The 72,089-nt window shown below is 30.5% G+C and overlaps 1 protein-coding gene across 1 annotated transcript; it reads right to left on the reverse strand.

The window, feature by feature from the left end:
- Positions 1-3,774: 3,774 nt before the first annotated feature.
- Positions 3,775-39,345, reverse strand: LOC135951548 (putative inorganic phosphate cotransporter). Its single transcript, XM_065501217.1, has 6 exons — positions 38,942-39,345; positions 7,850-8,028; positions 7,262-7,708; positions 6,821-7,205; positions 6,431-6,669; positions 3,775-4,843 (listed from the first exon to the last, which is right to left on the reverse strand). Exons 1-6 carry the CDS (start codon positions 38,982-38,984, stop codon positions 4,664-4,666), a joined length of 1,473 nt encoding a protein of 490 aa, XP_065357289.1. The 5' UTR covers positions 38,985-39,345; the 3' UTR covers positions 3,775-4,663.
- Positions 39,346-72,089: the final 32,744 nt, after the last annotated feature.

Consider the following 72,089-nt stretch of genomic DNA (forward strand, 5'->3'; position numbering starts at 1 on the left):
AACAATCATATTTCTGAGCAATAAGCGTTTAAACAATCATATTTCTGAGCAATAAGCGTTTAAACAATCATATTTCTGAACAATAAGCATTTAAACACTCATATTTCTGAGCAATAAGCGTTTAAACAATCATATTTCTGAGCAATAAGCGTTTAAACAATCATATTTCTGAGCAATAAGCGTTTAAACAATCATATTTCTGAGCAATAAGCGTTTAAACACTCATATTTCTGAGCAATAAGCGTTTAAACAATCATATTTCTGAACAATGAGCATTTAAACACTCATATTTCTGAACAATAAGCGTTTAAACACTCATATTTCTGAGCAATAAGCGTTTAAACAATCATATTTCTGAGCAATAAGCGTTTAAACAATCATATTTCTGAACAGTAAGCATTTAAACACTCATATTTCTGAGCAATAAGCGTTTAAACAATCATATTTCTGAACAATGAGCATTTAAACACTCATATTTCTGAGCAATAAGAGTTTAAACAATCATATTTCTGAACAATAAGCATTTAAACACTCATACTTCTTAGCAATAAGCGTTTAAACAATCATAGTTCTGAGCAATAAGCGTTTAAATAATCATATTTCTGAGCAATAAGCGTTTAAACAATCATATTTCTGAGCAATAAGCATTTAAACCCTCATATTTCTGAGCAATAAGCGTTTAAACAATCATATTTCTGAGCAATAAGCGTTTAAACAATCATATTTCTGAGCAATAAGCGTTTAAACAATCATATTTCTGAGCGGTGGCTCCTATAATCCTTGATGATTCGCCAGCTGGTTATTTCTTGATGGTGAAACATAGCAATAATCATATTTCTGAACAATAAGCATTTAAACACTCATATTTCTGAGCAATAAGCGTTTAAACAATCATATTTCTGATCAATAAGCGTTTAAACAATCATATTTCTGAGCAATAAGCGTTTAAGCACTCATATTTCTGAGCAATAAGCGTTTAAACAATCATATTTCTGAGCAATAAGGGTTTAAACAATCATATTTCTGAGCAATAAGCGTTTAAACAATCATATTTCTGAGCAATAAGCGTTTAAACAATCATATTTCTGAGCAATAAGCGTTTAAACAATCATATTTCTGAGCAATAAGCGTTTAAACAATCATATTTCTGAACAATAAGCATTTAAACACTCATATTTCTGAGCAATAAGCGTTTAAACAATCATATTTCTGAGCAATAAGCGTTTAAACAATCATATTTCTGAGCAATAAGCGTTTAAACAATCATATTTCTGAGCAATAAGCGTTTAAACACTCATATTTCTGAGCAATAAGCGTTTGAACAATCATAGTTCTGAGCAATAAGCGTTTAAACAATCATATTTCTGAGCAATAAGCGTTTAAACAATCATATTTCTGAACAATAAGCATTTAAACACTCATACTTCTGAGCAATAAGCGTTTGAACAATCATAGTTCTGAGCAATAAGCGTTTAAACAATCATATTTCTGAGCAATAAGCGTTTAAACAATCATATTTCTGAACAATAAGCATTTAAACCCTCATATTTCTGAGCAATAAGCGTTTAAACAATCATATTTCTGAGCAATAAGCGTTTAAACAATCATATTTCTGAGCAATAAGCGTTTAAACAATCATATTTCTGAACAATAAGCATTTAAACACTCATATTTCTGAGCAATAAGCGTTTAAACAATCATATTTCTGAACAATAAGCATTTAAACACTCATATTTCTGAGCAATAAGCGTTTAAACAATCATATTTCTGAACAATAAGCGTTTAAACACTCATATTTCTGAGCAATAAGCGTTTAAACAATCATATTTCTGAACAATAAGCATTTAAACACTCATATTTCTGAGCAATAAGCGTTTAAACAATCATATTTCTGAACAATAAGCATTTAAACACTCATATTTCTGAGCAATAAGCGTTTAAACAATCATATTTCTGAACAATAAGCATTTAAACACTCATACTTCTGAGCAATAAGCGTTTGAACAATCATAGTTCTGAGCAATAAGCGTTTAAACAATCATATTTCTGAGCAATAAGCGTTTAAACAATCATATTTCTGAACAATAAGCATTTAAACCCTCATATTTCTGAGCAATAAGCGTTTAAACAATCATATTTCTGAGCAATAAGCGTTTAAACAATCATATTTCTGAGCAATAAGCGTTTAAACAATCATATTTCTGAGCGGTGGCTCCTGTAATCCTTGATGATTCGCCAGCTGGTTATTTCTTGATGGTGAAACATATCTGGTTCGCTTTCTTGGTGCTCTACAGTTTCGCTGAGTATGACCAATTTTACCACAGTTATAACATTTAATTTTGGTTTTACATTGTTTCTCATTTAAAGCTTCTACAACTGCCTCTTCTTGACATTGAACGTTATTCAAGTCCGACGCCTTTTTATCAATGCCATTCACTCTGTTGTTAATAACTTCAGACACCTTCTGAATTTTCCCATCCGTGGCTCTAGAAGATTCTTGAAGTTCAGCTAGAAGCTTCTCGTTGTTTACTTTAATAGTTTCTAGAAGTTTCATTTGCATTCCTTCCATCTTTTCCATAATAGCCGCAAACATTGTGCTTAAATCCATGCTTCTTGTTGCTGAACGCGTAGAAACTTCCATTTCTTCCTTATACTCGAATTCGTAAGCACCGATGTCAATATCACGCCGCTTGAATTCGTCTATCAGCCTCTTCTGCAATTCTGCCTCGTTACCTGCTGTTGGTAGCTCCAACTTACTCAATTCCTTCTTGAGTTGTTCAACTTTCAGTTCCTCAAACTTCATGCTTATTAATTTGCAATCCCACTTCTGACACCAATTGTTACGTTTTAACCTTTTCAAAACACTGGTTTATTTCCTTTAAATAAACCGGATACTTTTGATTGCAAATAAAAGCTGTTTAGTAGTTTGAAAATTGTAACAACTCTTAATTTCTTTAAAATGTACAACAATAACAGAATTAAATAACCACTAAATGTTTTTTATACAGGTTTATAAATTCTCAGAATTACAGACACAATTTATAATGTACACGAATTTACTTGAAAAACACAACACACTTTAAGGCACTTAGATGATGTTTCTTCGAAAAGCGTGTCTGATCAACTCACTCACGACTTCAACCTCTGCCACTATTTATAACACTGCATTACCATCTAGAAAGCTCTTTAACTGTCAAAGTTCGAATATTCTAGATCATACGCCATCTGTGGTGTACTTTCTACAATGTTCTTTAACTGAATATTCGAATACAGCGTTGCCAACTTACGATCAAATCAACTGAAAGCTTTTATTTAACAATGCCCACAGATATGTTACAGTCTGCCATTACAGCACTGTTATTTGAAAGCATTATGCTACTTTTAAATCAGCCGTTAAAATCGTTATATTTGAATTCAAGTACAATTTCGTAACAATATTATACAAATCAAACTATAGAGTGAATGAGAATTACAGACACTCAAGCTTTATTTGTAAAAATATCAAAGCTTAAACAAAAAATCAACAATAAACAGTAAATTTATCTTTTCTTACATTTTGTTTTTTATTTATGTATTTATATTATTGAAATATTTAAAACATTTTTAGAACATTGAAAATATTGTTAAGCGTTCTGAGCATAAGTATTTTTTATAAAAGACTTTTAAAATCAACAAGTTGACAACACCGTTAGTAAATGTCACGTTGAAACGTAAAGAAATTCTGTTTTTAACAGGTTCAGACGTTACAGTTACGTACAATTGAATTGTAATGTATTGTTTTTCTTTTTTTTATAAAATAAAAGACACAATTTTATTAAATTTTTACTTATTTTTCTAGTTAAATTTTTCATTCCCGTTTCCCGGGAAATTAAATTATCCGGGAAACCCATAACTAAACGCAATAATTCCACTTCTTAAGTTTTTTGTTTTTTTTTACTGAATCCAATTCTAAGCATTTAAATATATGTGTAACCATTGTTAAAAACCATTCCAAAGTTCAATAATTTTACTGTAATAATTCTGATCGGGTTCAAATAAGAAACTATTTTCGGTCAAGCAAAATAATGTACTACCCTACACTGAGTAAATGAGCAACAACATTTTTCTTTAAAAATTTCAATAATTTATTTTCGTGATTTTCGGAAGTGGGCCTAATATGGCAGCTATAATTTATCCAAAAAAATCTTTAAGTGGAATTATTACGTTTTGTTATGGAGCTCCTCTTATACACATACATAAGATCATTGTCTTAATACATATTTTTATTCTACTCAATTTCCTTAATTTAAACTTATGAATTAATTAATACATTTAAATACTATTTAGACAACAATTCTAAAAGAAACATTACATAGAAAAATAATAAAAAGTTTCGTATTTGTTTAACTTATTTTTAGTTTTTACTAAATTTTAGTTGCAGTGTTTTTAAATTAAATCTCCAGCAGAAATACAGTAAAAATTACTGTTAGTTTTCATACTTAATTTTGTTGCATTTTTTATCCCGTTCTCTTAAATACAAATTTGGTACCGTTTTACAAATAATAAAGTAATTCTGTTTTACCTGATATTTACAAAAAAAATCGTAAAGTTTTTAGTGTTATTTTTTCGAAAAAAAAAGAAACTTAATTTAAACTAAATGGTTTGGATCTACTGTGGAACAGTCTTAAATTTTCTCTTTTCTTTGATTTTGGGCACGTTCTTCGGCTTCAAAGTCCTTACTTTTGGGTTGAGGATCGTTGTAGGGCTGAACCTCACCAGAGGCCCAAATACTGTAGATAATGGCAGTGACAACAAGGACGGCAAATGCGACCCAGAATACCAAACGCCATTCCAGTAAAGTGGCCTAAATATGAGAATTAATAAAAATGTACCGACACACAGTGGTATGAGAAAAAAAGATGGAAATAAATCTGTAACTTCTAAACCCTTATGCCCAGTTTTTGACTTGTTATTTAAATACGTATTTAGTTAATTTTTACTTAAAAATAAGTTGTATTTAAATACAGTTTGAGTTTTTCAGTGCTACATAATTTGTCTTATTTAAATAAGATAAAAGTATGGTAGCACTACTAAATATCAAAAAATTATCGATAGTTTTGCTTAAAACAGCTGTTCAACCAAAACAAAAATTGATACATTTTGCCCAATAGGAAATAAAAGTTTATTAAACAAAAAAAATTATTGGTAGGAAAATGCACAAAAGAAGCTCCAATTGCCCCGCATCGGAATTGTAGTTTTTGCAAGACGCTGTTGTTTGGTTTTTTTCACTACAATAGAGTGAAAAAAACCAAACAACAAAAGTCAGCTGTCAAAAACATATCGTAGTTTAAGAAACTTAAATAGAATTTAAATGGCCAACGTTGACCATTTAAGTATCATTTAAAAAAGCACTGAGAAACTCATTTTCGTATTTAAATAGAACTTAAATATAATTCATATTTAAATACGAAGTCAAAAACTGACTCTTAGTCAGATTTGAATGAAATTTGACATGCGCAAAGAAGAACTGTTTTTGAGTTTAAGTTTTGAATTTTGACCGCATGGGCCTACCAGGGGTGCGGCCAATGTGCAATTTATTCTGAAAAAGTTTTTAAGTAAACTCATCATCCTCTACTATTTCGAATCTTTGTATTTCATAAAAATATCAATCTAAATAGGTTTGTATTGTAAATCAGCAGTTTAGGTTTCAGATCAGACCAATAATGTGTATACAATGAATATAAAAAATGCACAAAACCATGATATTTCTTAATTTTAGACCTAAATTTTAAAAACCTGTTAACCGAGTGATAAAAACCGGTTAAATCGGTTAACATTTTAAATTAGCGGAACGCAAAAAACCGGGTTTTCGGTTAACCGGTTTATAAACACTACTTAGGAGATATTCGCATTTGAATCAATAATTTTAAAATTTGATTTCATTTAAAATAATTAAAGTAATGTTAGCTTTTCAAAAAGTATAAATTCCTAACACATATTCTTATAAATTTTTAGATAATTAAAAAAGAAGAAAAGTACTTTTTTCCCAAAAACTAGCGAAAAATCGCATTTTTAAAAAATTCACGATTTTTAAATAATTCTTTTTTGGTTTGCCATATACATTTGTTGTTAGTACAATAAAAGAAATTCGGGAAATATTTGGATCCGCTGTTATTAAAAAACTGGAGTAGGGTGGGTAAAAATTTGGAAAGTTTAATTTTCAGATGCGAATATCTCCTAAAATTGAACGTACCATAGGTGTCCTACTTTGGGGAACCCTGGCCGCACCCTGGTGGAATTCAATACATAAACTCAAAAACACTTCTTCTTTGCGCATGTCAAATTTCATTCCAATCGGACTAAGGGTTTAGAAGTTACACATTTATTTCACTCTTTTTTTCTCATACAACTGTGCGACATTTCATAATGTTACAAAACTCCGTTTACTTACATTTGGTGTCATTACACCCACCAAATATGGGGTAATTACTCCTGTTATGGCGCCAATGCCGTTCGTAATGGCCATCAAGGTACCAGCATAATTGGGACTCATATCGAGAGGACTTAATTTCATACCTGCATAGAAAGCACCCATAAGACCCATGCAAATTGTGAACAAAACAACAACGGAAACACGATCACATCCAGCATAAGAAGCGGCTACCATGAAAATAGCAGGGCCAAAGGCAGCTGTAATAGTAAATAAAAAGGATGTTAATGTATATTTTTTACTTAGTCTAAAAAGTTTTAAAGCTAGATTAAACTCCTGCCATTATGGATTATAAAGAAAATTTGTAAAACAATAATTATTATTTAATAGCTAGCTAACCTCATTACTTACCAATTCCAGTCATTAATTTACGCGTATTAGTAATATTCATAATGCCTTTAGTCATCAACCAATCTCCAATGAAACCTGACGAGATAGAAACAATCCACATCATGACATAAGGCAGTGATGAGTATAGACCGTTGGCCTTAATGGAGAATTGCATGACATCCGACATGTATTTTGGCAAATCGGTAACCATGATGTAGAAACCCCAATCGTGACCTATTTGAGCACAAACCAAGGCAATCATAGGCATACTAGTTAGGATGGCTTTCCAGGGCGTGGGAGGCAAATTGTTATTACGTACAATCGAACCCATTTCACGTTCTAAATAATCACGTTCGCTGGGTTTGATGTAGGGATGAGAAGCAGGATCACTAAAACACAAAAAGCACTACAAAAAACAAACCAATTAGTTGAAAAACTATAAATAACAAAAATAATACTTACGAAAAATATGAACCACACAACACCCAAACCACCGAACAGATAGAATACCACTGGCCAATCGTAAACATCGAGTAAAACACCTGATAACGAGTTTCCCAAAATGGTACCGACTTGACCACCACCCAATACGAGAGCACCCAATTTACCGCGTTCCTTAATGGGCACCCATTGCGACAGTAAAACACTCAAGGCCGGGAAGGTGGTACCTTCACCCAAACCCATCAATATACGTACAATGATCAGCGCCGTTGAACCACCCTCAGTAATGGCAATTGGTGTGACAAGTGTGAAGAAGGCGGTTGACAAGATACCCAAACCCAAAGTCCATTTACCACCGAATTTCTCGGCCAATAAACCTCCAGGTATGTGGGTAACAATGTAGCCAATGTAAAACGATGACAAAATTAAACCCTGTAATTCTTCGGACCATTCAAAGGTACCGCCGCTCTGAAATTAACAAAAATTCAAAGACAATTTCATTATGTTCTGTTTAAAAACAGCATTCATATGTTTTAATAAAAAACATATGAATGAACTGATTGAATAATTGATTTTACTTAAAGTGAGATTTCTGAAATTATTTCTTACCGATGAATTTGAATCCAAATCGTCAGCAGGACAAACTGCCGTATCTCCACTTTCTGAATGATTTTTCTTCACTACCAATTCGGTGATAGCAATCGATAAACTGATACGCATTGTATAGGCATTTAAAATGGCCAAGAAACCCATTATAGCCAATATCACACGTTGAGGTATAACAAAATCTATAATAAAAGTGAGAGAGAATGTTAGATTTAGAGAGTGAAATTATCTTAAAATCAATAAAATACAAAAAAAGTCACATATTTTCATGACAACAATCAATTAGCAATAATTTCCTCGTAATATTTTACTGTTGCATGAATGAAATGAAGTAATTACTAATACTAGGATCGCCTGGTGGCCGCAACTCGACCACTTTTTAAACGCTTTTTTCCACTTTTATGGAAAGAATTTTAAAATATTTTTTATATTGTGCACATCTAGAGAAAAAAACCTTTTAAACCATATATATTTCATAAATATTGGTGGACAATAACATACTTAAAAGTGTACCACAAAAAAACGTGTGGCCTATTTATATATAAGATTATTATGTTTCATTGAATAAATTTGTCAACAATATTCTAACTCCCATATGCATAAACAATTTTTAAATTTATCAAAGCTTTATCAAACAAAATTTCCATTTAAAATTAGTTTTATAAACCCTTGACAAATTTAAAAACTTTTTATGCATATGGGGGTAAATATTTATCAAATTAACAAATCGATTGTCTGTATCGGTTGCGTTATTGTATTCGAATCAGAAGTACCTTTCATAATATATAAAGTATTTTAAATGCATATTCACCAATATACTTTGATTTAAATTTATATTAATTTAGAGAATCATACGATTATTTAGATCATATTTATTTTAATAAATTGTAATATTTTGAATACAATACGAATTCTACATTATAAGAGAATGATTCGAGATACCGGAATTCACATCCAGTTTCAAAATTTTAAATTACTTTTTATACAATAAACTTCCTAAGGCACAGAACTAGTTCCTTAGGAATAATAAAAAATTCTAGTTGTAACACTACATGAATGGATGGTTCCAATTTATCGTGTCTTTGTCATTGGGGTGAGTAATTTGCCGGAGACTAATTTTTATGACAGATTTTTCCATATGCATCCATTTCAAAACAATAAGCAAATTTATGTTCATAATTTTAAATACAAATCTGGCAATACATTTTTAAAATTCCATCTAAATTTCAAAGTACTTTTCTATGCTGGGTGGCAACAAAATTTGTATGGTCATACAAAATTTAAAGCTGCTCAAAGATGTTGAATTATTTTGATTTCTTTTATCGAGGTTCAAAGTTAAAATTATATATAATATTGGTATAAATTTGTTAAATTTCAACTGTATATAACTTATTAACCGCTCATCCAATTTACAAAACTATCTCATAGCAATGCTGCTCATGTATCCTAGTTTCATATTCGATATGGTGTTATGGGGCACGGCCTCAGCGTCAAATGTAGAAAAGATCCAAAGACGCCAAAATATGTTTCTAAGAATGATCACAGTTGCCCCCTGGTATATCAAAAACGCGAATATACACAAAGATCTAAACGTGCCCATTGTAAAAACTGAAATCTCGAAAAATGTACAAAAATATTTAAAAACAAGTAAGAAAGTATGGTCGGTCAAGCCCGACCATATAATACCCTACACCAAGTAAATGAGTAAAAATATTTTTCTTTTAAAATATCAATAATTTATATTCATGAGTGATTTTCGGAAGTGGGCCTTATATGGGAGCTATGACCAATTATGGACCGATCACCTTAGGTCGTGTGATTTATGTCTATATTAAATTTAACTATGTTGAATTTTGTGTGTATACCAACATTTTTAAGCGATTTATGCACGTTAAAGTGATTTTCGGAAGCGGGTCTATATGGGAGCTATGACTAATTATGGACCGATCGTAACACAATTTGGTGACATGAGTTTTGTATATATAAAACTTATTTGGAGCGAAATTTGTGTAGATACATAGATAAATTAAACATTTATGACCGATAAAGTCCAATTTCGAGGGGACTTTGTATGGGGGCTAGGTGAAATAATGGACCGATTTCAGCCAGTTTCAATAGGCTTGGTCCTTGGGCCGAAAAAGTAATATGTACCAAATTTGATCGAAATATCTTCAAAATTGCGACCTGTACTCTGCGCACAAGGTTTACATGGACAGCCAGCCAGCCAGCCAGGACGGACATCGTTTAATCGACTCAGAAAGTGATTCTAAGTCGATCGGTATACTTTAAGGTGGGTGTTAGACTAATATTTTTGGGCGTTACAAACATCTGCACAAACGCATAATACCCTCCCCACTATGGTGGTGTAGGGTATAAAAACTTGAAGTTCACACAAACCCGCTGGTCCGCAACATATTAGATAACCGTGGCCACACTCGATTAAGAAGGAGGGACACAGCAGACCTTATCTAGAAGGAAGAATGCCAATTTAACCAAAACAACTATGAATACAATTTTTTTTCGTCCGGCACTGGCTGGACTAATTAAATAATAATTATTAGATATACGATTTGAACCACTTATTGTTAGTTCATTAAATAATGAAGATACAATAAATAAATGATGATAAAAAAAAATATATTCCATATTCAAACGATTTTCCTATTAACTCTATGCGGTTTGGTGGTTAGTTTACTAACCACATTTTCTATGGTCTTTAAAACATAGTTTATTGGCATGTATTGCCATTTTGCTAAACATTTATATTTTTTGAAGTCATCGTTTATGTTTTTTTGCAAAACTTTGCCGCCAGGTCTGGTTAGATAAATATATTAATTTGGGTGGGTTTTTCATGTTTTGATTTATTTTTTCGTACTTTTTATAATAAACTAACCTTGATTAAAGTAAAAATGCAATTGTTTTGATTTTAAACTTATACACAAATAAGCGTGGCTGAAAGGGTAAAAATATGATAAATTATAGAGTAACTTCGGGTAATGTGGACTACCGTTTTGTAATTTCTAAATTTTAGCAAATGTATTCTCGCTTTTGTAGTTGAAAATTATTTGAGTCAAAGGAGAAAAAATGTATGTGAAAATATTGTAAGGAACCCAAAAACCGGCATTAAAAAAAGTGGAGGGTAATGTGGACTAGTACTAAATACATAAACTTCATGAACCAGCGTTTATCGATTATTTATCATTCCTGGAAGTTTAATTTTACATATGATGTGAGCTAGACGCGTTAATGGTTTTTCAACATGCTGTGAAAATATTATAGGGTGCGAATTTTTTGTGCTAACTTCTTTAGTTTTTGTGATACAAAAAAGATATTGGGTGGTGATAGAATGTCAATAGTAGTGAACAATAAGTGACAATAATTTTTTCGGTCATTAAATTTGAAGTATGACAAAAATTTATATTAAACCTCAAAGCTCCCCCTGGGGCACATACGCCTTATACAAGGAATCCCTGTGATTTAGAGCAAAATGTTGATAAAATATAGAAAAAATCAGTCACAATTAGTTTAATTTTTTTTGCTAAGTTATGTGAAATAAACAATAAATAAATAGTTTATTATACTTTGTTTTGTTTTGTGAATTAAGGTATAAAACAGTAAAATACGTTTATATTTTTTTGATTTTTTTGTCTTATTTTACACTTGACCCTAGGCGTATTTAACCCATGGGTTGTTTCGCCGTTTTTGGTCAGTATAGAAATATTAAAACAATATGTATATTAAGATGTGATAGGAAAGATTGAAATGATCAAAACGAAAGCCAACATACCTAAGTATCCGAAACAAGAAAAAAATTAAGAATATGTATTGTGGTTTTAATTTCAGAATGCCTAAAAAAAGTGCCGTAAGGTCCTCCTTCTACCCTACATAGTAGTTATTTTTTCGGGAAATTTGGACCAGTAGTACACAATCAACTAATTTACATTACATTCTGCAGACAAGTCAGACGAGAAAAAAAACCAATAACAAATTCATTATTTAAAATATTCCAAAAACTCGTGAATTTTCAAGGCTGTCACAGAATTCTATTCCGATCGAAAATGGAATTATTTTAGTATTTAGCTTTTTCACAAAGAGTAAAACTAAAATTTTTGATATAAAACCGCCTTCGTGGAATTGAATTTTGTTTAATATTTCTCCATGTCACACAATTCCATTCCAATCGAAAGTGGAATTAATTACGCATTTTGCTTCCTTAGAAAAAGTAAAACGAAATTTTTTTCGGAATGAAAACACTTTTAGTTTTCTAAGTGGAAAAACTGTTTTGACTTTTTTGTCAAAATGGCCCGAACTCGCTTAGTGGGATGCGAGTTCGATATCATTTTAATTTTTTTTTGCTCAAAAGAAAGCCTAGGTCCATTCCTTTAAGAGCTTATTGGTCTCTTAGTGGGATGCGAGTGGTCTATCTATAAAAATAAATATTTTATAACTCAAGGCATACAATTTTTGTGTTAAAACATTTATTTTGATACAATCCCACTATCTGAAAATCATTTTAAAGAGATTTCTTAAAAATGTTGGTATTCAAATCCAGCTCCCATATACATTTTCAAAGAGAACTGTTTAAAATCATCTTCTAGGTATAGGGTATCATATGGTCGGGCTTGACCGACTATACTTTGTTACTTGTTGTTATTTTGGTATAATTAAATTTTAAAGTATTTCTGCTGGAGTTATCGAATTACATCGTTAGCAAAAGTTTAATGATTTCATGCGAGCTTTAAATTCCTGATATTAGGGTGGCACATTAGGGTGGTAAAAACACAGATCTGGTGTATAAATAGTAAAACGGGATACTTGAGGTCAATGGCCCTTAGAGTAAAATATTGGCCTTCTCGAGACAATAACATTAATATATCATACTTTAAGATCCGACTGTAATTGCCAACCCCCATATTCATAAAAAAATCAATTTTAAGGTTTAAAATACAATTTAGTTAAAACACATTTTAGGCCATCATATTCATAATCAGCATTTTAAGTAAACAGTTTTTTAATGTTTTATGTGCCACTTCAATCATTTTTCACTAAATAAAATCTGAAATTACAGATTAAACTTGTTGTTAAACTTGCACAATCAGCGAATAAAAACCGTTCTTATTTATATTAAGCTAAAATGTATTAATATACAAACATTTATATATATTTTTTTTAAGTTATTATTAAAAGTATTCGAATGACGAATATTCTGTGATTAAATAAACATCACTATTTTATGATTTATTTTAAAATTCGTTTATTTAAAACAACATTTGAATTAGGCATTTTAAGCTAAAATACATTTATGAATACAATTTTAAGGAATTTTGCTTAAAATTCCTTAAAATGTGTTTAAAATTTTTATGAATACAGCCGCAAAAATATAACGAAAAATGTAAAAAGGCGTTTCTTATTTTTGGAGAAATATCCACTTATTTGTATGGATCATTGGTTTATTTAATTACTGCCATATAAATTTAAACTAAAATATCGTTAATTTTTACCTCAGATCTAAAAGCAATATTATTTTTATTTTATTAGTTAGTCATTGCAATTAAATATTTTCAACTAATTTCTGTAGTTTATTCTTATAAATATATGTATATGTACAAGACAACACAATACAAAAAATTTAATAAATCACACCAATACGAGTAATAGCTAAATACCACAAGCTTATTAACATTCATTGCATTTATTAAGTACTAGCTGAACCCGGTTCGCGTTGCTGGCCCTTAGAAAACATCTTTTTGATATTGCAAAGATTTTATTATACAGTGTCGGACAAAGTCGGTGATCCAACCTTCAATGTTAATACATGTAGTGGCATTTCGGCTGGTTCCAATGAATTCAAAAATTTTGTATTTAAATTTCTTATTCATGCACCTAATATGCAAGAGTAAACAAAATTGTTTACCACAGACCGAAAATCAAAAATCTGACTTTACACTGTTACCCAAAAGGCTTTTTTGAAGATTCCGTGAAAATTTCATCAAAATCGGTCTAGCCATTTTTGAGTCCATACGGAACATTTTTATCCATTTTTATGAAATATAGTGCATTAGAAGTGTAATGTAAAAATGAATTTTACATGCCGACTTTGCTGTGTTACTCGCTGGGCTATTCTGAAGGTTCCCTGAAAATTTCATCAAAATCGGTCCAGCCGTTTTTTATATATATAGATGGCATTAACGGTATAATGTAAAAATTAGATTTTTACACACCCCTCCGCCCACAGACCGAAAATCAAAAATCTGACTTTACAGTGTTACCCGCCAGGCTATTCTGAAGATTCCCTGAAAATTTCATCAAAATCGGTGGATCCGTTTTTGAGTTCATTCGGAACATACATACATACCCACATACAAACATCCATTTTTATATATATAGATAGATAGATTATTTGTACAATTTGTTTGTTGCTGCAAAATAATATGATTAACAATAAAAGGTAAAACACCTTTTTGAAGGTAAAATTAAATATATTTTAAACAATTAAATTACATAGTTAATTTCACTCGATGTTAGTTAAAGGCTGTTTTCCAGTAATTTGTAAAAAAAATGTTGAGACTTCATAAATTCAACTTTAACAATGTAATTAAATTATGATCCATATTGAGTGATATTTCTAAAAGTATCCCAGCAGTTAAGCAAGTAGTCAATGTATCCCTTAAAGACAGTAATTGTCACAAATGTCGTATCACTTGGCTAACTCCAATTTATTTATTTTGGTCATTTGACACGTGTGAGCACTTTGTAGTGCAGAGAGAAGACAATTGGTTACTTCATACATCCCAAGTAATCTAGCGTGAAGACAATTGACATTTAAGTGTCTCTAAGTAATCTGGAGTGTAGTCACTTTAAACGCTTTGTGAGTAATTCGTACAAACTGGTTTTATACAAATTGTGTTGATATAATTCTCATACAGTTTATTTTTATTTTTGCTTAAGTATCTGGTATCCCATGTAACATAGCATGAAGTCAATAGTCACTTTAGTGTCTCTTAGTAACCTATGGAGAAGTCACTTCATACTTTTTTTTTGTACTGCTCTTTATTTTACCCACCAGAAGCGTTGACTACTTTCGATCAGCTATCAGATAGTCACATTGTATCAAAAGAGTCAATTGAACCCCTGCTTAGGACATGTACGTGTTAAAATAACTAGTCAAGTAGCTGATCAAGTAACCAGTTACAAAGCTAGTAAGGTAACTGACGCTATATAACCAGTATGTGAATCTAATGCGTTGCCTAATTTGGACTAGCTATTAGACAGTCCCATTATAATCAAAAAGAGACAATTGACCCCCTGCCTAGGACATGCCCGTGTTAAAATGACTAGTCACTTGGCTATCGAAGTAACTAGCTCCCACCCTAAAGGATGGGTAAAATCACTAGTTCGGTACTGTCTCCTCGAACTGCTGGGATGTAACCTAGCGGTTACACAAAACTCAATACATTCATACTTTTGCACTAACACAATTGTGTAATTTTACACTTGCATAGTGATTCTGTTAGTGCAAACGTATAAATGTGTTCAATTAAAAAATCCATGAATTAGGCTACGAAATGCCCCCTCTTCTGCCCTATTCTCTGGATTTAGCCCCAATTTATTATTTCCAAACCTGAAGCAATGTCTCGGCGGAAAGAGATTTGACTCTAATGATGAACTCATTTGACAACAAATACCTATTTTGATGACCTCGACAAATCTTATTTTTTTGGAAGGGATACAATAATTGGACAAAATGTATGGAGCTCAAAGGAGACTATGTTGAAAAATAAAATAATTTTTTACAAACACAGGTTTTAGGTGTTTCATTCAAAAAGTCATGGACTTTTTGACCCACCCTCGCATTTTTACACACAATAAACAATTAAAAGGGGAACAAAATAAAAATATATAAAGAAAATCCTATTAATCAAAATTAGTTTTGAATTATCAATTAAACCGTTCGCTAACGAGCGTTAGATATAATCCAGATCAGGAAAATGTGTCAAAAGTGTTATCAGCCAAATCGCTCCAGCCGTTCTCACGAGATGACATTACATACATGGACCATTTCATTTTTATATATATATAAAAATGAAATGGTCCATGTATGTAATGTCATCTCGTGAGAACGGCTGGAGCGATTTGGCTGATTTTTTTTTATTCGATTCGAAATTTTCAGGAGATGGTTTGCAAAGAAAAAAATTAAAAAATACGGCTTTTTTGAGTCCAGTAAACTGTAATACAAACAAGTAAGAGTACTATATTCGGCCGTGCCGAATCTTAAATACCCTCCACCTAAATATGATGGTATAAAAGCTGAAATAATATAACAATTGTTAGAAAGACTAGTTTACGCAGAAGATATTTTATTTCAAATGTACAAAAAATTTTATCTAATTCAGCAATTTATAACTGAAATTCCTATTAGAACGTTTGACATAGCTAATTATTGTCTTTTAATTGAGAAATTGTCATCTAAACTTAATTTTTCTAAATCTTCGTGTAAATTATTATTTTCTTACATAGGTAACCGTTAACAGTTTGTTGGAACTGGGTTAAACGATCTACAATATCTGAGTGTCAAAGTGGCGCACAGTGGTATGAGAAAAAAAAGAGGGAAATAAATCTGTAACTTCTAAACCCTTAGTCCGATTTTAATGAAATTTGAAGGGAAGTGTTGTCGAGTTTAAGTCTGGACCTCATGAAATGAAATTTAACAATTTATATACTTAATAATTAGTTAATACGTTTGGATCAACATTTTTCCCTTTTAACCTCAAGTGAAGAAACAGAGTATAAAAAAAGGGTATACAAATATATTTAGACAAATTTCAAAATATTTGGTTGTGGGACTTTTGCGGGAGCTATGACCTATTATGATTCGATTGTCATAAAATATTTTTACGTGATTTTTATGTATTTATATGAGAGCTGTGGCCAATTATGGACCAATATTCACTGATCTGTGTACCATTTTGGTTAAATATATGGATGCTATGACCTATTATGATCCTAAGTATTTAAAGGCTTTTTTTGTAGAATTTCATATAAACAACGCTATTAACAAGAGTGGACCTTATGTGGGAGCTATGCCGAATTATGCACCAATATTTAAAAAATCTTGTAGTACGATTCTTGGATACAAATTACTGATCGGTGTAAAATTTTGGTTGAGTGTAGATTTTTATGGATATTTGTGCACGGTAATGTATTTTCCTGAAGTAGTTCTTATATGGAGGTTATGACCAATTATGGGCCTATCATCATAAAATTTGGTACATCGATTTTTGTATATATTGAAGGGAGCTATAACCAATTATCGGCCGATCTTCATAGAATTAGGTACAGCGATTTTGGTATATATGGGGATTATTCATGTCGAATTTCAACTTGATTGCAATATTTATAAGACATTTATGCTTATTTAAGAGATTTTCGGAAGTGTACTTTATATGGGGGCTATGGTCAAATATGGGCCGATCCACGAAAAATTGTGTAATATAATTTCTTTTACCACGAAACTTATTTTTGCTGAATTTCATGTGGATATTCCTATTTTGTAGGCATTTATAGACCATAGAACCTTATTTCGGGAAGAAATTTGTATGGGGGCTCTGAGAAAGCATGGACCGATTCTTATAATTTTCACCAGAGTTACTCCTTTTATCATAAAAGTAACGAGTGCAAAATTTTATGATATTAGCTGCAATATATTTACAAAAAATGTCCAAAAATATGTGAAAATTATCAATTTTTTTTTGAGGTTGTCCCACATTTTCATTCATAACTTTGGTTCCACTGTACCGATTTCGCTGATTTTCAATACCAAACTGCTTAGGACAATAATAAACATTTTTCTTGCAACTCTACTAAGTTTGTTTGCGTATTTTGGACGTGAGCGTGTTTTACACAGACGGACAGACAGACGGACATGGCTCAATCGACTTAGAATTTCATAAGGATCAATAATATATATACTTTGTTGGGTCTCAGATGAATATTTCTCAACACGGAATGACAAACTTATATATACCCTCATACACCACCTATGGTGGTGGAGGGTATAAAAAGCCCCTAAAGTATGCAGTACAAATTTAGATATTTTATTTGCAAATAAATATGAACAGGCAGGGTTGGTGAAACTTGACGAACTAACATTAGTAAATGCTAGCGGGCGAAGCCGGGCGGTCAAATAGTAAATAATAAATATTAAATTCACGTGTCTTTATAAAATTAAATTATTTAAAATTTATGAAATTTCAAACTCAAAAATAACTCTAAACAATTGCATCTACTATAAACAGAAACACCTGTTGTTAATACAATAATATTTGTACTATTTATACCCTACACCACCATAGTGGGGAGGGTATTATGCGTTTGTGCAGATGTTTGTAACGCCCAAAAATATTAGTCTAACACCCACCTTAAAGTATACCGATCGACTTAGAATCACTTTCTGAGTCGATTAAGCGATGTCCGTCCGTCCGTCCGTCCGTCTGGTTGGCTGGCTGGCTGGCTGGCTGGCTGTCCATGTAAACCTTGTGCGCAGAGTACAGGTCGCAATTTTGAAGATATTTCGATCAAATTTGGTACATATTATTTTTTCGGCTCAAGGACCAAGCCTATTGAAACTGGCTGAAATCGGTCCACTATTTCACCTAGCCCCCATACGAATATCCTCCAGAAATTGGACTTTATCGGTCATAAATCTTTAATTTATATATGTATTTACACAAATTCCGCTCCAAATAAGTTTTATATACACAAAATTCATGTCACCAAATTTTGTTACGATCGGTCCATAATTAGTCATAGCTCCCATATAGACCCGCTTCCGAAAATCACTTTAACGTGCATAAATCGCTTAAAAATGTTGGTAAACAAACAAAATTCAACATAGTTAACTTTAATATAGACATAAATCTCATGACCTAATTTCATGGTGATCGGTCCATAATTGGTCATAGCCCCCATATAACCCCACTTCCGAAAATCACTCAAAAATATAAATTATTGAAATTTTAAAAGAAAAATTTTTTTTGCTCTTTTACTTAGTGTAGGGTATTATATGGTCGGGCTTGACCGACCATACTTTCTTACTTGTTTTTTCTAAATAATTATTTTGAATTACAATAAATACTTATACTAAATAACTAATGCTATTTTCTGTTGTTTAAAAATATATATTTTGAAACGTGGATAAGACAAACGTGAATGATGATTTAAACTGAGTTTCGAATTCGACTAGTATAATTTAATGAATATAGACAAATTAGTTTAAACAATTATTTGATGAACTAATTATTTAATTTATTAGATTTCTTAAATTAGCACAATTATTTGCATTACCATACATCTAACCAATTTTAAACAGTTTACGTTTTATTTACTCTTAAATATTTGCAGGAAATATATTTGCCAGCTTGCAGCACATGTTTCATTTTAAATATCGTTATTGTAGTGTTATTATATAGTGGGAAGGGTGTTTTGCGTTTGTGCTGATGTTTGTAACGCCCAACAATATAAGTGTAAAACCCACCTTAAAGTATACCGATCGACTTAGAATCACTTCCTCACTACTTTGCATTGTGCGCAAAGTACAGGTTGCAACTGTGAAGATATTTTGATCAAACGAAGCTTACGAAATTGTCTGAAATCGGTTCATTGTTACACCTTGCCCCTATACAAATGTCATCCCGAAATAGGACTTTATCGGTCATAAATGTTTAATTTATATAGGCATCTTAACAAATTTAGATCCAAATTCGAATTTCATGGCGATCGGTCCATAATTGGCCATAGCTCCCATAAAAGGCCCACTTCCTAAAATCAATTGAACGAGCATAAATCTCTTAATAATTTTGGAATTCAAATATAATTTAACAAAATATAAGTTTCATATAGAAATAAATCACTCCTCCTATTTTCATGACGATCGTTCCATAATTGCTCATAGATCCCATATGTTTTTGTTGTTGTGGTCGTGCTTGACCGATCACACTATCTTGTTTTTATTATTATTTTTTGGTTTTGTTTTAACCCTCTAACCGGCCAGGCTGCCTTTAGGCGGGTATGTTAAATGTATGTAATGGTACTTTATTTGGTTATTTTTCCCGTTATAACGGAATATGTGTAAAGAGACAAACAATTTACTTATTGTGATAATCAAGAACGTGCACTTGTCTTTTGTTTGTTTTTATTCCAACGTATTTCTTTTTTTTCAAACAATAATATTATTTTACATCGAAATTAAATTGGTCGGTTAGAGGGTTAATACAATGTGTTAAACCACTTCAAGTGCAATAGGAATAATTAGTAATTATAAATTCTAATATAATCTAATAGCAATAAAACATTTTATGTTTTTTTGTTTTTATTTTGTTAAAGAGGATTTAATGTTAAGTTTTTAATTAAGTAATCAAGTGACTTTTTATTTACTTATTACCAAGCAAATTATTTAAAGCTAAAACTGATTAAAAGCATTAAAAGCTAAACAATTTATTACGGGCAATTATGGGTATTATTATATAGTGCCTTATACATTTTAATATCAACAAAAGTTATAATAATTTTTATAATGCGCTGAGTGTTATTAAACTTCTTGAAGTTTTTTCTGTGAATATTATATTTCGGAGAAATAATTAATCAATTATAATTATAATTTGACAATGAGTATTACATTGCATTATTTTAAAAATATAAACTTTATCTGTCCAAACAGTGCATTATTTTTTATTTATTTAATAGATAATAATAAAATGATTACAAAAAATTAATTATAAGCAGGGCAATCAATAATATGCTCTAAAAAAATTGTTTTATGCGCATAAAATATGCACTTAAAAACGAAAAATATGCTCTTAAAATATAAAAAATATGCACTTAAAAATAGTTGGTTATTGTTTGATTGCAAAATTTCATTAAAAAAATATATATGAAGTAAATAAAATATTGAGCTCATTGGTTATTATAGGATTAAATTTCGATTTTAGTGAATTTGGTACTCCATGAAAATAGTTAGATTCAATTCATTTTATTATATTTAGCAATAAATTACTATGTGTTTACTTAAGTTTTAAAATTTTTAAACTAAATCTTTGTTTTAGATTTCCGAGTTTCTTAGACAATCAAAATGAATTGATTTGTCTCATATTTTAAACTGCTTAATATTTCAAACTTTTTTTTAGTAATTAGTTGCATAATATTTTATATTCTCAATCCATGTGTCCCAATGTTTATAGGATCCCTACTGAGGATGTACCCAATAAATTTCTCCAAATGTTTCTATTTTATATGAAGCTTTAAAAGCTTTTTTATCATTTGAATAATGTTTCAAAAACTTTGTGAATAGCGTGTAATTTTTTGGTAAAAAATTGCAAAGGATTTTAGAGCATTCATCATATATCTAGATTAACATCTGAATTCGGCTTCTAAAATTTAAATAGAATTATAAAAGAGCCTTACAATAGTGGAATGATTAGTTCTGTTTAAGACTGCGGCAATTAAAAAAAATGTTGTTCAAGTTTTATCGTTTGGACTCAAAATACCGTGACATTTCCTATGTTTCTTCCTTTCTCATCCATTGTATCGTCTATCGATATCCACGTATATTCTTTTTAATGATTTCTTAATACATTTTTTTACAAGTTGTGTGAATATATCAACGGGTTTTGAACGCGAGATTTTCTATAGATCTTAATATTCAGAACGTCTGTTAAATACTTTTAATTGGCAAATAATATTTAATATTATTATTATTCAAATTCAGTAGTTAACAGTTTTCTATATCTTAAACAAGACTCTAAATCAGTGGTGGCCAACGAGAGAGTGCTTAAAATGCATATGTAGTACTGAAAAAATAAAAGAGTACACACAAATGGAAATGCGTGTGCTTTGCACTGAAAAAATTGTATGAAGTTGTTTTTGTTTTGAGTTTACTTTGTGTTTTTACTCAGAGCATTCGTATTGCGTATGTATTACTGGCATACCTAAACACGGGCGGCAAGCGTTTTTTAGTTGTCAAAAATTCTCATGCCCATACAATTTGTATGTAGCATACCGAAATAACGCGGCAGCAACGCTATGGCAACGCTTTGCAATTGGAAAATCCAATTTTGACAGCGCGTTTAATAGTGAAGTTAGTTGCAAAACACAACAAATGTAAACAAATAAATAAAGAAGGAGAAACAAATAAGCAAAAAAATATATATTTGTTATTAGAAAATGGAGGTAAGTGTAAATATTTAAAATAGTATACATATATCATTTTCTTTTATATTTATATATTTTATATTATCATAAATATGGTTATTGTCGAAAAAATCAGGGTTGTTATATTTATTTGTTTGATAACCCTGTTTTTATTGTTTGACGTAGCGTTGCCGCTGTTGTTTAGGTATGGCATTTCAGCGTTAAAGCTAAGTGCAAAAAAACGTTCCGTCTTACGCTTTTGTTTAGGTAGGCCAGTTAGTGAGAATAACATAACTACCCTGGGGTAGTGTTTGGCCACCAAACCCAGCGGGAAAAAATGATAGGACTTCAGTTTGTAGGCCTTCTAAAAGGCATACTTACTAGGGTATTCATTCGACTAATGATCGTTCGATTAATCGAATAATTTCATACGAATAATTATTCGAACAATTTAAAAATGGCCATTTTCGAATAACGAATAATTCGAACAATTTTATGTAGAATAATCAAATGAAACGAATAAATGTTCATATACATTTAATAAATTTAAATATATATGAACATTTATGCTTAAAATTTTTCATAATTTCAAAGTTAAATAGGTAATAATAACTCACAAAAATAGTATTGTTTCCAAAATTCGACAAATAACTAAAGACAAAGGGACTTTCGATCACTGTAGATGAGTGTTCCGATAGCTCCTTCTATAAATATTACTGCAAGAAGTTACAATTCTATAAACAAATCTTTAAAAATTTTTAACTTAGGACTTGAACCAATGAAAATAAAAGGTACGGAATAATATATTTGTTATTTAGCTGGCGAAATATTAGAAGGATCGCAATGAATAATCAAAATTTTAACTTAAACTAAAGTGGAGTTGAATGTGATGGAGAATGTGATTTTGAAACGGTCGTCGAAAGTAATATTGAGGATGACATTTATAATGATTACAATGATGTTATTAACCGTGTACTTAAGTGTTGCAAAATATTTAATAAATCGAATGATAAACACAAATATTGCAAAATAACGTTTTGTTGCAAGAAAAGCAAGGAGTTCGTCTTATACATGATGTTAAACATCGTTGGACATCTTTGTCTAACATGGTAATAACCTTTTTGCATATTTGTAAATGCGTCAATCATGCACTGCCTGACTTCAAATTAGCCACGTTCACTGAAAATGATATCAAACTTTGGACATATTCCCTTTATTGTGTAATTCCCCAAGACCACTTTATTAAGCAAAGATTCGGCAAAGTTGATAGAGCTTGATGTATAATACAATTTGTTATAAATAATTTAGAAATAATGAATAATTAATTTACTAAAGAATTTGTTACTCAATTTAAAACCCGAATTAATGAACGACATAAAAAAGTTCTTAATACGTTTATATTGTACTTGAATTCAGGATCATGTCCAACTGGATCATGACATCAAAAATTCATTCTTTAATTTTTTAAAAAATTTAAATTATTCGAACAATTCGATTAATTTTAAACGTGTGATCGAATTATTCGAACAAGTTAAAATCTCTTATTCGAATTATTCGTTTTATTCGAACAAGAGAAAAATCGAATAATTCGAATACCCTAATACTTACACATTATAAAAGATCCGATACTCATTCCACACTGCCTGCTCTTAGAAGATGTTCAAGAAGGCCTATGAATTCCCTTCTAATAACAAGCAGGACTGTCAGATGTGGCGATTTCTCGCCAAACGTGGCGATTTTTCATTGCCTTTGGCGACCAAAATTTCCAACATGGCGATTTTTTGGCGATCTACAGACTAGTTGGCGATTTATTTGGCGATTTATTAATAAATTATGTATTTGTTTTTCTTGAAATATTCTTTTTTTTGATATTTATTAACCCAATAGTTAATAAAATTAATCATTTATAATCTGATCATATGGATTCAGGTAGCATACATGATCAAATAGTTTCAACGATATTAATTTTTTTCTTTTAAAATGTTTAAGCCGATATTTTTAAATAATAATGGAAATATTGATAACATAATATGCTCACTAAAATTGGCTATTGATTCGACGGATTCTTTGGAATCAGGAATCTATCGATTTTCGCATAGAATTTGAAATGGAACTACAAAATATAAAAATGGAGGAATATGATGTAGAAATTTTAAAAGAAAATTGTTTTTTGTAATTAAAAAGCTTTTAAAAGAAATGCTTAAACGGTTACCAGAAAATATAACTCTTTTTAAAGTATATAATGAATTTTCAATATTGAAATGAAATGAAGATGCAGGTGGAACATTACACTTTAAAGACTTAGCATTGGCCGTTCTTAATATGTTAATTTTACCAACTAGCAACGCTTGCGTAGAAAGAGAATTTCAATATGAACTTTTAGATTCATTGATAAGAATAGTAAGTTATATGAATGTTAATAAATTTTGTTGCAATTCATTTCAGCCTACAGATAAAATGTTAAAAAAAAGTTTAATTCTAATACAATGTATACTTTTGATATCAATTAAATATAAATAACTAATGCACTAGATTTAAACCGAAATAAATTGACTTTATAATACATAAAATTAGTATGTATGTATTTTACAATAAAAAACTCAAAAAAAATTATTTTGGCGATATTTGGCGATTTTTCGTTTAGCTTTTGGCGATAGAGGTAAAAAAAATCTGACAACCCTGATAACAAGTTGTTAAACAAAAATAGTCTACATCAAAAAATAAAATACTCCGCATCTCTTTGATTAACTCTCTTTACAAAATTTACAACAATAAATTGCTTGATGTGGCTTCTTATTTATTATACCCTACACCACCATAGTGGGGAGGGTATTATGCGTTTGTGCAGATGTTTGTAACGCCCAAAAATATTAGTCTAACACCCACCTTAAAGTATACCGATCGACTTAGAATCACTTTATGAGTCGATTAAGCGATGTCCGTCCGTCCGTCCGTCTGGTCGGCTGGCTGGCTGGCTGGCTGTCCATGTAAACCTTGTGCGCAGAGTACAGGTCGCAATTTTGAAGATATTTCGATCAAATTTGGTACATATTATTTTTTCGGCCCAAGGACCAAGCCTATTGAAACTGGCTGAAATCGGTCCATTATTTCACCTAGCCCCCATACAAATGTCCTCCCGAAATTGGACTTCATCGGTCATAAATGTTTAATTTATATATGTATCTCCACAAATTCCGCTCCAAATAAGTTTTATATACACAAAATTCATGTCACCAAATTTTGTTACGATCGGTCCATAATTAGTCATAGCTCCCATATAGACCCGCTTCCGAAAATCACTTTAACGTGCATAAATCGCTTAAAAATGTTGGTAAACACACAAAATTCAACATAGTTAACTTTAATATAGACATAAATCACACGACCTAATTTCATGGTGATCGGTCCATAATTGGTCATAGCCCCCATATAACCCCACTTCCGAAAATCACTCAAAAATATAAATTATTGAAATTTTAAAAGAAACATTTTTTTTGCTCTTTTACTTAGTGTAGTGTACTTGTTTTTTTTAAGTATGTATGTAATCAGAAATTATCATGTTTCAAAAAATTAAACAAACAACTTAATTTTAATTCTTATTTTTATAAGACTTATTCTAATAAGACTTTAAACAGGTAGACATGGTGGACGTTCTATAAAACTTGAAAATGCACGACTTTTCATAGGCCGTCCTTTGATGCCTTATTCTAATGCTTTTTTCTCTTTTAGGCACTTTATTAGGCCTTCTCATGTAGCTCTTCCATAAGACTTTGCAGGCTTTGCAGTAGTCCTACCTTTCTAGGCATTCCATATGACAGTCCTCTACAGGCCTTTCATTAGATCAGTAATAACAGGTTTTTTTACATAAGACCATATAGCATCCTTGCGAATAGCCCTTCCAAAGTAGACCTTCTAATATCTCTTCCCAATTAGGCCTTCAAGAAGCCCTTGCAAAGTAGGCCTTCTAGTAGCCCTTCCTAAATAGGCCTTCTCTCAGCCCTCTAACAGCAGCGAGTTTTCCCGCTGGGTATGCAATAAAGAGGCCTTCCTAAATGCCTCATTTTGCAGACACAAGGGCTTCTAGCCGCATGGCAAAATCATTACAATTTTACACGACGTGTCATTGCGAGCCAAGGCCTCGCATACTCGCTGCTGTTAGAGTGCTGAGAGAAGGCCTACTTATGGTGGGCTGCTGGTAGCCAACAAGCAATTTATTTATGTAAATTTGTAAAGATAGAGATGCTGAGTATTTTATTTTGTGATATAGACTATTTTCATTTGCTCACTTGTTATTAGAAGGGAATTTATAGGGCTTCTTGAACACCTTCCTAAGAGCAGGCAGTGTGGAATGAGTATCGGATCTTTTAGAATGAGTAAGTATGCCTTTTAGAAGGCCTACAAACTGAAGTCCTATCATTTTTTTCCGCTGGGAAGCTCTAAATAGTTAACAAGATTATTAAAAGAAATAATCTCAGATAAATTAAGTTGGTTTTTATTGAAATATTTTATTCTAAATCCGTTGAAGATATGACAGCACCCGATGAAGTGAAATGTATTTTCCGTTGCATCTAGGTTGCTTATTGTACAGAGGCCTAGAGTATTACTTCTATAAAATCTAGCATTTACATATATCCAAAAGGCCACCTCTAGATCTTATAAGAAGATTTGTAGCACGAGATGACAAGTTCGAAGAAGAAATCTTTAACAAAAAGTAATTTAACTGCGAGTATAGGTCATGGAATTGAGGATTTCTTGCATCGGAGACAGAGTTTACATTTTCATATGTTTTTACTAGGGTAAGAATTGTTTACAGTATGAGCTTATAGGCGTTGTTGATACATTTGTTGGTGAGCAATTTATTTTTAAGCACAGGTTTGACCACTCTTCTGCCCAATAAGTTGATTAAGAAATTAAAATTTTTGCAATTTTATGAGGTAGTCTGTTACTCGGCATGTTCAGTACTTTGTTGATATAAAAGTGCATTATATTTTTCCGACTTTAATACTAACATAAGATTTTGTGTCAATAATAAGACGAATAAATTTAACTAATCACACAACACATACTCGTAAATTAAAGTTGCCGCTCTGCGTTCATTTATTTAATTTTAATTTATTTGCAATTAAACAAATTGTTATTGTCTGTTTTGGTTAAAAAAACCATAAATAATAATACAAACCAAAATAACCTTAGACATATAAAAGTATCCTTGAGATTATAGGGTTTTAATGGCAAAACCGCAACATGTATTGATTAAACATTTCGGATAAATTCAATTGTTCTAATGTTCATTTAGATTAACTACAATACGATTATATTTATTTAATTACGTAAATAAACAAAATAGAAAACAATTAATAAGAAGATTTGCTTTAAATATTTCCTTCACGTTTCTTAAGATAACATTTTTAACTTAAACAAGTAAGAGAGCTATATTCGGCTGTGCCGAATCTTATATACCCTTCACCAAATTATACTTTAAAATAAATTTTTTTAAATATTTTTAGGTAAACAAAATTTTACCATACTTTATAGGGTCGGAAATGAAAAATGTAGAAATTACAAACGGAATGACAAACTTATATATACCCTTCTCACGAAGGTGAAGGGTATAAAAACAGAAACATTGATTCGATGAAATTTGGTGGGGATTCGCCTATAAATTATTTTTAAACAACTTGTTTTCGAGACATGATAATTTTAAATTCATAATAACCAGCACTTTTTAAACTTCTTTGAATTTGCAATTCATAAAAAGAAACATTTTAATATTTTTAAATTTTATTTCTTTAAAAGCAAAAAAAAATATAAATAATTTTATTTAAATTTATGTGGCATGTGCATATATTTTATTAGATATGCTTTATTTATTATTTGTTCACATCATTGAAATACATATGTATGTACATATGTACATTAGAGTGACAATCAGTTGTATGGAAAAAAAATTTTGTTAAAATTTTGAAAACCAAACGCACTCAAATACATACAAATTATGCACGCGTGTGTTTGATTTGTAATTCTCATTTCATTCCACATTGTAGATTCTACCCAACAACAACATTCTACAATGTAGAATATATATACTTTATGGGGTCGCAAATGAAAAATGTAGAAATTACAATCGGAATGACAAACTTATATATACCCTTGCCACTCATGGTGAAGGGTATCAAAAAATCAGCCAAATCGCTCCAGCCGTTCTCACGTGATGACATTACATACATGGACCATTTCATTTTTGTATATATAGATATTACATTAAAATTTTTTTTTTTGGAAATTTTTTTTTTAGTTTTTATTTTTTTTTGTAAAAAAAATGAATGAAAAAAAAAATTTTTTGATGAAAAAAAATTCGGGTTAAAAAATATTTTTCCCGATTTTGACCCATTGTAGCTCCAACTTACTATAGCCTTATCTACATCGTTGCAATGGACTTTGAAATACATATCTATCATTAGATATCCATATTGTCTATATTAATGACTTAGTAATCCAGATATAGATACAAAATAGGTCAAAAATCGAGGTTGTCCCGGTTTTTTGCTCATATCTCTCTTATTTATGGACCGATTTTGCTGATTTTAAATAGCAAACTTCTCGAAAGCATGTCTGACAGAATTATTGAAGATTTGGATCCCGAAGATATCTGGGGTCTTCAGAAAATTGATTTCAACAGACAGACAGACGGACATGGCTTAATCGACTCCGCTATCTATAAGGATCCAGAATATATATACTTTATAGGGTCGGAAATGAAAAATGTAGAAATTACAAACGGAATGACAAACTTATATATACCCTTCTCACGAAGGTGAAGGGTGTAAAAATTCGTTAATTTCGCCAGACCATTGTCTCAGAACGTGTCTCAGGCAACTTGAACAAGAAATTTAGGAAAAAAAATTTACATATTTCGAGAAAAATTAAAATAAAAGCTAATTTTTATTTAAAACTAGCTGACCGGACAGATTTGTGAGAAGCGGTTTGAAAAGGGTAAAAATAGTTAAAAAGAAAAAAAAGTATTATTGAATGATAATTTTTATTCATATAGGACATAGAATAAAATATACATAGAAGCGCTACTGAGAGACAAAGTCAAAAACCTAAGTCTTGCAACACAGAATACATGTAAATCAATGTACATATTTTGAGTTTTTATATAACTCAGATCACAGATCGAGCTCCTTTTCTTGATTAATCGCTTATTGGCCAAGTTATTAGCGATTTTAGATATTTTGAGTTTTTATATAAAAAATTGATTTTTGGTCAGAAATATGAGTGATCACAGATCGAGCTTCTTTTCTTGATTCAAAGCTTATTGCCAAAGTTATTAGCGAATTTAGATATTTTGAGTTTTTATATAAAAAATCGATTTTTGGTTAGAAATATGAGTGATCACAGATCGAGATCCTTTTCTTGATTATACTCTTATTGGCCAAGTTATTATCGACGCTATTGTGAGTTTTTAAATAAGTAATCGAATTTTAGTCTGAAATATGATTGATCACAGACCGATGTATTTAATAAGTGGGCGTATTAGTGGACGTGGACAATTTTTATTTATGTAGAAACTTTTGCGGACTATTGCGAACATTAAAAAAAATTAGTTAAATCGGTCCATGCGTCCTGCAATTTTAGATATATCGAATTTTTTTCAAATTTATAAAAATTTTATTAAACAAATTTCGATCATCGATCGAATTTTTCGATCATCACATTGGGATTCATTGAGATCATAATAGGGAATAAAAATATGAAAAAATTATGTCAATACCTCTTACCCCCATTAACACCAAGTCTAGTTATGTGTTAACTAATAGTTAAACTGACAGCATAACCTGGCTTCGTGTTAATGGGGGTTACAGTTTTTCCGTACCTGCGATATTAATTTTGCGATTTTCGAGAAAAACTAATTTTTTGTCCATATTTTGGCGAATGAGCCCAATTTCCTATCTGATATAAATTTTAAGTAAAACCTTTTCATAATATTATAGCCCTGGTAATTTTAAATATAGTCTGAAAGTTTTAATAAAATCGGATATCGTTAACCCTTAAATCGTAAGGTCAAAGGTCAATTTATTAAAGATAGCGAAAAGTTATATATTTTGGGCCGATTTTATTGAAACTTGAGGAAATAAGCATATTCACCATATATTTATCCGGGGCCGAATTATCGAATTTATAAACTTTTTATTGATTTTATTGTTTAATTTTCGAGTTTTTTGTAACGTACAATTTACATTAATAATATGACAAATGTCATTCTTTTTGTCATTTTATGTTAACTTTTTATGCAATGATTCTTGAAATTTCATAACTATGACGAAACTTTAATGACAAAATTGCATTATAATTATGTAACATTTCATACAGATATTCTAAATATAAAGAAAAATACACTAATACTTTAAAAAAGTTAATATAACAATTATTACATTAATATAATGCAATATTTCATTCGGACAACAAACCAGCAGAGAGAAAATCATAAGTAAAAGAGAAGTAAAATATGGCAAAGAACATTGTTGTAAATAAAATGATTTTTATCATTAATGTAACGTAAATTGTTCATAAATGAACTACAAGAGAGAGAAATAATTTTCAAATAGTAAATATGACGATTTATTTTCGTGAATGAATTTCGGAAGAGTGGTATGATGGGAGCTATGACTAATTATGGACCGATCACCATGAAATTATATCATGTTATTTATGTCTATATGAAAGCTATTGTTTAATTTTATGTGTATACCAATATTTTTAAAAGATTTATGCACGTTAAAGTGATTTTCGGAAATGGGTCTTATATGGGAGCTATGACTAATTATGAACCGATCGCCATGAAATTTGGTTGTGTCATTTATGTCTATATGAAAGTTATTTGTGTTGAATTTTATGTATATACCAACACTTTTAAGAGATTTATACCCGCTAAAGATATTTTCGGAAGTGGGCCTTATATGGGAGCTATGACATTATGGACCGATCACCATGAAATTAGGTCTTGTGATTCGTGTCTGTATTGAAGTTATTTATGTTGAATTTTATGTGTATACCAACATTTTTAGGTGATTTATGCACGTTAAAGTGATTTTCGAATGCGGGTCTTATATTGGAGCCATGACTAATTTTGGACAGATCATAATAAAATTTGGTGTCATGAATTTCGAATATATAAAACTTATTTGGAGCAAAATTTGTATAGTTACCTATATAAATTAAATACTTATGACCGATCAAGTCCAATTTCGGGAGGACATTTGTATGGGGGCTAGGTGAAATATTGAAAATGACCGATTTCTGCCAGTTTCAATAGGATTCGTCCTTAGGCCAAAACAAATATATATGCACCAAATTTTATCCAAATATCTTAAAAATTGCGACCTGTACTCTGCGCACAAGGTTTACATGGACAGCCAGCTAAGCCATACGGGTGGACATCGTTTAATCGACTCAGAAAGTGATTCTAAGTCGATCGGTATACTTTAAGGTGGGTGTTAGACTAATATTTTTGGGCGTTACAAACATCTGCACAAACGCATTATACCCTCCCCACTATGGTGGTGTAGGGTATAATAAGCTGACAGGTGTTTCGTACTTTTTCGAAATTCGAACCTTTTAGGGGAGAAAACGCTTAAAAACTGTATTTTGGTACTTTTTTTGGCAATAAACATAGAAACAAAATTTAAACCGTATTCTTTACTTATACAAAATATGAGTTTGGTACTTTTTGCAAATTCGAACCCTTAAGGGATAAAAATTGTGTTTATTTTTGGTACTTTTTCATAAAATACGTTTTTCTATAATTAGACATACGAATATTTTATTACGAGCTCCCACCACGATACAGAAATTTATTTGAATAAAATTTTACCACCGCAATGGGGATTAAAAAGGTACCAAAAAGGGGATAAAATCGGTAAAATACATTTTATTTGAAATTATTAATCCAATTTTGATAATTTTTTAACATTGGTTCCTGGATTCATACAAAAATTAACTAACAGGTTGTTATTTGGAACTCGAACGCCAAGGTTTATATTGGGACAAATCCGGGTAAACAGTTTGGTACTTTTTTTAAAACATATTTTTTCTTGGGCACATTAACACAGATTTTAATCGTTTGAGACATGTCTGTAGCATAAACAATTTTGGCAAAATGAAATATTTTTAAATTTCAAACTTGAGCGGTTCAAGGAGGAAAAGGGAAATTGGTACTTTTCTCCTAATGGTACTTTTTTAATATTTAAAATTATTTCACTTATCGACATTAAAGTTAGCTGATATATATCTAAGTGAAGTTCGTGTTAGGAATAGGGGATAATAATTAGGAACCAAAATGTGATTACTGAACTATAGGTACTTTTTTATTCCTCTAATGGTACTTTTTGATTTTCTATAACAATGGACTTAGAAACAGGAAATTAAGCATATATGGTCCTAAGTGAGTGAGAATTCTAGGGGCAGACTTTTTGGTACTTTTTCTTTATTCGAACGGTACTTTTTGTAATTTCTTCACCAATGAACCTAGAAACATGAAATAAAGCTTATATGGGAGTGAGTGGGAAACCACAAGTGGGGGCTTTTTGGTATTTTTTATATATTCTAATGGTACTTTTTGAATTTTCTGTATAAATATGAAATTAAGAGTATATGGTCCCAAGTGAGTTAAAATTCAAGGGCATACTTCATGGTACTTTTTCATTATTCTCATGGGTACTTTTTCGAATTTTCTATAATAATGGACCTAGAGTGTCCAAAAAACGAAAGAATTTCAAAACCGCGGTTTCGATCGTTTGAAAAACGATCGGTTTTGGTTTTCTGATAATTTATTAAATATTAAGTGTTATAGAAACAAAATTAGTTGATAATATAGGAAATACTATATAAATTTAAAATTCAAACTTGACGGGTTATGGTCTAGTATTACACAGTACAACACATGATTTTGGGACTCAATTCTGACAATTGCACGTGAAAGTAGCCCCAAAAATAAGAACTTCTGCGTCATTAGTTTTGTCAAGTTGGCTGCCGTAATAAAATAATGGCCATACGAATGTTTCTTGCTCAAGGTTTATTTTTATCACTTTTTCTATATTTTAACATGATTATATCTCGGTATACCGTACGGAATATCTCTTTTGTGGCTGAAGCAATGTTGTAGATATTGAAAAGGAGAAAAAAAAAGCGGAACATACCTACCCGAAAAAAGTGCATCCAGTGCCTTAAAAATCGCAAAAATGCCCATTTTTAAATTTTTTTAACCAATTTTTCACCTTTTTTGCTCAATAACTCGATTACAAATCCAATTATGGACCGATCACCATCAAATTAGGTTGTGTGATTTGTGTCTATATGAAAGTTATTTATCATGAATTTTGTATGTATACCATCATTTTTAAGAGATTTATGCACTTTAAAGTGATTTTCGGAAGCGGGTCTTATATGGGAGCTATGACTAATTATGGACCGATCATAATAAAATTTGGTGACATGAATTTTGTATGTATAAAACTTATTTGGAGCGAAATTTGTGTAGATACATATATAAATTTAACATTTATGACCAATAAAGTGTAATTTCGGGAGGACATTTGTATGGGGGGTAGGTGAAATAATGGTCCGATTTCAGCCAATTTCAATAGACTTCGTCCTTGGGCTGAACAAATTATACGTACTAAATTTTATTATGATCGGTCCATAATTAGTCGTAGCTCCTATATAAGACCCGCTTCCGAAAATCACTTTAAAGTGCATAAATCTCTTAAAAATGATGGTATACATACAAAATTCATGATAAATAACTTTCATATAGACACAAATCACACAACCTAATTTGATGGTGATCGGTCCATAATTGGATTTGTAATCCAGTTATTGAGCAAAAAAGGTGAAAAATTGGTAAAAAAAATTTAAAAATGGGAATTTTTGCGATTTTTAAGGCACTGGATGCACTTTTTTCGGGTAGGTATGTTCCGCTTTTTTTTCTCCTTTTCAATATCTACAACATTGCTTCAGCCACAAAAGAGATATTGCGTACGGTATACCGAGATATAACCGTGTTAAAATATAGAAAGAGTGATAAAAATCCACCTTGAGCAAAAAAAATTCGAATAGCCATTAAATTATTACGGCAGCCAACTTGACAAAACTAATGATGCAGAAGTTCTTATTTTTGGGGCTACTTTCACGTGCAATTGTCAGAATTGAGTCCCAAAGCAATGAACTGAAAAATGTTGTACTGTGTTATATACGTGCATGTATATGTATATAATATTAAAGCCTTCTATGCCGACAATTTTTCAGAAGATTTTAGTTTCTTAGGGAAGTGTGATATCTAAAATATTAAATCAGTATTATCTGTGCCAGCAAGGCTATTGATAACAAATCTATGATGAGTTAGAGAGTTCATTTAAAACCACAAAATTATTCGGGTATGCATTTAAGTGCTTATACAGCTTGTACTTAAAATCAAATTTACTTAGTTCAATTTAAATTTTTTAATCAATCGCTTAAATGTTAAAGTGTTATTCGACAAAAAATAAGAAGAAAAAGCTTAAATTTGATTTTTTTATATTTTCTCAACATTTAAACATATATGAACTATTATATATTGGTAAAAATTCTTAATAATATCTTTTTAGAAAATATGCAAAATCGATGTTATTAAATATATGCATTTTTGTTTCTGAAACATCAAGATTAAGTACATATGTATTCCAATATGCCTTGACACACACACTATTTTTTTGGAAGGCAAAATGGTTTATCTACAATGTATTTGCGAGAATTTCGTAGAAATATTATAAGTTAACATAGTGTGCATATAGTAGGGTATTCAATTAATCGGGTTTCTGGTTTAATCGGTTAACCGAGCAAATAATTAATCGGGGTTTATATTTATTCGGTTAATAATCGCTTAATTTAAAATTATTCGATTAACCGAATAATATCTATTTTAATTTTAAATTGAAGATACAACCACGAATTTTGTGTACAAAAACATAAAAAACAAACAAAACATAACAATTCAACCAAATAATAGCAAATATGGTATTTGAGATCCTTTTTGTATACACATTTGAGTTTTTTTAGGATTTTAGTGAGCGAAAACTCTTTCGCTGATTGTAGATGTTGGAGAAATCGAAAGCATGATGAAGAATATTCAATATCTCAGTTTTTTTTAGTTTTTTCTAAGCATATCATTGGTGTCCTTTTTGGATTGTTTTAGATATTGAATACTTTTGATAGTTTCGTTAAGTTATGTACATGTAAATGCAAACAAAGTTTTAAATACATACATGTAAATTAAATATGTCAGTTGTTATTCTCACTAAACATTTTTCTTGGATGTTGGAAAAAATATATAATTTTAATTTGTAATTGAATTGGAAAAATAAATACAAAAAAATATGTTAAAGTGCAAAAAAAAAAGGAATTTCGGTTAATCGGTTAATGAAAATCGGCAATTTTAAATTATTCGAACAGTTAACCGTCCAAAATTAATCGGTTAACCGATTAACGGTTAATCGATTGAATACCCTAGCATATAGTACGTAAATTGTCATCAAATTTCATTTGTGAATATTTTAAATACAAATCAGTTGTGCTAAAAAATCGTATCGCTTTTATTAAATAAAATACGGAGATTTTAAAGAAGAATGAAGAAGATAGTAGAAATAATGATTCCTTATGTGCAATTGCTATTAACTATTCATCGTGAAATGAGGCTGATCGTAATATTATAATGGGTTTGTCATTTTACGTTTTTATTTCGTAATAATAGGAATAGTTATTTACCGTAGATTCAGACGAGGATCAATTAAAATCCAACCATTTGATTCCGAATACTTCAAAAACTTCAAAGATAAAAATATTATACGCTTTTCAGTATTTGTCCTGGCGACGAACTAAGAATGACCCAACTGTTTTAAAGCTAAAATCACTTTTATATTTACCGAATGTAAAATACAAAGTCAGTTTTAATGATGAGTACAAAGATCTTCCAATACGAATGCAAAAATACCCAGGTATAATAGATTTTTTTTAGCAGCAGTTTCACCGTTTTCTTCGATTAAAATAATATCAAACATATGTTCAACCGAGATATTTTGCTTTGGAGAAACACATAACGGTCGCTCAAGACCGAAAAGTTCTTTGTATTGTAAAATAGTGTGCATATCCAATAAATTTACTGCAGCCTTTTCTAATGGTGATAATATAAACTGTTTCAAATTTCCACTACCTGTTGCATGACTTTCGGCCTTGTGCGCCAGTTTTTATACCCTTCACCATGAGTGGCAAGGGTATATATGTTTGTCATTCCGTTTGTAATTTCCACATTTTTCATTTGCGACCCCATAAAGTATATATATTCTGGATCGTTATAGATAGCGGAATCGATATAGCCATGTCCGTCTGTGTGTTGAAATCAACTTTCCGAAGCCCCCAAATAACTTACATACACGATTCATACATCAATATCTCCGAAATTCTTCCGGCTCGGTCGCTATTTAAAATCGAGAAAATTGGTCCACAAATGGCTGAGATATAAGGAAAAAACTAGGACAACCTCGATTTTTGACCTATATCTGGATTACTAAGTCATTAAAATAGACAATATGGATATCTAATGATAGATTAGTTTCAATATTCAGATTTCAAAGACCTTTGCAACGACGTATATAAGACCATAGTAAGTTGGACATACAATGGGTCAAAATCGGAAAAAAAATATTTTTTAACCCGAATTTTTTTTTTGTCATAAATTCTTTTTCCAAAAAAATTAATTAAAGAAGTTTAAAAAAAAAAATTTTGAAAAAACTTTTTTTAAAAAAAATTAAAGAACAATTTGGAAAAAAAAATTTAGGTCGTCTGCGATTTCATTCCACTCTTATTTTATTTAAACCTTTATTAATGCATCTAGCCAAATACGTTTTCTTTTCCATTATTTTAACTAACTTAAAATATTGTGCTTGCGTCGTAATTTTTAATCTAAAACGTTTGAAAATCATCTGAAAAAAATTTTATGTAAAATTTATTACTTGTTTCCAGTGTTGCCGTTTTGGTTATTTATAACCAAAATTGGTTATTTTTTTTCCGGATGTGTAGATGTGTATTTATTTTTCATTTTGGTTACTTTTTTCAAAACATTTTGTTATAGATTTTTCAATATTTAATATACGATCCTAAGGGCACTGCTACACGTTCAATATATATTGTGATATTTGGATCGCGATCCATTGTAATGGATCACGCAAACCAATGTCGAAAAAAAATTTTCGACATTGGTTTGTGTTAATATCCTTGTTGTAGGTGTATAATTTTACATGAAAGTTTTCATAAACAAATTATGTATATCTATCGTGATTGGCAATTGAAGCCAAAAGATTTGAGAAAGAGTAATTGTTTTAAACGATATTTATGATTTTTGTGATTTAGGGATGTAAGTAAATAAGTTCCCAATATTGGTTTCATTTCAATAAACCACGTGGTCGGCTAATGTGGTATAGCAGCGTAAGATTTGAAGAACGCTATCTGAGCTATTTAAAACAACAAATGGACATTTTTTCGCATCAGTCATTCAATGTCTCCTACGAAGCGAAGAATGTATCGAGGAGCTTCTGGTAAGCTTGGTCAGCCGCCAACTTTAACCGAACCCATTGAAGATGATTTAAATAAAATGCATCTCATTTACAAATTAAAATACTATGCATTACCCGCCAATTTTTTCAATGGCTTGTTTATGGGCTTTTTCTCTTTTTCCCAAATTTCTCTAAAACTTGAACTTAAAACACTTTTTTACTTTCATGGATGTAAACCTAACACTTGTAGTAGAACACCAGCTGAGAACTGTTCCAACAGAATTAAGATTTTAAAAATTATAGTCAAATAAAAAATAGGTATACCACATTACCCGAATTTACTCTATTAGTATATCGTGTCAGCAAATAAAAACTGTCAAATTAAAGTTAATCAGTCTAAAGGTATTTACGTATGTAGTATGTCTTTATGTCCGACTCATATTGGCACAGCCATATGAGTCGTTGGCTGTGCCAAGTGTCAAGCATATTAATATCATATTTTTTTAGTATTTTATACTTATGTATGTATCTATAACTACAAATTTATTTATTATTATTTATGTATTACATTTGAATATAATTTAATTTAAACACGTTTCATCTACAATTGCGCTTAAAGTTCAATATAGTTCAATTTTAAACTCAAAAAATATGAGTATGAATGACTAGTTATTTAAAAATATTAATAACAATTCTATGCACACTAATCGGAAGTCAATTTAAATTTTTGGTGGGTCATTAAATGGTTCAACAGACTATGTTTTTTTTTATTTCGTTCCAAATCGCACATTGTATTTTATAGAATTGTTAAACAAAAAACGTAAACTAATACATTTCAATGACCATCGACTTGAAATACTCGTGCAATATTTATATTTCGTAATCTTAATTTTTTTTATAAAACTGAAACGTCATAATTATTAGTGCTTTTATTAATAAATTTTAAATCTGCGCAGACAAAAAAAAAATTTAATACTTATACTTTATGAAACGAGTTTAAAAAAAAATTGACAGAAAGAATCATACATATAATTTCCATATTATTTTGTATGAATATTTTAGTTCCATATCGAAAATCAAAATAAATATGTAAGAATAAAAAAAGTATTGTTAATATTTTATTTTAGCAAAATTTTATTATGTGAATTAATTATTAACAATATCTTTAAAGAGTCATTAATAAACGTTTAATAATAACTTGAGTAACAGATGATAAAATCTTAATTGCGACCCATAATTTTTAAGGGTTTTATTTTTAGCCTAAACAATACTAAATATTCGCATACTTTGGAGAAATAAGTCATATTAAATAAAAAAAAACACTTACATTTGGAGAGGCTTATGCCCCAGGCTGGTTGCTGCTGCGTCATATTTAAAGTTGCAATTTGTTTCTTATTGTTCTCTAAATACTGTTTTTTGTTTGTTTTGTTTTAGTGATTGTAGTTACACAATATTTATTATTTTCGTGGAAATTAATGAGTTTTCGATACAAAAAATTTCCTGTTTAAATTTATTTGTCACACTTCCGCTTTTATTTGTTGAATTTTTTACACTTGCTTTGCGGTTTATTTTGCATTAATTTTTGTTTTTATTGAAATTTCTTTCTGGCTGGTCTTTTATATCCGTATTAACATACTTAACTCTTGAAATTAGCACACATTTCACTAAAAAGTCGTAAAAGTTCTTACAGCTGATCTATTTTCCTAGATCTGTGAGCGCACTTTTTAAAATTGTCGTTGCTATTACAAATTAGTTTTTTCTCGTTGTTGTGTTTTTTTATTTTATTTTTTTTATTATTTTGAAAAAACACGTTCGCGCCTTACGAACGTTAAATTTCAAATGAGAAGAGATTATTAAATGTCTTAGTTTATATACGAAGATAAGCTGTTATTGTTAATTTTTGTTTCATTTAACGACAGTCGTCTGATTGTAGAGTACAAACCTTCGTTTGGTTGTAGTGGTGGCAGTAGTTTATGTTTTTTGTACACTTAATCCTCGGTGTTCAGATTTAATATTGCTTGTATGTTTCGGAAGGTAATTAAGTTTTTGTTCTAACTTTAGACATAAAGTAAGTAGATTGGATCACAATTGATTTTTTTTTAATTGTATATAAAAATTAAACATTTGTGTGAAAAATCAATGATTTGTTTGAAATTAAATACAAACTGATCTAGGAAATACATATGTATGTATCCCACTAATTCTAACCAATATGAACAAAATATTTTAAAATTACGCAATTAAGAAACCAATACACAAAATTTCCCGAATTTTCGTTTTCCCAACTTTGTACTTGCATACAAACCCCAAATTAATTGAAAAAAGGGTGAACTTAAATGAAATAATTTGTATAAAATTGTAAAATATATTTGAAGTTAAATTAAATCATTCAATAAATGTTTCAAGCTATTCTGAAATGGATTTGAAATAAAGAAAACTTGAATGAGGAAATGATTCTATAAATATTAATAAAATCCATAAAATTTTAGACACAAAAAAAGAAGAGATATCACATTTTATTTCTCATTTAAAATTGATTTTTTTTACTTTAGTGAAGTTTCAGTAATATTAAAAAATATCAAATTGAAATTCAGAAATCAATGGGTTTTTCTTAATATAAAATTGCATTTCTTAGTTTGAATTTGTATTTCCTCAATATTAATTTTGATTTCTCAATTTAAATCAGCTTTTTCTCAATATTAACATGCTTTTTAGTATTACAATTTCCATTTCCTCAATATTAAATTAGATTTATCATCTTCAATTGGTTTTTTCTCAATATAATTTTTTTTTGGGTTTCTCAGTTTCAACTTGAAATGGTAAGTTTATAAAAATCAAGTAAAAAGTTAAAAAATTATTCAAAAAAAGCTCTACAAGCTCATTAACGTTAAGACAAATTTGATATAATACACATCCCATATCATTCTCAGTGTGCATACATGATCGATTCTTTGTTTTGATTGATAAAAAAGTGTATTAATAGCTTTAACGTCGAAAACGTTTCACATTTCAATATACCGTTGATTTATAGGAAGAAATTATTAAAAATTTAAAATTATTTAATTCTTATTTTCGTAATATAAATTTGCATTTCTCATTTTCAATTGGACTCAAACATTATTTGAAACTGATTGATTTTTTTTAATTTAGCTTAATAGCAACTAGTTATTTTTAACAGGGGATATTTTATGAAAACAATCCAAATGTTTCATTTACATACATATCTAAAACTTCTTAATTTCCCGTCAAGGAAGACTTCAATGTTTTCAATTACATACACTGAGGCAAAAATGTCGTTGCAAAATCGACAACGGTTGGTGTCATTTTGACACCATACGGTGTCACTTTTTTTCGACACCGTACGTTTACAATTTGTAAACAAACGGGTACGAATCGACAACTTAATGTTGTTAAATTATTCGCCGACGCATCTCTACATGAGTTGCTGACAAGTTATTGTCAAAGTGTTGCGGCGAAACTTTTTGCTATGCTCTGTTTTATATGTAAGTGAGTTTTAATTTTATTTACATTAAACAAGTGAAAATATTTAAAAACGAAAATATAAAGAAAGTGTAATTTTGTTTAATAGTGAATTTGTGTTGATGCAGATGAAGATCCAGGCAGTGCAAGAAATGAGAAGATCACCGAATCCTGTGACGACATACAACTCCAAAAATTCCTGGAAACAATAAACATGCCTTCAGATTTTGTACATATAAAAGGAAAGTAGAGCTATATATATTAGAGTTCATTTGTGACCAGGTCACTTCATTTGTTTTTCGGGTATCATCATTTTTCTGAAGGTTTTTGCGTAGTTAAAAATAATGGCGTCCTTTTTTTGGAAAATTTTCACTCCTTGTGGTGGTTCAACGCATCTAAAGACGTGGATTTTGAGCACATTTTTCTGTAGAACAAAAACGGTTGAATATATTGCAAATCTGATTTCACCAATGGATTCTGCATCAAAAATTAATACAATTAAATAGTAAAGTTTAGAACCAAAAATATTTGTATTTAATGTTGGGTTTTCCTACTCGCAAACATGCAACTGAAAACTGTTCATGTGAAAAACATGGATTTTCTAGACTTAGTCCGCAAACTTGCTGACCTTGAGCTTTATCTATTGACATTGCAAATGCTAAGCAAATAGGAAACTGCAATCGATTAAAATCAATGGCATTTCTGAAGTTATAATCGGAATACGTGCAGCAATACATCTGTCCCTTTATACTTCCCAGTTATACAGCTTGCCCCTATTAGATTGTACATTAATTACCTTACTGTAAAGGTAGGATCACACGATTGCCGCAATACAATGGGAGGTGCCACGCCCACTGTGACTACTACTCCCATTTTGCCTCAAATATTTATACAAACGGTAGGACTATAGGTATTATAGTTTCCTAAATATTTGATTTTTAAAATTAACTTTGTATGGGAGGTACCACGCCCACTTAAAATTTCAAAACAAAAAGTAGCCTATAGCTCCTTCCAGACATACAGTAATATACTGTAAAAATCGTGTCAGTCGTTTAGCCGTCTATAGATTCTAAACTAATAATAAACATACATACAGTTAATCACAAAAATAAGTATACAGGATTTGCATCAAACAATTTATTATAATATTTTATTAAAATATATAAACTAGTTTTTATGTAGGGATAAAAAATAACGAATTTTTTTTTTATTATTATTATGCAGTTGGCTGCACTTGTCACAAAAGTAAGTATTTTAAAAGTGTTCGGTAAAATTAAGCAAAATTAGCTCGTTATTTTTATTTTTTTGTACTTTTAATTTAAATTTAGAAGTAATAATACAATTTCAAAAAAAAAACATATTTCTTAACAAAAATAATAGCGAATTCTACTCAATGGCGCCACGTGGTAAAGAGCTTTCAAAATATTTGAAAGATTTAATTATAAAATACTTCAAAGAAAGTAAAACTGTTCGGGGAATTGCAGAAATTGTGAAGAAAAGCCCTGCGACGATACAAAAAGTCATTGAGAAGTTAGTCATACTGATAATAAGCGTAACATATGTTTACAGCGCTAGAATGCCGTACAATTGTACGTAAAATAAAAAAAAATCCCAAATTAAGTGCCCCAAAAATTCTGTCGGAAATGTCCAAAGATACCGGAAAGACATGTAGTTCTCAGACCATCCGTCGAGTGCTCCATAATGCAGGTTATCACGGCCGAAGTATTAGAAAAAAACCGTATGTTAATAAGACTAATCACCAAAAACGCCTAAAATTTGCCAAGGTGCATGAAAACTGTAGCGATAGCTGTTGGAATACTGTAATTTTTTCAGACAAATGTAAATTTAACATCCATGGATCAGATGGGCGTGAAAAAGTTTGGAGAAAACCAAATACAGGACTGAATCCAAACAACATGTCTGGTACAGTCTCGGAGGGTCATATATCTTCCAACAAGATAATGACCCAAAACATACGGCGTTAATTGTGAAGAATTGGCTTCAAAATAATGTCCAAAACCAATTAAAAACACCACCCCAATCACCCGACATAAAGGAATTACAGAAACCTAACTCTCTGTGGTTTCTGTAATTCTGTAATGATGCTCTCCGCATCACATCAGCGTACCGTACAGTATCCACAAGTGCGGCTTTTGTGCTTGCAGGTCTACCTCCCATAGACCTATTAATACTGGAATGCATGGAAATTGTGTGAAGAATTTAGAAATAAGATAATGAAGGAAAGGTGCTCAGCAGTTCTGAACCTCCTTACATAGAATGTAAGTAGGACGTAGGAATGATACTGAAATTAAACTACCCGCCCTGATGAAATGCTGACGTAGTCCCAGGGTGGAGTTGGTGGAGTTATCGTAGGGCCACTAGTTGATAGCGTGCTATCACTACGTCTAAAAAGGAGATCCTTTGTTGACAATGTTCAGGTCCAAACAAATGTAGAGAAATTTCTTCTTGATATTAGAGATATGGAAGAAACTACCGATGAAGGGGAAGTAATAAATGCCATTATTCAGGCCTCCAGTGAAGCAGATAGTACCAAAATCAAAGTACTAAACAGACACTAGTAGAAGTACCCGTAAACGTTGCTGCTACTATACTAGGGAGAAGTAAAATTAAGATCGGACTAGTATTATGTCGAGTAAGAAGAAAAACATTTGTCAAACGGTGTTTCAGGTGCTTAGAGCAAGGAGACCTTGCCCGGACTTGCCAAGGAAGAGATCGTAGCCAAACTTGTATGAGATGCGGTCTAGATGGACATAAGGCAAATACATGTAAGAACGAACCAAGGTGAGTAATCAGTCTAGAAGCTGGTCGACAAGATATAAACCACTATGGTACTGGCAATCTGTGCAATTATAAAAATGAGAGTTAAGATAATCCAGATAAATCTGGAAGCCCGAGCAAAACAGTAAGTCGTTTGAATGGCTCTCAAGAAGAACAGATAAAAGAGGAATAGCAGTAAGTGAAATGATTGCATCTCTGGGTCTGGTTGTTCTGAACAGGGGCAGGTCCCCAACTTTCAGGAGAAGAGACTCTAGTTCAATTATAGACATAACATTTGCCTCACCATCTATAGCAAACAAGACACTACAATGGGAAGTTCTAGAAGAAGAAACACTGAGCGATCACCAATATATCCAGATGGAAATGGATCTATCATTCACTAATGTCACTGCGAATCCGACTCGAACTAAATGGAATACACGAAAGATAGATAAGGAAAACAGCGTTGAAAATCTAATGGAAATCAAATCCCGAACACAGACTTATCGACATCCTCACAGAGATATGTAAAGCTGGAATGAAGAGAAATACAATAATCAAGAAATTGCATGTTTCAGAAGAGAATGTCACAAGGCAAAACGAGTAGCTACACGAAGGAAAGTTGATCCAGTAACAATGGAATTTTATAGAAGAGCTAGAAAAAATCTTAGAGTTGCCAGGTATAACAGATCCAAGTTGGGCATACACTATAGTGAGCATACTTTTCCCCCAAACGGAAAGAACCAGTAGTAACTTATCTACATTACAATGCGCAAATAACTATGATCTTCTACATGCCGAAATCTAAAGAAATGGAAAGCACCAAGACCAGATGGGATCCCAAATGAAATCATCGCCGGATATATTACGGATACATTTAACATTTGCCTCAAAGAAGGAGTTTTTCCAAAACTTTGGAAAAAACAATACCTTACTAATAATAATACTTAATAATACTCCATCTTCTTACAGACCCCTATGCCTTTTGGACACTTGTGGAAAGTTTTTGGAGAAATTGATATTAAATAGACTGGTGATAGAAATAAATGGAAAAGGAGGTTTCTCACATATGCAGTGTGGATTCGTGAAAGGTAAATCGACTATAGGAGCCATGCGTGAGGTGGTAAATACTGCAAAGGAAGTTTTTGAGCAAATGCGATGTTGCTCCATCGTCACTCTGGACATCAAGAATGCATTCAACTCTGCGAACTGAAATGTAATTCGACAAACAATGCGAAAGCGAAACTTCTTAGGCTATTTGGTAAAAATGGTTGATAATTACCTAGAAGATAGAATCCTTGAATATGATACTGAAGATGGAGTAAAAAGCTACGAAGTGACAGCTGTCGTCTGCCAAGGTTCCATACTGGGTCCTTTCCTATGGAATCTAATGTACGGCGGATTGTTAAAACTAAATCTACCAAATGGATCAAGACTAGTTGGATATGCAGACGACGTAGCCCTAGTGGTAGATTAACCTTCTGCACCCTTGATCGAAATAGTAACAAACGACTGCCTAGGAAGAGTCAATATGTGGTTAAGAACAAAAAATTTAACACTTGCTGCGAACAAAACTGAGGCGATTCTTGTTACCAAACGAACATCGTTTGAATGCCCGAAATTGAGAGTGGATGGATATCCAATTACTATGAGTAGGACTTTGAAATACCTAGGTGTAATCCTAGACAGCAGACTATCTTTTGAGCCACATATAAGAATGGTATCTGAGAGAGCCTTTGGAACTGCATCAAAGCTATCAAGAATAATGCCAAATATTAAAGGCCCATGACAAACTACCATGCTTCTGTTGTTGATTATTTTAACCGATATTTTACTACGATCAGTTTGCTTTAGTGACTCGTAGTTAAATATTTAGTATGAGTAGTACGTACTACGTACACTTGTACATGTTACTAATACATGTTGTTGTTTTTTTTTTGGAATAATTTTGTATATACCTATTCCTAAAACAAACAAAACAAAAACAGCAAAATACGCACAATCATAGCCAGGTCTTTATATAAGTCTAAAACGAGGTAAGAATCTCATCATTTTTATACGATTTAGTTGATTTATAAAAGAAAATACGTACATATGATTCGACTAACGATCATTCGATTAATCGAATATTTTCTTACGAATAATTATTCGAACAATTTAAAAATGGCCATTTTCGAATAACGAATAATTCGAACAATTTTATGTAGAATAATCGAATAAAACGAATAAATGACATACATACATATTTCAATTTATTAAATTGCTTAAAATTTTTCATAATTTCAAATGTAAATAAGTAATAATGACTCACAAAAATTGTATTATTTCTGAAATTCGACAAACAACTAAAGACAAAGGGACCTTCGATCACTGTAGATGAGTGTTCCGATAGCTGCTTCTATAAATATATAAATGTTACTGCAAGAAGTTACAATTCTAAAAACAAATCTTTCAAAATTTTTAACTTATAAGTTAAAAGTCCTATAGGACTTGAACCAATGAAAATAAAAGGTACGGAATAAAATATTTGTTATTTAGCTGGCGAAATATTATATTTTAATATATATACAATTAATAATCAAAATTTTAACTTAGATTAAAGTGGAGTTGAATGTGATGGAGAATGTGATTTTGAAACGGTCATCGAAAGTGATATTGAGGATGACATTTATAATGATTACATTGAAATAAATGAAGGCCATGATCTTAAACTATCTATATATAAGTGATGTTATTAACCGCGTACGTAAGTGTTGCAAAATATTTAATAAATCGAATGATAAACACAAATATTGCAAACTAACGTTTTGTTACAAGAAAAGCATGGAGTTCGTCTTATACATGATTTTGAACATCGTTGAACATCTTTGTCTAACATGGTAATAAACTTTTTACGTATTTGTAAATAAGTCAATCCTGACTTCAAATTAGCCACGTTCACTGACAATGATATCAAACTTTGGACAGATTCCCTTTATTGTGTAATTCCCCAAGACCACTTTATTAAGCAAAGATTCGGTAACGATGATAGAGCAATTTGTTATAAATAATTTAGAAATAGTGAATAATTAATTTACTAAAGAAATAGTTACTCAAATAGTTACTCAATTTAAAACCCGAATTAATGAACGACATAAAAAAGTTCTTAATACGTTTATATTGTATTTGAATTCAGGATCCACTAGCTAAAATTTTTTAAAGCATAGCTCCAACACGGAAACTAAAGGGTTTGCTAGTCAATTGTTTTGTAGATTGTTCGGGAGTTAATCTGATCAGAATATTTCTTTTGAAAATTTAATGATGTTTTCGAATGTTGTTAACATTATCAATACTTAAATTGTTAACTTTAACGTTATTTTTGGTTTTTCTTTAACAATAAAATATTAAAAAACCGACATCAAAACTTCATTCTTTACTTTTTAAAAAAAAAATAAATTATTCGAATAATTCGATTAATTTTAAACTTATTCGAATTATTCGTTTTATTCGAAGAAGAGAAAAATCAAATAATTCGAATACCCTAATATGTACATATAAACTAAAACAAACAAAAACGCGTTTTAACGATTTTTAAAGAGGAAATATGTTTTTCTGTGTTAACTAAACCAAAAATGGCAGTTGTAAATTACATACATACATATTTATAATTATAATTTTTTGTTTTGGGGAATTTATAATCTACATATCGTCACCTTAAATACAAACGGACGTAACTACACAAAACTTTGAAATTAATTTTTTGATTGATTATTGTTCGCTTTATCGAACTACATGTTCAAACGGACGTAACTACAAGTGCATGTATTTCTTAATGGAAAAATGTGTAACTACCCAGCAGTTAAGCAAGTAGTCAGTGTCTCTATGTAATCTGGAGTGTAGTCACTTTAAACGTTTTGTGAGTAATTCGTACAAAGCGGTTTTATACAAATTGTGTTGATATAATTCTCATACAGTTTATTTTTATTTTTGCTTAAGTATCTGGTATCCCATTTAACATATCATGAAGTCAATAGTCACTTTAGTGTCTCTAAGTAACCTATGTTGAAGTCACTTCAAACTTTTTTTTGTACTGCACTTTATTTTACCCATCAGAAGCGTTGACTACTTTCGATCAGCTATCAGATAGTCACATTGTAATCAAACGGGTCAATTGACACCCTGCTTAGGACATACACTTGTAACAATGCGACATTTGTTAAAATCAATTCAACTCAAGCTACCACTCATAACAACAGCAACATCAATAGTTATAGCATGTACAACATGGTTTTCGCGGCGTGATGTCATGGTACAACATGATGTGCGCGTCGACACAACATAACAAAGCATCAAATTTTGAAGTAAGATATTTTTCTACAAAATGTTGTTTCCTATATTTGTTTCCAACGTTAAAACAAATAATTTATAAAACCTTTATAAAATAGTCCATTGTATTGATTTACTTAATGTAAGCAAAAAATGTATTATATCCATGTACTTTTGTGGCAGTTATGAAGAAATTTATATACAGGTGTTGAAAATACCGATGTTTGCACTTTTCTGAGCTCCTTTTTGAGTTTCATGGTCTTATTTTTCTCGATTTTTATTTTAAACTAGCTAAAACCCGGTGTGCTTCGCTACCCGTATAGTAATGATTTACAATATATTTAGTTTATCTAAAATTTATTTCATATTTTCTAACCTTAATGTGAATTGTAATCAAATAGAAAAGTTTAGAACCTAAAATATTTGTATTTATTTATTGTTCCAATGCACGGTGGTCAATTCCGGCCAAAATTCCATAACTTCTTTATTTCTTCATAAAAATTTTTGAAATTTGGTATTTGTGTTAAGAATAACATAACCGATCGATCGATAAATATTTCGATGTTTAAATACAGGGTTTGCCCCAAAGAGCATGGACGTTCTAAAAGTATCAAACAAATTGTGGCAAAGTGGCTGAAGTTTAGTCCAAAAATAAAGAATAAAGAATGTGATCGAAAAAAAATTGGTCATTCAAATTGCGGATTACATATACAGGGTTTTGCAAACAATCATGACGTTTTAAAAGTATCGAAAAAAATTAGGTTATTCATGTAAATGCCTGAAATTTAGTCCGAAAATGAAGAATAGCATAAGTGATTAAAAAAATGGTCGTACAAATTTCGGAATACATATACAGGGTTTGGCCAAACAATCATGGACGTTTTGAAATGATCGGAAAAATAAGGTTATTCATGTAAATGTCGGAAATTTGGTGTACATTTAAGAACAACACACTTGATCCATCGCAAAAAATATTAGAAATTGCATACAGGAGTTGGCCAAATGAACATTGACGTTATAAAAGTATCGAAAAATTTTTGTAAATGGATTCAATTAGTTTTATAATTAAAAATAACATAAATGATCCATTGAAAAAATTTCGACATACAAATACATGGTTTGGCCAAATCAACATAGACGTAAATAACTCTCAAACTTACATAATTTTTGAAATTGACCAAAAAAATGTGTAAAATATGAAGGAACTGAAATCGATCTGATTATTGGAATGGCAGATAATTGCAGCTGAAATTTATAGTACTTACTCTTGATACTTTACAGTATTGGATGCAATTTACACTTAACCTCTAATAGCCCCTTTTAATTTGTTCTGGCCTTTCAAACTTTTTTTAATTTAGTTTCTACAGATTAAAAACTAGTTTCTAATCATTTCACATAATTTTTCATCACATCTATGGAAGGTGCCACGCCCACTATTGCTATTTTGCCCATTTTTAGCCTAAATAAGTAGTTCATACAAAATTTGAACGCTTTACATACTACAATTATACAGATAGATATGAATTTTAGTATTTAGATTGTTTGGGAGGTGCCACTCCCACTATTTTATTCCGCCCATTCTTGTACTAAATATTAATATTGATGGTGGAATAACCGTACAAAATGTATGGATTCTATCTGTTTTTGTATCCCATATATTAGATTTTTTTTAAATAATCATCATATGTGAGATGCCACGCCCAAAGTGGCTACTACTCCCATTTTGCCTCAAATATTTATACAAACGGTGGAATTGCTCAAGCAATTCCACCTAAATATTTGATTTTTAAAATTAACTTTGTATGGGAGGTACCACGCCCACTTAAAATTTCAAAACAAAAAGTAGCCTATAGCTCCTTCCAGACATACAGTAATATACTGTAAAAATTTCAAGAAAATCGGTTCAGCCGTTTAGCCGTCTATAAATCCTAAACTAATAATAATAAACATACATACATACTAGGGTAATCGAATTATTCGATTTTTCTCTTGTTCGAATAAAACGAATAATTCGAATAAGAGATTTTAACTTGTTCGAAACTAAAGGAAAACTCAATTGACTAGCAAACCCTTTAGTTTCCGTTTTGGAGCTATGCTTTAATAAATTTGAGCTGGTTGGACATGATCCTGAATTCAAATGCAATATAAACGTATTAAGAACATTTTGTCGTTCATTAATTCGGGTTTTAAATTGAGTAACTAATTCTTTAGTAAAGTAATTATTCACTATTTCTAAATTATTTATAACAAATTGTATTATACATCAAGCTCTATCAACGTTGCCGAATCATTGCTTAATAAAGTGGTCTTGGGGAATTACACAATAAAGGGAATCTGTCCGAAGTTCGATATCATTGTCAGTGAACGTGGCTAATTTGAAGTCAGGCAGTGCATGATTGACGCATTTACAAATACGCAAAAAGTTTATTACCATGTATAAGACGAACTCCATGCTTTTCTTGCAACAAAACGTTAGTTTGCAATATTTGTGTTTATCATTCGATTTATTAAATATTTTGCAACACTTTCGTACGCGGTTAATAACATCACTTATATACACATCACTTATATTAATCTATATCAATGTAATAATTATAAATGTCATCCTCAATATCACTTTCGATGACCGTTTTAAAATCACATTCTCCATCACATTCAACTCCACTTTAATCTAAGTTAAAATTTTGATTATTAATTGCGATTCTTCTAATATTTCGCCAGCTAAATAACAAATATTTCATTTGTTCAAGTCCTAAGTTAAAAATTTTGAAAGATTTGTTTTTAGAATTGGAACACTCATCTACAGTGATCGAAAGTGCCTTTGTCTTTGCTTATTTGTCGAATTTCAGAAACAATACCATTTTTGTGTGTCATTATTACTTATTTAACACATTGACTGCCAAGGCACTTTCAGTAAATAAGTTGCTGGGGGCCACAGCATTTTCTTTGCGTAATCTCTTCGAAAACGTCAATATTGGAATTTAGGCTACTGTCAGTAATATTTATTGCTTAGAAACATATATTTTTTTTATAAATAAGAGGGTCTTACGAAATGGCGAAAAGAATTTTTTTTACGGGATACTGAGTTAGAAAAAAATACTCAGTACAAGTTCAGAAAGTGATGAAGAAAGTTAAGATTACAGTTTTGATGAGAAACTTTCAGAAAACATCGAAAAAATTCTTAAAATCCAGCACTATTGTCTGACATGGCTAGAGAGAATAAAAGTCGTGTCGGACATATGTGTCCGACGTGGCGTAAACCGCATAGTGCAGTGTCACACATATGTGTCCGACGTGGCAGTCAATGTGTTAAATTTGGATTATTCGATTATTCTACATAAAATTGTTCGAATTATTCGTTATTCGAAAATGAAAGAAATTATTCGATTAATCGAACGATCATTAGTCGAATGAATACCCTAATACATACAGACACGCATTCACTTTTATATACATATATAGATAATCTACAAAAACTCTTCTATTTAAAAAGGTCCAAAAACTCTCAAATTATTTTTAATTTAAAAAAATATGGACATTTTTTCAGTTTAGAAAATCTGGAATTTCAAGGGTGTTGGAAACACCATAATCATCTGGTCGTGACAGTTGGATGATGGAACTGTTAAGAAGAACTTTATTTTTACAAAAATAATCTCTGATGTTTCTTTTTATTAAATGATTAATTTTGTGTACACATTTCATAATATATTAATTAGAATTGGTGGTCAAATCAAATTCCAAAAAAGTCAAAACTCCTAATTTACATCTGATTGATTAAGATTCATATATATTTTTTAGAAAAATGGTTATGTTCTACTTTGCACACCTTATCAATAATAGGTTTATTTACTTCCAAAAAAATTCCACTTCCCTGCCTTTCTCTGCCACTTGATGTAAAATATAACAAATTGTTCCCGATGATAATTGATAAAATATGGAAAAAAATTACAAATGTTTTTCCAAGGTAGTTCTTTTTAGTTAACATTTTGAGATAACTAAAAGCCAAATTTTAAAATGGGGTTTTAAAGTATTAAGGCAAAACAAAACGTAATTCAAAATAAGTCCTAAAACACTAGTAGCTCATATACTTTTTCTCTTGTCCAGTGCACAGTGGTATGAGAATAAAAAAAGAGGGAAATAAATCTGTAACTGCTAAACCCTTACTCCGACCTTACCTGCGCAAAGGGGAAGTGTAGTCGAGTTTAAGTTTTGAATTTGGACCTCATGAGCCCACCAGGAGCGGGACCAGGGCTTCCCAAAGTAGGACACCTCGGGTATGTTCAATTTTTAAAATGATCCTATAGAATCTCCTCGCCGAGCACTACATAAAACCTCGTCGTAGCTATCAATTATCTCTTATAGCTTAGGAGATATTCGCATTTGAAAATTTAATTTTCAACATTTTTACCCAACCTACTCCAGTTTTTTGGTGACCGCGGTTCCAAATATTCCCCGCTTTTATCCATTTTATAAAGAAAGAAGTGTTTCAAAATCATGACTGAGTCCAAAAACTTAAAAATTGCGATTTTTTTTATTCTTTTTAAGTTATCTAAAAAATTTCTAAGAGGATGTATAATGAATTTGTACTTTTTGAAAAGCTAACTTTACGTCAAATATTTTAAATGAAAAAAATTATACTTTTTGAGACCTAGGGGACCAGGTCCATTCAAAAAATGCCTATTTTTTATGTAAAATTCAACTTTAGGGCAAAAATTCTCAAATCATTTTTATAGCCAAAAACCAAAAAAATACCATTTTTTGAATTTTCCAATACTTTTTTGGGAATTGCGGGATTCCTGATTAGAAATTTCAAAATTTGTTTTTATTTTTCCATTTTCAATAAAAAATCTATATAAGTGTAAAATTTCATTAAAAATATTCATAAATAAAAATTTTATTTAAAAAGCATGTTTTGTCATATTTTTCAAAAAGGTAAATTATCTGCGAGTTGTTAAGTTTTCCCTAATTAATTTGCCACGTAAAAAAGATAAGGTAGACATGTTATATATCAATGGATAGAGGACTTTGTCTGCTTTTCAAAAATGTATATAACTTTTGACAATTAAAAAATTCATGGAATACTTTTTTGAAAAATATGACAAAAAATGCTCTTTATTGAGTTTTTGCACAGATACAAATTTTTCAAATTGAAATAAAATTTTTATTTATGAATATTTTTTAATGAAATTTTACACTTATATAGACTTTTTTATTGAAAATAGAAAAATAAAAACAAATTTTGAAATATTTAATCAGAAATCCCGCAATTCCCAAAAAGGTATTGAAAAATTCCAAAAAGTGCATTTTTTTGGTTTTTGGCTGTAATATCCATACCAGGGGCGGGATTATCGGAACCCTTTACAAAATGATTAAGAACATATTGGGCCATCTAAAATAGGTTACTAAATTTTGATATCAAGTATGCTACGACGAGGTTTTATGTAGTGCTTGACAAGGAGATTCTGTATGTGTAATTTTTTTTAAATCGGAACACAAACGAAGAAATGGGATCATTTTAAAAATTGAAGATACCCGAGGTGTCCTATTTTGGGAACCCCTGGTCCCGCTCCTGGTGGGGTCATGAGTTCCAAATTCAAAACATAAACTCGACTACACTTCCCCTTTGCGCATGTGAAATTTCATTCAAATCGGAGTAAGGGTTTAGAAGTTACAGATTTATTTCCCTCTTTTTTTATTCACATACCACTGTGCAGTGTAAAATTGTTGTTGCAATTTCATTCCGCATAGAAAATAAATAGCGCCTCACCGTGGCTCATATCTCAATTTCATCGGCCAAAAGTCCAACTTTTTGTTAACTCCGATTTCAAAAATTTTAACGCCACAGAGTGGTATGAGAAAAAAAAGAGGGAAATAAATCTGTCACTTCTAAACCCTTAGTCCGATTTAAATTAAATTTCACATGCGCAAAGAGGAAGTGTTGCTGAGTTAAAGTTTTGAACTTGGACGTCATGACCCCACCAGGAGCTGGGCCAGGGGTCCCCAAAGTAGGACACCTCGGGTATGTTCAATTTTTAAAATTATCCTATTTTTTCGTTTGTGTTCCGATTTCAAAAAAATTACACATAGAATCTTTGCCGAGCACTACAAAAAGTCGTCGTAGCTATTAATTATCTCTTATATCTTAGGAGATATTCGCATTTGAAAATTAAATTTTCAACATTTTTACCCACCCTACTCTAGTTTTTGATGACCGCTGTTCCAAATATTTCCGGATTTTCTCCATTTTTCTTTTGTAGGATTAACAATAGATGTATATATCAAATAAAGAAAGAATTGTTTAAAAATCATGACTGAATCCAAAGTTACATGCATTTGAATTTAAAAAATGCGATTTTTCGCTATTTTTTTGGAAAAAAGTACTTTTATTCTTTTTAAGTTATCTAAAAAATTTCTAAGAGGATATATAATGAATTTGCACTGTTTAAAAAGCTAACTTTACATCAAATATCTTAAATGAAAAAAAATTATTATTATTTTAGATACCGAGGGGACCAGGTCCATTCAAAAAACGCCTATTTTTTATGTAAAATTCAACTTTAGGGCAAAAATTCTCAAATCGCATACTCGATATCAAAATATAGTAACCTATTTCAGATCGCCCAGTATGTTCTTAATTATTTGGTAAAGGGTTCCGATAACCCCGCCTCTGGTATGGATATTATAGGCAAAAAACGAAAAAATCCCATTTTTGGGATTTTTCAAGCCTTTTTTTTATTTTTCTACATAACTGTGAAATTTCATTAAAAAAAATTCATAAATAAAATTTAATTTCAATTTGAAAAATTTGTATCTATGCAAAAACTCAATAAAAAGCATTTTTTGTCATATTTTTCAAAAAAGTATTCCATGAATTTTTTAATTGTCAAAAGCTATATACATTTTTGAAAAGTAAACAAAATCCTCTATCTATTGATATATAACATGTCTACCTTATATTTTTTACGTGGCAAATCAATTAGGAAAAACTTAACAACTCGCAGATAATTTACCTAACATAGAAATTCATAAAAAAGTACAAACAAAATTTTTATGAATGTAAATGACAGTGCTAGGTTAATTCTCAGCGAGTTGTTAAATTTTCCCTAATTAATTTGCCACTTAAAAAACGTAAGGTAGACATGTTATATATCAGTGGATAGATGATTTTGTCTACTTTTCAAAAATGTATATAGCTTTTGAGATAATAGAAGATTCTCTATGTGTAATTTTTTTTTGAAATCGGAACACAAACGAATATATATACAGCCCAATTCTAAATATTCCCAGGGAATAAAGTTAATATTTCCCAAGAATAAAATCCTCCTATTCTAAACAGTTTGGGAAGGGAATAAAAAGGAAGAGAGAATTCGAATTTTCGAAATCAGTTGTTTTTCGTCAACTGTCTTGTTTTGTGTAAAACTTTGAAACACAGAAGTGCAGAATATATATTTTATTGAAATCAGTTCAGTTTTTTAGGAGTTTAGGCGTTTAACCTTCGCTTTACCAATACCCACCCGGGTGACCACATCGTTTTTATTGGTTTAATATTTTTTTTAATTTTGTTTCGGTTTAAATGAAATTTGTACTCACTGAACAAATTTTAGAGTTCTATAGAATTTATAGAAACATTTTAAACTTTTTATAAGGTTTTTTAAATTTTTTAAAATTTCTTTTGTCGCATATATTTATAGAAGTGTAGTGTCACCCGGGTGGGTATTGGTAAACCATGAACATAAAAAACCTTTGGTAAAGCGAAGGTTAAAGATGTTACTAACACATATGCAAAAACGTGTAAATGTGAACCTTAAGCTAAAAAGTAAACAAAGCAATGCGTTTATCCAATTTGTTGTTGTAAATAAATAAGAGAAACAATTAAACGGTATTGATTTCTCTCTATTTTAAGTGAGAGTTGTTATAGAAAACAAAGAAAAATTCAAAGACACAAAAACATATTTTGAAGGTGTTTTTTTATTTTCAAACTCCCATATGCATAAACAGTTTTTTAAAGATTTTCATTCAAAATTTGTTTTATAAACCTTTGACAAACTTGAAAACTGTATAATAATTGCAAGGTTCTTCAAACTTTGTCCGTATATCTCTCTTATCATTTTACACAGATTGGTTGAAAATGGTCGGGATTGCATTAGTGGTTGTGGCACAAAGTAAACAATTAATTTTGTATATCTGGAGAAATATAATTCTAAAAGAATTTAAATTTAAATGTATCAATCAATTTATTACCATTATACGGAGGTTAACTAAAAACGAATTTATTCCTGTTCCCTGTTCGAAGTTTAGCTAAGCATGATCAGCTTAGTAGGAATGACTCCTCCCTTATAAAGGTAAGTTAAAGTAAAGCTTGATATTTACATAAAAGGTTTACAAATGGGTGGGATCAAAGCAGTGGAGTGAATTGAAATTGAGAGATTCTCAAATTTTGTATGTGTTATTTTCGTATTTCCATTCATATTTTTTTAATTTTACTAGGGTAGGGGTAGCGAAGTGCACCGGGTTATGCTAGTAAATATGAAGAAGCAAATGATAGAAAGAGAAAGCTACGGGATGCCAGCAACCCACTTGATTTGCCACAGACTTTGTAAGACTTTGACACATGTCCGCTTAATATATCTATAGCTATAGCTCATTCTAATAATAAACACTTATCCTACAACAGAAAGGGTTACACAAGTTTGAATGTGATGCTGGTAAGTTTATGTTCTGTTTAATGACGTTGTTCTGTTCTGTTTAATAACTGATTTTTAAACAGTAAATGTTTTGTACAGGTTTTTGGTCATGATTTGCGGATTCTGTATGTTGATGCCTCCCAACCATGTGCGTGCCACGACTCTTATATTTGGAATTTAAGCGAGTTGCGAGTTTATCTTGAGCAAGAATACCTTATAATTGTCAGTAATTATTGGTTTCTTGGTAATTTTTTTAGTTACATCAGACTGCATTCATAAATTATTAATGCAGACGTTCTCTGGAACCGTGGATTCTGAACACTCATAGACGTCCTCAGGATGGGTCCGTGGAGATAAAATTCAATGAAGCTCACTGCAAATGCCGCAATGTGATTGAAAATTTAGATACCCTTAGCTTCACCGCAATATTTGTCCGATGCCCAAAATATTAGAAACAATGTTAAGAATAATCTCTAATAAATGTGTATTCTAAATAAAACTACACATGTGTATATATTTCTCTAAATTTGCACATTTTATTATAAAAAAATTAAATACAAAACAAAAATTATTTAAAGGGAAATAAATCTGTAACTTCTAATCGGTTAGTCCGCTTTGAATTAAATTTGACATGCGCAAAGAGAAAGTGTTGTCGAGTATAAGCATTGAACTGGGACCTCATGGACCCACAAGGGGTACGGCCAGGGATTCCCGAAGTAGGACACCTCGGGTATGTTAAATTTTTAAAACGATCCTATTTCTTCATTTGTGTTCCGTTTTCATATGTATGTACATAGAATCTCCTATCCACGTTTAATAATTATATTTTAAAAAAATTACAAATCTATAAATTTTCTTAGAGTTGAATTTTTTTGCTCGCAAAAATTTACTACTGATTTTACCACAAATTTTTTAATTATCCTTACGTATAAAAATATTGGGCAAAATGTCATACAATAATTGACTATGACCACAAGGAATTTATTAATAGCAGAGGGGGAGAATTGGATTCCGTTTTAAGAGAAATCATACCAGTCAAGATCACACAACATAGCGTTGCATTTTTTTGCTCGCAACTGTATGTATATAGAAAAAATTAGAAAACTAAAACAAACAAAAACAAAAATAACTATTATATCAAGTACAGGCAAATCCCGGTATAACGAACGATATGTTGTCAGGCCCATTCGTTAAATCGAAAAATTCGTAATATCGATGTTTTTTTTTAATTTTGGACAACTTTTTCTGTATTGGAATTTAACTAAACGTATGGCATTTTGATCCCTAGGTTGGATGAGCTGTGTGACATTAGGAGGAATGAATATCGTCCAAATCAAGGAATGAATATCCTATTAATCGTGGATAATGGCTTGGTGCATTATCCATTGTAAGGGATTTCGATTCTGAAAATGATTCAACCTCTAGAAAATTATACTGTTTATCCCTCATTTAAAAAAAAAATATTTTTGAAGATTCGACTTAATTTGTGTGAAGATAATTTACAGGAAACATTTAGTCACGATAAAATGTTTGTTTTATTTTCTTCAAAATGTTGATAACTTTGTTTTTTCATATTTCATTCATTCATTTAAATTTTTTACTTTTTCTTTCAATGAAATTCTTCTAAGGTTCCCCATATTTAATTCACATGAATACCTGCACAATTATTGCCTGTTTCACAATATTGAAGATTTCGTTCGCATTCTAAGCTAAAGAAAGCTGATTTTGGATTCCCTGCCTTCATGTTTATGTGAACAAATCAGGTTTCTTTCGCTTACTTAATAATACTTACATTTTGTGCTACAACTCCCTTTGAATTTTTTGGGGAGATTTTTCCCATATTTTTTCACCACATTCTGCCATTTTTTGACTTTTGTAATACCTACTTTTTTTCCCGGGGAAGAGATTCCCATTTCGAAGTTCATTTAGAATAAGGGAAAAGAGAAAAATTTCCCGGGGAGATATTGTTTAGAATAAGGGAATAGGGAAAAGGGAATAAACTCCCAGGGAATTGTTATTTAGAATTGGGGTTATAATCATTTTTAAAATTGAACTTACACGGGGAGTCCTACTTTGGGGACCCCTACCCCAGCTCCTGGTGGGATCCTAGTTCAAAACTTAAACTCAACAAGACTTCCTCTTTGCGCATGTGAAATTTCATTCAAATCGGACCAAGGGTTTATAAGTTAAAGATTTATTTCCATCTTTTTTTTTCTCATACCACTGTGCGCCATTCAATAGTAAACACATTGAAGCTAAGGTAGCCAAAAAATTAGATACAAATATTCTCAATTGTGTGCGTGGCAAATATCAAATATTTTATGTCATTTTATAAAAAATGTGATTTTTGTAAATTTGATCAGAAGTAAATTATCATTACTCGCAAACACTTCTATGTTGTGCTGTATTATTTACTCGGCTGAGGTGTTCGGAATGGGGATCAGTGAGTGGACCCTCAATGTCACACATTTAAAAAAAATCGCCAAAAAGCCATTTATGATCCGAATGAGCTGAAATTTAAAATGTAGATAGTCCTTGAGAAGATCTACAAAAATATGCTTTTATCTGTAGTTCAAGAGATATTTAAGTTCAATTTTCTTTTTTAAATTTTGCTCGATCTTTTTTTTGTATTTTATATATGATGGGCCTACGAAAGGTCGAAATTTGTTTTTTATATACGACGTATATTTGCGATAAAATTCTAAAGAAAATAAAATCAACCTGATAACAATTATTTCGTCCCTATAAAAAGTTGCACGCATCCAAAGTTGAAGCATCTTTTTATATATTTCAAATTTGTATGCGTGTGTTTTTTAAGTTTTTTCCCAAAAAAGTCCCCATATTTTTTCTTTTATAAAAAACTAACTTTCTTCGTGGCTATATACATTTTTTTATGATCTGGAAAGAGAACTTAATGCAAAAACGTATAAAGTAAAATTTGACTAACATAAGCGGACATTGTACCCCCCAGCCCTATCCAAACTTGGCCAATTTTGAAACAAAATTTTAGGTTTGAGTAAATAATTCTAAAAACGCAAAGCACCGATCATCAAAAGCTCGTCATATTTGTATATATTGTTTATATACATACAAAACGTTTTTACTATCATACTGTAAATAACGTCAAAGTGGGCTATTTTCTAAAAAAAACTCAGTTTTTTGAACACATTTTCCCCGTTTTAGGAATTTCGATGTTTGAAAACAAAGAATGGCAACATTAGTGATGCCATTGACTTAAGAACATTTAGATCTATATTACTTCCAAATTTTATTGTGATATCTGTAACTGTTCAAATTTTTCATTAATTCAAAGTTTTTATTTTTCTTGATGGAAAATCACCATTTTATAATATAGTTAGTTTTTAACGTAAAATACGTCCGAAAAAATACACAATTTATTCATTTCACTAAAATGTCAATCTCCAAGTCATAAGGTTTCCACCGATTTCAAATACTTATAAAAAAAGCTTATATTTACTCTTCCACAAACCTAGCCCACTTTAAAAAATTTTGATGTTTTTTCATATCTTGCATCAAGCCGGTCTTGCGTGATCAAGATTGGAAAAAGTGATGCGCCAGGATCATATCGATAATGATTTGCCCATTCTTCGTTATTCCAGCACAATAGAGAAGTATACACTCGAACATACATTTTTAAGAAAAAACTTTTTGTTTTAGAGTAAAAAAATAGTAAAAAACTAAAATTTTTAAGCTATAAAGTGATTTTTGATAGCTATTTAGAATGCCTAGATATGTTCGGATTGCAATGATATGTTCACAAGAGTTATTCAGATTTACCGTAGCTACAACTTTGCAAAATATTGTTATAGAAAAATTAGGAGTCCCTGGAAGTTATTCTAAAAAAAGTAAAAAAAAATATTTTTTGGAATCAAATTGTAACAAAATTTATTTGGCGGACTCTTAGCTATATTATTGCCATATAAAGTTAAGCCGTATCACAAAGTCTGAATTAGCTGTTAATTAAAAACTGATGACACCTTTTTTAGAGGCCCAACTGATTTTCAGAAACTTTGGGGGCCCATAAAAAAAATCGGTCACCAAAATGGACAAACTGAGTATAGGGTTTTAATACCCTTTGGTAGTAGAGTCGAACCTATACTGTCATGATCTTGTGTTTTTCCAAAAGTCTTCATTTGTTGCATAGTGTAATTGGATGATTTTTTTTGTTATGTTGGTAGGATAAGTCTTTAAGAACTGATATTATTTGTCACCGTACCGTTTATACCTGATGTGTTATTAATTTTTTTCTCAGGTACTATATTTTAGTCAAATTTGAATTTCAGTGGAATAAAAGTGCTTAGGGTCAAAAGGGGTTAAACAAATTTTACTACCAGGAGAAAGGCCAAAGTGCCATCTTTAAGCATTATATTCTTGTTGACCTGTTTTGACCTGTTTGTTGAACACTTTCTTCATTTGAATGAAATTACTCCCAAATTTTTTCTATTTTTATTTTACCTGTTCATATGACTGGCGTAAAGTACAAGTCGCAATTTTGAAGATATTGCTATAAAATTTGGCACATACATTTTTTTCGGCCCGAGGATTGAAAATAACTGTTATCGGTCCATTATTTCATACTTATATTATACTTTATCGGTCGTAAATGGTTAATTTATATATGTATCAACACAAATAAATGCTCCAAATAAGTTTTATATAAACTGAATTAATATCACCTAATTTTATGATGTTCGGTCCATAATTAGTCATAGGTGCCATATAAGACCCGCTTCCGAAAATCACTTTAACGAGCATAAATGTCTTAAAAAAGTTGGTATACACATAAAATTAAACAGAAATAACTTCCAAATAGACATAAATCATGACGATAGGTCCATAATTAGTCATAGCTCTCATATAATGCCCTCTTCCGAAAATCATTCATGAAAATAAATTATAGTGTAGGGTATTATATGGTCGAGCTTGGACGAACATACTTCCTTACTGGTTTTTATCTGCTGATAACTTTTTTAATAAGTATAGCTACAATTCAAAAAACAAAATATTTTCATCTTCATACTAAATGCTATACAAAAATTAAAAGTTCAACTTTAACCTTAAATTGCTTAACAGAGGCTGAACCGATAAAGAAATAACTTTAAAACTATTTTTTAATTATTATGAATATATGTATGTAGTTATATCACTTATGCTTTGTTCGCTAATTTTATAAACAGTTAATCCAATTGATAGTATTTAATCCAATAAAGGATTGTTGTGGTTTTTTCCAAGAAAATTATTTTTTTTTTGTATTCTAACACTTTTCATACCTATTACTTTCCAACACTCATCATTTATATTTACATATATTTTATTTTTGTTTTTTTATTTATTTAATTATATTTTTACAAAACAAAATCGTGTTTCTTCGCGCCTTGCTAGCGTTTTAAAACTATTTGTTTTTTGTATAAAATAATGTTTATAATCTCTGTCTGTGGTATTATTGCTACAAAATATACTCGTTCTATAAAAATTAACCGAATGTTTCACACACTACGAGTACAATACGAAATTAACTGAACTCTGTAGTAGTTAAGTATTAATGTATGTTAAACAGTAAGTAGATCAATCACACTTGCATCGAAATCTAAAAAAAAAACAATGTTAATCTTAACACTTGTGATAACAACATTTTATACACCCCTATCGCAAATTAATATTTCACTTGAAACGTGTTCCCTTTAGCCATTTTTCGTTCATCAACTTTGTTCACGTGAAAAAATTGCACAACATGGGAAATTTTTAGATGGAATTTTGTAAACAATAAACAGCTGTTACGAACAAAATCAACTATTGTATTTGAAAAGTTCAGGGGAATATCACGATAGCAATTTTCCCTTCGAGGGAAATGGATATTTCATGGGAACATAAATTTTAAACTAGTTAAGGCATAATCAATGTTTAAATATATTTTTTCCATACAAAAAAAATTATTTAAACATTGATTATGTTTAAAATTTTGATAAGTTACCCGGCCTTAAAAAAAATTAATCAAAGTATTGGATTATTTTGTATCGTTGCATGTGTAGATAATTTCTAGATATTGTATAGGTTATATTACTCGTATAATGAATTGTTTTGTTTTATTTTTTTTTCTTTATTCAATATTTGAATGCAACACGTTATTAACATTTACGAGTAGTATTTACATGGCGTTCACCTAATGCAAAAGTGTCATAACTCGCAATATTAAATTTATTGCATTATTTTAGGATATATAGAGTTATATTGATATATTTCATTTGGTTTAAGCCTAATTAATAAATAACACTGCGTTACACGATTTTGGTACCCTCTTAACTGTTAGCTGGAATGAATAGGTAATGAGTCATAGATTAAATGTTCCAAACATATGTGGTATCCATCACGTCTAGTTTTCGAGGTACATGTCAATTATTATTTTACTACCCTCACTTTAGGGTTAAAAGAAACATTTACTGTTTCCGATGTATTTATTTTTACTTTTATATACTTTTATTATTTTTTATACTTTTTTATTATTTTGTTTTGTTAGCAATCGTTCCTATATGATAACGTCGGCATATTTGTTCACATTTAATTGAAAATCCAATATGAATACTGGACTAAGTGGTCACCTCATATGAAACATATACCATTGATCGATCCTAAATACGTCATTTTACCGTCACTTCACATAAAACTTAGTTTGATGAACAATTTTGTTTATTCTATTTATATTTAAGCAGTATTTTCCAAGTTAAGTGATGATAAACTCAAAGAAGGAATATTTGTGCTACCATAAACACGCACATTGATGAAAGACTCACATTTTTTTGGTTGTAACGCATTGACTTTGCAACGCACTTTTTGTTGATCCGGCATCACTGTCAACAACATCGGAGGTTTTTTTTAGCGCAAATTTTATTTATTTTTATTTTTTTCATTTAATTAAATTTTAACTGAATCTCAAATATTCCGGGCACACTTTTTGCACTGATTGCGATAGTGGCACCTGGATTCATCCGAACATCGAGCATGACGGGGCTGATGATGAGAATAATGCCAATAGTCAACATTCAACAATATATGTATGTTGTACAAACACAAACAAGTGTACATAACAAATGCAGAAGATCCAATGGATCGCCAACACCTACCAACATTGACGTTATCCAACTGGGTGAAAATAGATATGCGTTATTAGCTGGACTGGAAATTGAGAATAATGAGGAACTTCCCAACCGGAGAAAAGGTGATAAATTAAATACTACCACGACTAAAACTAAGACCTATATAATTTTTATTTAATGTAAACATAAAGCGCATTGTTGAGCAACTCGAGACGAAGTCACCGAAAGTTAACTTCAAAATAAAAAACGTTAACAAAAGTAAAGGTAAACTTTATTTATCAGATGCTTTGGTACATGCTGAAATGATGGCTATACTACGTGAGAAAAATATTCAGTCGTAATCTTACACCCCAAATGAGTTGAAGCAAATATCTTTCATTCTAAGAGGTTTATATTATGATACTGAAAATGAGGAAATCAAGAACGCATTAGATAGCATTGTTCCAGATGTTGTTACAAAGGTTTCCCAGTTCACAACTCCACATTCCATCAAGAATGCCTATAGCACGGGATTATTCTTGGTCACTCTAAAGCCTGGAAAACACTTAGTGACATCTCACATGTTAAATACTTACTTAGCCAATCGATTATGTGGCAGAGGCCAAAGAGTAAATAAAAAGAAATACAATGACATAGGAGTCAACGCTGGGGGCACATAGCAAAGAATTGCAATTCTGAGTATAAGTGCGTCAAGTGTGATAAAAAACATCCTCAAGGAGAATGTCAAAGGATTCAGTCTGATGGTTCAGCTCCGTATTGTATAAATTGCGGGAAAAGCGGTCACCCTGCAAATTGGAGAGGTTGCTCAGCCTACAAAAAGTTTATTGATAGCCGGAAAGAGAGAATGAGAAAAGTCCATGAAGAAAAGACTATTGCCAAAAACAATGTCAACAAAATCATAAGCAATTCACTATATTCGCCAGGAAAATCTTTCGCAAGTCTATTTCATGCAGACAAACCTCAAGAACCAACAAAAAAGCCACCAGTTATTATGGAATTTTTAAAACTTGCCAGCTTGAAAGAATTGTCGTTGGAAGAACTAATTAACATTTTTTTAAAACACTACAAAACAATGTCAAAAACTGAAGCCAAAACTGAATTTTTGCGTCTTCTTAATAAAATTAATATTGAATATGGGCCATAGATTCATAAATTTTGGATCTTTTAACGTTCGTTCCCTTGTAAACACCAGTCGACAAGCTGAGCTTTCTAACTTGCTTCATCAAAACCACATTGATATTGCGCTTTTACAAGAATGTCATCTACATAGAAATAAGCAAATGCTTATTCCAGGATACAACGTCATATATGACTACTCACCTTTGGGGGTTGCCATAGTATTAAAAAACACAATTAAAAACAGCAGAATTAATATTGCTGGAACATCGTTCAATAATGTCTTTATTCAGATATAATTTATTTGTAATAACACAATCAAAAAGTTTTTAGTTGGTTCGGTATATGTACCTTGCATCCATGATTCAAAAGAACTACGCGAAAGTCTAAACAACATTCTTAATTTTTCCAGAAACTTCGATGGGAGACAGTTTTGATAACGGTAATGGGAAAACTATTCTTAAATGGCTACAAAATAATTGCTTAGATGTTAAACGAGTGTGCGATATATGTATCCCCTTCGTATCCCAATGGCTCATCTTATCTCGATCACTATTTATTAAGCAGCAATATAATAAATAGTTTACATCCTAATTATCAAATCAAAAGTTTACCAACTCTCTCAGACCACTTTCCAATGAACTTAAAACTACAATTCGGAGAGATCTAGAAGCAGCCTCCGCCGATATACTTCCACCTACATCCTGTAACTTAAGTAATGAAAATTTGGATTCATTAATTAGCGCATTCAACTCAACAGTTGCTACAGTACATAATACTCACTCAAATAAATTGGAAATCACTGATCAAAAGAGACCATATCCAGAAAAGATTAAGAAATTTTTCAAAATAAAGTACACATGGCAGAAGGAGCTAAAGAAAATTTTTCATCAAAATGCCAATAAACTTAACCGTGAGTATAGAATATTATATGCGAAATAATTTCGCAAAAGTTGTACTCTGTTTTTATTGTGGAAAACATGTGAAATACATCTGGCAACCTTATTTTTCCACACGAAATACCATACGTAGCACTTGTTTCGCACGAAATTAAAAGCAACAGCGAGCTGTCAAGCTGCATATAAAATTTTTCGCATGAAAAAACCATGATTTTTCGCAAATATGAACAGAGTACTAGGCTTTATGTAAAAAAAATGTATTTTTTTTAAGCACTAATTTGATTTATATGTTATATTGTATTGGCAACAATATTTCTGTTTTGTAGTTGACAAAAATAGAAATTAGCCTAATTCGGCCAGCTATGTTGTCGTCAAAATAATCGTCTTCATATAAATGTGTGTATTTTATTTTTGACAGATTGAAGTTGATAGCCTGCTGTCTTGAATGTGTTTAATGCATTAATAACAAAATTTACTTACTTTACACACTTTTTGTTAAAATTGAATTTTCTGACTTGTGTTGCTCTTGCCATAAGTGAACGATATGTGCTCGCCTTGTTTTATTATCTTTGTTTTAAAAACAGTGTAATTACTTGTTTGAGTACTCGAAAGTACTATTTATTTACATATTTATTTATTAGTTTATTTATGTTAGTACTCGTACATTGACTGATACAATTGTTGTATCAATTCAATTAACTTCTTATTGATTGATGGCATCGTTGACAGTTCAATATATTTAGAATGGAGATTTTTATTACAATACAGCTTTATGAAAGTTATATTAATTGTACATATAGTTAAGTGAAATGCAAAACCACGTAACGACTCTTTTACCATTATACAGGAAATAAAAAAACCTTGCTAAAAATTTGGGTGCATATCAGTGATGGCAAACTTGGTACAATTGTACTTTATTTGGTACAATTAGAACTTGAATCTTATTTGGTACAAATTTAAAATTTCCAACATTAAATTAATGTGTAGTTGTTTTAATTGTCAACTAAATGACATGTTAAAAAATATTATTTAACTTATTTTGATTTACATTTAATCGAAAATCATCTTCCATTAGAAGATTTTAATGTCCTAGAAATTTAAAATTACGAACACGTAAATAAGCAACTGAAATAAATAATATGAAATTAAGAACATATTATAAAATCGGCTACTCAATATATTTTAAAGAAATAATTCTAACAAATATGTAACCAACAACTAAATTTCCTAGAAATCCTTTAATTTCCAATCAATCACCACACTAAATAATAACAAAGAATATAAATCATAAATCACTTTCTGAGTCGATTAAACGATGTCCGTCTACTGGCTGGCTGGCTGTCCATGTAAACCTTGTGCGCAAAAAAAAAAAACCAAACGTACATACATACACACACACATCCATACATATTTTTAAATTTCATTTAAACAAATGTTTGACAATGTATGAAACTGTATTTTTTTGTTGTATCTGGTTATGTATTATCAATGAAATAGTTTACCACAGATTATACAGATATGAAACTGATGATAGGTGTCATATAAGTAATTTCGAACCGTATGGTTATTTTGACGTTTCAAACGATTTTATTTTGGTCGTGGTTTACAGAGCGAGAACAAAAATATAATTTACAATATAAGCAATGAGTGTGAGAGACCATATACATATATGACTGTAAGAAAATGAACACAAAAATAAGCATTGAAGTAAATTTTAATCATTTTTGTAAATAAAAAAATATTAATAAAATTGTAAAAATCAAATAAAGAAATAAAATTCAGAGTCATTGGAATTGGTGAGCATTTACTGCAAGAAAACTTGGTTGACGAACCACCAACGACATATGTAATGTAATTAAAGAAGAACCTGGTGAACTTTTGGCTGTTAGGAAAACGCTTGTTCCTAAGAATTAGCAAAAAAGATCCGGGAAATTCTTAGATTTAGCGTGTTGCAGAACGAAGGAATATATTTGCTGCAGTTACGGCATTTTGAAAAGTTTAACACAGCGGTTTGGTCTTATATTTGTTGTAACAGTAGTTGTTACCGGAAGTTCTTTCCTGCAGAAATTAATATTGTTACTTTTAATGTTGTTATTAGAAAAGTTTTATTATTACCTATTATATTGGCTAGATGCTGTTGGGAATTCTTTCTTTAGGAATTTGAATTTTAAATTTGTTTAATTTTTAATAAAATTTTTTAACAAATCAATATTAAATTTTTTGACAATAAATAATGTTTGATTTTTTTTTTTGAAATTGATAATAACGTATTTTGAAAAGAGGGAGAAACAAACATTATTATATATTTGTCCCTCTTTTCAAACCAACACCATTTTGACATTTATTTAAAGGTTGTATTTTGGTTGCCATATTCGTAAAAACAGCTGATTCATATCTGTAATAATCTGTGTAGTTTACCATCAGAAAATGTTTCTGGTATTTAAACATCTATGGGTAAATGAAATTGTAATTCAACTTTTTTCAACATTTCCTCTTTAATTTTTTGACACTCGAAACTTCAATTTAAATGTGAACAAAATTTGTGTATAAATCTTTTATCAATTAAAAATTGGAATATGAATATGGAGGATAAACTTCATTCTCTTATGAATGTTAAAATTGGAACTGAAATTTGTAATAATGTATACATAAGGGTTATAACTACATATTGACATTTTTTGCAAATATGCAAATTGAAAAACCACGGTATTACTTTTTCGCGGTTGTTGAAAAAGTTCACGCATCAAACGCAATAAAGTTTTCCATTAAATATTTTCAATTATTTTGAAATACAATATACATTTTATATTAATAAAAAATAAATATGAAATTATTTTAATAATTTTTCAAAGAAAAAAAAATTGGTTTATTTAAGAGATTGGTGTTGGTGCGTGATGTTTTTGATACCAAATGACCTAAAAAATGGTTTTTATTACTTATACAACATTGGCCATCACGTGGTGGTATGCCAAAAATTTTGCTGCAACACCGTCATTCCTCAAAAAATGTATTTTTCAGAAGACGCATTTTTAATTTTTAAACTTATATGTATATTTATACCCTACACCACCATAGTGGGGAGTGGGTTAGTGCAGATAACGTCCATAAATATTAGTTTAACACCCACCTTAAAGTATACCGATCGAATCAGAATCTGATTTTTACACCTTAATATACACAAAAATTTCATTTGGTTGATGTTATATATAGAGGTGCGCCAAATGGCTCTAGAAACCGGGGAAGTTGAAGTCCCCAATGCCCTCCTTATGTCTAGTAGTCTTGAATGTCCTCTACCACCAAAAAAAAAACCACCAAGTGATTAGGCCCACTTTCCTAAGCTACAAGTACGATTTTGTGGATTGGGTATAAAAATGCCTACATCGGCATATGTGGGTTGTAAAACATATGAAATATGAATTTAATTTTTTAAGTAAAAATTTATTTTTTTTTAATTATTGGATTTAATTATATTGACCTAACAATACATACAAATATTTATATTCAACATAAATTAAAGTTTATAAAGCATAAGGTTGTTTAATGACAATATGAAAAATAGGTAATTTTTCTGATCTTCAATTGTGTCGTTTTGCCGTTGAAAACAAAAAACAAAATTTCATACATTATCGCTCCACCCTATTGTCCATGTAAACCTTGTGCGCAAAGTACATTTATTTCACCAAATTTTATTATGATCGGTACATAATTAGCCATAGCTCCCATATAAGACCCACTTCCGAAAATCACTCACGAATATAAATTATTGAAATTTTAAAAGAAAATGTTTTTGCTTATTTATTTATTTATTTATTTAGTGAAGGATATTATATGGTCGGGCTTGAACGACCATACTTTTTTACTTGTTTTTTAAGAAAAATAACAAACACATAACAAATTATGTAATTTTCCTAGATTGAACACACAAACGGCAACTTACAACAAAAATAATACGTTATTGCAAGTAATAGACAATAGGTTATGAAATTGCGACAAAATGCTTCTATGGCAATCCTGCGTTAAATTTTAGAAGTTACTTGACAAGAATTTGTCAGTTATTAAAACAACTATTGCTATTAACTCGAAATTTGGGTTTTTTGAATTATGACGTTGTTGCAGCAAATGAGCGATATGTACATGTACATCAGTTCACCTCTTCATATAGCTTTCTACCATTTAATTAATATCCTGCTAATGAAATCCTCCTATCAAATAGAATTCCATTTGAACTGGCAACTCTGCTCTGTTTGCCAAACATTTTAGTTCTTAAACGGTCTCCTCGTCGCACAGTGGTATGAGAATAAAAAAAGAGGTAAATAAATCTGTAGCTTCTAAACTCTTACGACGATTTGAATGAAATTTCACATGCGCAAAGAGGAAGTGTAATCGAGTTTTGAATTTGGACCTCATGACCCCACCAGGAGCGGGACCAGGGGTTCCCAAAGTAGGACACCTCGGGTATCTTCAATTTTTAAAATGATCCTATTTCTTCGTTTGTGTTCGTTTTTTGGTTATAATATCCATAATAGGGGCGGGGTTATCGGAACCCTTTACAAGATAATTAAGAACTTATTGGGCCATCTAAAATATGTTACTATATTTTGATAACTTAAAAAGAATAAAAGTACTTTTTTCCCAAAAAAATTGCGAAAAATCGCCTATTTTAATTTTTTTATATTCAAATGCATGTAACTTTGGACTCAGTCATGATTTTAAACTCTTCTTTCTTTATTTGATATATAGATATATTTCTAATCCTATAAAAGTCACCAAAAAACTGTTGAAAATTTAATTTTCAAATGCGAATATCTCCTAAGCTATAAGAGATAATTGATAGCGAGGTTTTATGTAGTGCTCGACAAGGAGATTCTGTATGTGTAATTTTTTTAAATCGGAACACAAACGAAGAAATAGGATCATTTTAAAAATTGAAGAAACCCGAGGTGTCCTACTTTGGGAACCCCTGGTCCCGCTCTTGGTGGGGTCATGTTGTCCAAATTCAAAGTTTATTGAAATCGAATTTACAGATTTCTACCCCACCTTTTTTTATTCGCACAGTGGTGCGTCGTTATACTTTGTTTTGTCCGTCATTAATAGAAAATTACATATACAGTAGCCCAAGAAAGTCTACATACAGGAAAAATTATTATATTACTTTAATTTAAAGCAGTTTTTTTAGTTTTTTTTAATGAGATATATAATAATAAATGTCTTATGTCGATTTTAGCAAAAAATAACGGTCACGCCTACTTTTGGGTGGGCGGGACTATTAAGTTTCATAATATTTTGATCATTAAAGCCAAAAAAACCAAAAAAAATTTTCGTTATTTGACTCAAAAGAATCAAAAAATTGAATAACGGTGAAATTTTGGAAGTGATAGGAAATGTTGCTAAACCCGACTTAAGTGATGTTGTTTTAATTTTTTTTAGTGCGAATTTATTTTTTTAATAAATATATTTCACTACTTTTAACTTACAAATACAGCTTTCAACGAAAGAAATTCTGAATTCCTGTATGTAGACTTTATTGGGCTACTGTATGTATATGTATAGTGCATGTGTTATATAAAATATTGAACGTCATAGTGTAATTAACAGGGAAACCAAAATATGCAAATGCATGTTTTTCTGGTGAGTCTAATGGGCACATGGATAAGATATTTACACGTTTCAGAACTACTTAAGAATTTTGGCATCGATTTGTTTATTTTTGCATATTTTACCCTTAAATGCATATTTTTGCATATATTTGATTTAAGAGCATATTTATGTCATATTTTTGCGTTTTTAGAGCATAGTTTACTGTTTAATAGCATATTTCAACTTTATCAAAAACAAATTTTGTCTTACTTTTTTTCGCTGTTGTGTTACAGGTTTTTACTTCCTTTGTTTAAAATTAAAAATTGAAAAAAAAACACTGGTGCATATTCCTATAAACGAACACTATTTTTTTAAAAAAATTGTAAAAATTAAACAAGAACATATTTAGGGGGCTACAAATTTGTTTATTAAATTAGTTAAGACATCACTTAAAATATTGTTTACAAAAAAAATTCATTTGTACTTTATTTAATTATCGAGATTAACAGCCATTTTTAAAGGTA

The sequence above is a fragment of the Calliphora vicina genome, chromosome 2 (genome assembly GCF_958450345.1).
Source record: "Calliphora vicina chromosome 2, idCalVici1.1, whole genome shotgun sequence".
Classification (NCBI taxonomy): domain Eukaryota; kingdom Metazoa; phylum Arthropoda; class Insecta; order Diptera; family Calliphoridae; genus Calliphora; species Calliphora vicina.

Excerpts from the sequence above, each read along its gene's own strand:
- LOC135951548 (XM_065501217.1), bottom strand. The coding sequence starts at position 38,984 with ATGACGCAGCAGCAACCAGCCTGGGGCATAAGCCTCTCCAAAT. Across the intron at positions 8,029-38,941 it reads GGGCATAAGCCTCTCCAAAT|ATTTTGTTATACCTCAACGT; the intron begins GTAAGTGTTTTT and ends CTTTTATTATAG. Across the intron at positions 7,206-7,261 it reads TTGTGTGGTTCATATTTTTC|TGCTTTTTGTGTTTTAGTGA; the intron begins GTAAGTATTATT and ends TGTTTTTTGTAG.